At 38.4% G+C, this 72,089-nt stretch overlaps 1 long non-coding RNA gene and 1 pseudogene across 1 annotated transcript; both read left to right on the top strand.

The window, feature by feature from the left end:
• Positions 1-42,280: 42,280 nt before the first annotated feature.
• LOC145158637 (cationic amino acid transporter 1 pseudogene) lies at positions 42,281-44,440 on the top strand (annotated as a pseudogene).
• An 8,227-nt stretch (positions 44,441-52,667) lies between these two features.
• Positions 52,668-59,994, top strand: LOC145157095 (uncharacterized). Its single transcript, XR_013737086.1, has 3 exons — positions 52,668-52,811; positions 53,198-53,231; positions 59,869-59,994. It is a non-coding gene; the product is annotated as an uncharacterized LOC145157095 (long non-coding RNA).
• Positions 59,995-72,089: the final 12,095 nt, after the last annotated feature.

Raw genomic sequence — 72,089 nt, 5'->3', positions numbered from 1 at the left:
CAAACACAAATTGTACTTGTATCTTCTACATGTGATCGATCACCACAAAACCCAACAACGGGTCTACATGGTCAAACTCCCACCTACCACAGTCACCCGGGCAGAGGTGCAAGCAGCTAAGGCCGTGGTTTAAATGGTCGAGGTCGTGGCAGAAGCTTCAGAGGATGCGAAGGTCGAGGTCAACAATACTACAATCAAGGAAATCAATGGAATCAACAAAACTAGAACACACCTCGCCATCATGGAATCCACCACAATCATCATACCCTTCTCACGGTCCAAACAAGTCTACAAATCACTGGGTAATCATACCTTCGGGTCCAGCCATGTTTTTGAACCGACGACACAACAGGGCCAATGGACCACCTACAGTGCAACCCTCTGACCTGATTGGTACCTCCAATCCTCAATTTGCGGGCTATTTAGACTACAGTCCATCAGATTTGGCCCAAACAATGCAACAAGTTCATCTCAACACCAATGGCCCGTCTTGGTATATGGACTCAGGTGCCTCGACACATCTTACATCTGCTCGGGTAAGATTTATTGTCCCATGACTACTTCTCCTGTAGCCTTTATATTTGTTGGAAATGGTTCTAGTCTTCCAATTCATGGGTCTGGTCATGCCCCATACATAACCCCATCTTATCCCTATGCATTAAAAAAATATCTTATTCACTCCTTCCATTATTAAAACCCTTTTATTTGTTCGTAAGTTTACTATAGATAATCAAGCTTCTGTTGAATTTGACCCATATTGTTTTTCTATAAAGGAACTCAAGACTGGAGCTCTTTTTCTTTATTGTCATGATAGCACAAGAGATCTTTACCCTTTTACAACACCAGCTAGTTCATCTGCTCTCCTTATCACTTCTCACGATCGTTGGCATGCTCACTTGGGTCATTCGGGCGCTTCTTTTTTAGATTTACTTCGTTCTAGATTTTCAATTACTTGTAATAAACCTACAACTTCTTCTTTATGCAATGTTTGCCAATTATCTAAACATACTCGGTTGCCTTTTTATGATTCAAAATCTGTAACTTACGCACCATTTGATATTATTCATTATGATCTTTGGACATCTCCAGTCTTAAGCAAAACATGTTACAAATACTATATGGTCCTCATTGATAACTTCACTCATTATGTATCGGTCTACCTTCTCAATTATAAATCTGACACTTTCCTTAATTTTACAAAATTCCATAAATTCATCCATACTCAATTTAACCGAACTATTAAGTCCTTTCAATGCGATCTTGGTGGTGAATTTGAAAATAATGAGTTTAAATCGTTCACCCAAACCCACAATCTCGTCTTCCGTTTCTCTTGCTCTCAAACATCTCAACAAGAGCCAAACGAATGATCTGTTGCCTTAATGACATCATTCCCACTCTTCTCACTCACGCCTCACTTCCCCACTCATTTTGGGTCGAAGCTCTTCATACCGTCGCGTACCTCCATAATATCCTTCCAACCAAACACCTCAATTTCTCCACACCTGCCTTTTCTCTTTACGGTCGCCAACCTTTGTATGACTATCTTCGCACCTTCGGGTGCACCTGTTATCCCAACATATCTGTTACTCAATCTCATAAACTTCAACCTAGATCTATCAAATGTGTTTTCGTTAGCCATCCAGAAAACTTTCGGGGGTATCGTTGCTTAGATCCTTCCACTGCCAAAGTTTATTTGTCCCGTCATGTTACATTTGACGATACCTCTTTTCTATTTGCCTCAAACCCTCCCCCCTCCACCTCGTTTGACTTTCTCGATGACCTACCCATTCACACCTTTTCCCACTCCACACCTACTCCTTCTACCACCATTCCTTAATCTTCAGCCCCACCATCCTCTACCCTTTTATCTCCTCAACCAGCTCTCTTGACTTATTCACATCATTCAAGGGTTACGCCCACCACAACCGACCCTCTTGACTTATTCACCTCATTCAACGGTTACGCCCACCACAACCGACCCTCATGCGCAATCCACCCCATCTAAACCCCCTTCCTGCTCCTCTAAAAATCACTGAAATCACTAAATTAGAAATTAACTGAGACGAGACCACATCGTTGTGGATATGAACACGACGTGGTTGCTTCTCAGAGAAAATACTAAAATTAAATAATGTAACCAAAGTAACTTTTTGCGGTTTTTACCCCACAAAAAGAATCGAATAACTAAAAGCAATTAAACTATAAATTAAATAAGTCGTTCCCCGGCAACGACGCCAAAAACTTTGATGTGCACAATAGTACCTACTAGTCTTAAATTTATAACCTAACTTAATTTGATAACTATGCACTTATAGGCAGTGTACCTAATCAAATTATAGTAAAGCTCAGGTAAGTCGGGTGTCGATCACAGGGAACAGAATTCAATTAAATAAATTAACTACTTCTAATTAAACTAAGAAACAAACTTTGATTTGGGGGGTTTTTACTGCTTTTTCAAGATCAGAAGAACTTAATATCAACTAGCAAATAAACAAGCAATAAAACACTTTAACTTCAAGAATTAAAAGAATACTTCTGCCTAGATCTGATTTCACCTTCTCCTATGGTTGATTTCTAATGGATGGATTATATTGATCACCAACTTTCTAGCTATTATGATCAAATATCTAGGCCTTACCAATTTATGAATTAACAAGCAATGGTCATGCATAATATAAACACCAAATCGATATTAAGCAGAATTGGACTATGAATGATAATAGTTACTCTCCTATGATCAAGTTAAGTAACCAAGCACCAATTAATATTAATTATGTTCTCTAACACAATTAAAGTTACTAGCTTTAATTACTTAAACTAATATGTGATTAATCCTAGTTCTAATTATTTAATGATCATAAACAATTAAGAGACAAATTCATGCAATTAATATGATCAATTAACACACAAAATCTGATTTATAGGTAATATAAACTAGAACTAAACATGCTAGGGTTTATATATCAAACACAAGTAAAATCAAATATAATCATCCAAATATCAAAATCAACACATATGGATCAATTTCATCTTCACCAAATAGAAGTAAAGGTTTTTAGCCTTTCATTGTAGCAGAAAAACACAATAGATCCATGTAAAATAAGCTAGGCATAAGTATGATAATCAAACCAACTAGATCAATGTGGAATTCTTCTAAATCTTCTTCCATCCTTGAGCTCCACTTGATTTTCGGTCTTCTTTTGGGTTTCTAGGGGTTGTTAGTCGAAATTCACCTCAGAAAACTGATTGCCTCTCTCTGATTTTGACCTAATGTCTGGGATTTTATAATTGTCAAAATATGATCACCACATTGTGGTTGACCGCCACCACAAAGTGGTCCTCGAGTTTATCTTGTATTACCCAAGTCATCTGATTGATCGCGAATCTTACATACACCACGTCGTGTTGGAGAACACCACGACGCGGTCTTCAATCTTCTTTTCTCCTTCTTTTGTTTTAGCTCTCGTTTCCTGCTTCCAGCTCCTCGTATGCTTCCTTTTTGTCTCGAACAAGTCTTCACTGCTACAAAACATATTTTAAACATAATAAGCATCTTTTGTCCCAAAATAATCATAATTGTAACTAAAAGTATTAGAAATATGCATGGATTATAAAGTTAAATATGCACATATCACCCCCCCCCCTCCCACCTGATTTTTTTTATTAGAAGTGTAAATGGCCCATATCTTTTTATGCATATTAGGCATAGACATTTAAAAAATGGGTTGTGCCCCCCTGTGCTTTCTAATAGTCCGAACCAATCCAAAAATATATCGTCATCTATCATATGCTTATCGGCATGCCTCTATCCTCGTCGATACTTATTCCTTTGTTATTGTCACGCAGATCAGTGAAGTCTCCACGCTACTGTCACTACTCCTACCTGCTGCCTCCTCTCCAAGTCTGAAGTCTCCATACTGGAAGCCTGGAATCAACTAATCAGTGAAGCCTGGATTCGACAATCTTAATCAAGTCAGTTTTTTTTTTCCAGAATTCAGAAATCAGAATCTCAGTTCTCTCAAAAATAAGAATTCAGAATCTCAGTGAATGTGAATCAGTGTTTGATTGTTTTCAGTTCTGTTTTATCATACAATTGTTAGTTAAATGATTTCAGATTTTTGAATTTTAGGAGCATTGTTAGTTAACTGATTTCAGAATTTTGCAGAATTTTACAGAAATAAGAATATTTGTAGAATTTGGGCTGTTGGTTTATGAGCTTATGATGTCAATTTTGATTTTTATAGATACAATCATACAAATCTTACAATTTCATGGGAAAGATGAAAACCATTGATTCTTTTTTCAAAAGAAAGAACGATGATGAAGAAACTCATATGTAATATCCATAAAATTTAAGCCAATTTTAAACTTTTAAAGCATTCAAAAACCAATAGTTATTATAAATTGTTTTCAAAATAGTTTCATATCAGAGTATCCAAGATATCAAAATCATAAAATTTGAGGAGGTGTACGATCACGCATTCGCCTTCTTGTTATCATCTAAAGTACCTAAAACAAAATCAACAACCGTAAGCCCGAAGCTTAGTGAGTTCCCCCAAAATACCAACACCATACAAACCATAACAATATCATACAAACATCATGCACATATATATATATATATATATATATATATATATATATATATATATATATATATATAGTCTACAGTACGACTGCCCTCATCAGGCCTTCAGTCTACCTGGTCCACTCTCAGAGTCTTCAGTATGACTGGACCGCCCTCATCGGGCCTTCAGTATATCTGGCCCACTCTCAGAACCTTCAACATGTATGGTCCGCCCTTCCGGGCCTTCAGCCTGTCTGGACTGTTCTCCGGGCCTTCGACCTGACTAGTACACCCTACCGGGTCTGTAGTCTATCCGGGCCGCCCTGAGTATGTTGGCCTAGAGCACAAAGCAGGACCGCCTCAACCCTCCCCCAATCACACAATCAATACATAAATATCGTACGCTAGCTAGCATGTATAGACAGTCATACATATCTAACAGATCACTAATTATAACATTAGCCTATATACCAGGATACCGATCTAACCGATCACCAAACATAGCATCATCCTATCTACCAGGATACCGATCTAACAAATCATAATAGCATAACAACATCCTATCTACCAGGATAACGATCTAACAGATCATAACTGCATACAAGCATACTATAACTAGGATAACAATCCAAAAAGGGTCGGCCTTGGTGCCTTAGACCCTGTTGATATAGTGAGAAGAACTCACTTCACAATGTCGAACTGAACTGAAGAGATCAAGCTCTCGAATCACAGCTCCAAACTCAAACACCTATAACCACCATAGAACCAATTCCATTAAGGTCCAAATTACCAGAATACCCTTAAGTCAAACTGTTGGGTTTTGAGCATTCTAACACTTCCTAAGTGTACATGCAACCCTATTAAACCTTGGATCTATGTTTGTCTAAGATACATTCAAAATATTATTTTCCAAGGTTTATAACCTATCTAGCATGGCATGGGGTACTTTTAACCATAAAAGAACTAGATGAATTACATACCTTTTGTTGATTGTTGATTCCTTGGAGTTTGAGAGCCAAGCACCAATAATGTGAATGCCTCAAATGGAAATCACAAATCACCACAAACTTGGAAAATATATGAGAGAGTATACTAACTCTTGATTTTGGCCACCACACTTACACACACATTAATGTCTTTTTCATGCAACATAAGCTTGTTTATATAGTGTTCATGGTTAGGGTGAAACCCTAATAACCCATGTCTTTTCCTCTACCAAGGATCCATGGGTAAAAGCTCCATGGATCATCCATGGACTTCCCTATAAGCTTAGCCCATTCCCAAATGAGTGTTAGCCCATACCATATAAATATAATAGCCCATGATTTAATTAGTCTTCCTTTTAATCACTAAATTAATTCATAATTAATTCAAGATTAAAACTAATTAGGTAACATGCCTTTATATTAATATATTATAACTTATAATATATTAATAAATCGTAAGTATACAACTCTCATAAAATTATCCATAACTAGTTTGGGTGAAGTGCAACCCAAATGGACCATGCCGGGTCGGGTCAAGTATATACCAAATAAGTTATGGACTTAGACATCTTTTCCAACAGACTCCCACTTGGATAAGTCTAATAACTGTATTTGCCTATATTACTTCAGGAACCAACCGGCAATCGTAGCTCTCGAAAACTCTTGTGAACTATGAAGCGCCATTTTAGATAAGTGATCATATAATCCTCTGCTCTCATGATATCAGCCGGACAAATACATGGAACAATGTCTTACTTATTATCTAGCAGTTGTTTCTCGATTTCCGATTTGTTTGACAAAGAACTTAACTGAACACATCAATTTAGTTCTGACCGGGCCCGGTACATGGGTCAACACAAAATCATCGAGGGGCCCAGATATCGCTTCTATTTCTAGAAGGAACAGATAAACTTCGACTCATATGCTTGTTCTACTACTTATTGAATTGCACACAAAGGCACGTTTTATAACATCAAGTTACTGATGCGTTTACGTGCAATCAATGCACAACCAACTCATAGGTAACAACTCATATCTCTAGGTTTGAAGACTTATATGATATTATCGTCTCACGATCACTCGAGATAAATTCCATGAAGTGATACAAGTGAGCGTGGATTTATTCCAATACTCATAACTTATGAGTACTCATGAATGTTGTAGCAACCATTGCTATGGCTAAACACCTTTAGTCATCTACAATCCCAATTCATGACAATCTTGATTCATACCTACTTCCGACGTATGACTGATTGTGGAAGTTTGAATAAATTAATTATTCTGGAAGTCAAAACATGCAAAACTGAAACAATAGTAAATAATTGACAATGATAGTAACACTTTACTCATAAATAAATCACACATTTTATTCATCATCAAACGTCGATTACATTTTACAAGTTTCAGAAAAATTATCTAATCTGTAAAACTAATATCGTCCCTCAGCCCGATGCGCCTCGCATGCTGCAAATGCTTAACCCTCGTCAGTCCCTTCGTAAGGGGATCCGTAGGGTTCTCATCTGACGATACCCTCTTTGCGACGAGGAGTCCCTCTTCTATCTTGTGTCTTATGAAGTGATATTTTCTGTCAATGTGTCGGGATCTGCCATGATCTCTTGGTTCCTTGGCTAAGGCAACCGCACTATTGCTGTCACAGAAAATCTCCATAGGCTCCTTAATAGCTAGTACAACTCCAAGGTCTCCGATGAAGTTCCTCAGCCATATCGCCTCGTTTGCCGCTTCACTCGCTGCTATGTACTCTGATTCACAAGTCGAATCAGCTACAGTCTCCTGTTTGGAACTCTTCCAAGTGATTGCCCCTCCATTTAAGGTAAAGACCCAGCCCGACTGAGAGCGGAAGTTATCCCTATCAGTCTGAAAGCTAGCATCACTATACCCTACTACTCTCAAGTCATCACTCCCACCAAGGGTAAGGATCCAATCCTTAGTCCTCCGCAGGTACTTGAGAATATTCTTTACCGCAGTCCAATGAGCCTTGCCAGGGTTCCCATGATATCTGCTGACCATGCTCAAAGCGAAGGCCACATCAGGACGAGTACAAGTCATAACATACATGATCGAACCAACAGCGGAAGCATAAGGTAATCGACTCATCTCAGCTATCTCATCTTCTGTACTCGGGCTCTGAGCCTTGCTCAGTTTGGCATTGCTTTGGATCGGTAATTCTCCTTTCTTGGAATTCTGCATGTTGAACCTTTTCAACACCTTATCCAAGTAGATACTCTGACTAAGTCCAATTAGTCTTTACTCCTTTCTCTTAATATCCTTATCCCTAGGATATAGGTAGCTTCTCCAAGGTCCTTCATAGCAAAGCACTTCCCAAGCCAGGACTTAACCTCCTGCAAGGTTGGGATGTCATTTCCTATGAGTAGTATGTCATCCACATACAGTACCAAAAAGCTAACTATACTCCCACTAGCTCTGACATACACGCAGGACTCATCTTCACTTCTTGAGAAACCAAACTCTTTGACCTTCTCATCGAAACAAAGATTCCAACTTCGAGATGCTTGTTTCAATCCATAAATGGATTTCTCAAGCTTGCACACTCTATTGGGGTACTCTGCACTGACAAAACCTTCTGGCTGATTCATGTAAACATCCTCAGCCAACTTTCCGTTAAGGAAAGCGGTTTTGACATCCATTTGCCATATTTCATAATCATGAAATGCAGCAATGGCTAGCATAACCCTAATAGACTTAATCTTTGCTACTGGTGAAAAGGTTTCATCATAATCAATTCCCTAAGTCTGAGTAAACCCCTTCGCAACCAGTCGAGCCTTATAAGTGTGCACCTTCCCATCCATGTCGGTCTTCTTCTTGAAGATCCATTTGCACCCGACTGTCTTACGGCCTGGTACATTGTCAACCAAGTTCCAAACTTGATTGTTATACATGGACTGTATCTCGCTGTCCATAGCCTCCTTCCATTTAGCAGACTCTGGGCCTGCCATGGCATCCTTAACACTGTTAGGTTCATCCAGATTTACCAGTGTACTGTCACTGATAAATGTATCACCTTCCGTAGTAATATGAAATCCATAATAAAACTCAGGTGTGTTCCTAACCCTTGTGGAACGCCTCGGAAGTATAGACTCGTCAGCTTGATCAACAGGAATTTCCTCCTCAAGTTGATTGCTAGTGTCTGAGGTTCCTTCACCAATCGACTCTTGAATTTCTTCAAGGTCAATTTGCCTCCCACTGTCTCCTTGGCTTATAAATTCTCTCTCTCTCGAAAGACCCCTCTCCTAGCCACAAAGACCACATTCTCACTGGGTCTGTAGAAGAGGTAACCAAAGGATTTTTGTGGGTAGCCGATGAAAATACACCTTTCACTTCGAGGTTCGAGCTTGTCATGAGTTTCGCGCCTCACGAAAGCCTCGCAACCCCAAATCTTGATATGGTCCAAATTGGGAACTTTCCCAGTCCACATTTCATGAGGTGTTTTGGCAACCTTCTTTGTAGGGACTAGATTAAGGATGTGGGCGGCAGTCTCTAAGGCATACCCCCAAAAAGAGATTGGTAGCGAAGCTCGACTCATCATAGAGCGAACCATGTCCAACAAAGTTCGATTACGCCTCTCAGCCACACCATTCAGCTGTGGTGTCCTGGGAGGTGTCAATTGTGAGACAATCCCACACTCCTTAAGATAGTCGAGGAACTCAGTACTAAGATACTCACCACCTCGATCGGATCGAAGCATCTTAATGTTCCTGCCCAATTGATTTTCTACTTCCTGTTTAAACTCTTTAAACCTTTCAAAAGTTTCTGACTTATGTTTGATTAAGTAGACATAACCATATCTACTAAAATCATCAATAAAAGTCACATAATAGCGATTAGCATCCCTTGTGGCGGTTTTGAATGGTCCACATACATCAGTATGTATAAGGTCCAACAAACCCTCACCCCTTGCACAAGTACCAGTGAAGGGTGATTTTGTCATTTTTCCAAGTAGACAAGACTCGCAACTATCATCCGACTTGAGGTCGAACGACTCCAAGACTCCATCCTTTTGGAGCTGGCCTATGCGTTTCTTGCTTACATGTCCAAGACGACAATGCCACAATGATGCTTTATCCAAGCTAGTAGAAGAATCAATACATAATACATTATTTCCTAAATTATCTACAACCGATACAGCTTCATACACACCATCACAAGGTAATGCTTTAAAATAAAGAATATTATTAAAGAAAGCATTAATACTACCAACTTCATTATCAAAAGAAAAGGTAAAACCTTGTTTGTACAAAGCATGAAAGGAAATAATATTCCTCGCCATTTCAGACGAGTACACACATTTATTCAAATCTAACTTTAACCCACTATCTAGCAACAAAGTATAAACTCCAATCTTGGTAACAGGTGCAACCTTCTTGTTCCCCATGATTAAGTTTATCTTTCCGTGCTCCACATCCTCACTTCTTCTTAGGCCCTGCAAGTCACAACAGATGTGAATACCACAACCTGTATCAAGAACCCAAGAATTAGAATATGGTGAGTTATTAGACAATATAGTGTAAATACCTGCATGGGATGGTTTCACTTTCCCATCCTTGACATCCTGCAAGTACTTTGGGCAGTTTCGCTTCCAGTGCCCCTTATTTTGACAGTAGAAGCATTCAGCATCCTTAGGGATGGCAGAAGGAGTGATAGAACCACCTTTGGTTCCAGATGAGGAGCCTTCAAGGGACTTTCCCTTGGTACCCTTCGAAGGGTGCTTCCTCTTCTTCCCTTTGCCTTGCCCGATAGCCAAAACAGGGGTAGTAGTAGGAGTAGGAGTAGCAACCGACTTACTTTTAAGACCACTTTCGGCAGTCTTCAGAAGTCCTTGAAGCTTACTGAGTGTGACTTCCTCCTTGTTCATGTGGTATGTCATACGAAATTGATCATAACACGATGGCAAGGAGTGCAAAATGATATCAATTGCCAACTCCTCAGGGAAGTTCACATTCAGTTTCATTAGACGGTCCACATACCTTTGCATTTTCTGCATGTGGCTCGTGATTGGTTCGCTATCCTTCATACGGGTAGTGATCATGGAGGAGATTATTTCATACCGCTCTTGACGAGCACTCTGATGGTACCTTTCCATCAGATCCTGATGCATCTCAAAAGGGTAATAGTCCTCATAGGACTTTTGGAGTTCAGCTGTCATGGTGGCCATCATGATGCATGCCACCTTGGTGGCATCTCTTTCATGTGCATGATACTCAGCGACCTCCTCAGGAGTAGCAGTGGACTCATCAAGCTCCTTTAGCTCCTTATCGAGGACATAATCCTTGTCCTTGTAACGAGTAACCATCCTGATGTTTCGGATCCAATCCATGAAGTTGGAACCATCAAAGATGACCCTCCCACAAAGGTTCATGAGGGAAAAGGAGCCAGTAGGGTTAGAGCCCGAAGCTTTGTTGTTGGAAGACATCTGAAAAGAAGAAAACAAGTTTAGATTAGATATATCGAATCCTTAATAATACACCCAAATGTAATATTAAGGCTAGGATCCAACACAATATATTATAACTTAGAAGAGGGATGCCGTAATCTAAGCTATAATATATTTGAAGGTAGGTGAATGACGATTCACCAATTTCCACCATGAAAACGAAATGAATTATTTTAATTGGTTTTTGAAATTCCTAGATTCTTTTGAGATTCATTGAACTTTTTCAATGGCATGTTTCAATCTCTATTGTGCCCTTCAAGTTTTGTGACTGGGATGCCGAGGATCACAAAACAAGGTGTGAATAACCATGCAAATTCACTTGGTACCCTTAATATTATCACCTAATCAATGTGCCGGTTAACCACACACGCTCCACCGATCTATGATAAACATTAAGTCACCCTTCGTGATCCTTACTAGTCCAAGTTAGTGTGCCGGTTAACCACACACGCTCCACCAATGACTTGGTAAGGTACAAAGTGTGAATTTCATGGGTTAGCACCATATTCACATTTTCCTAAAGTAACTAAGATTGGGAATTTATAAAGGGTTTAGTTACTTTATAATATTCATCATACTTTTAATGAGAATTTATAAGTCCTTGTCCTACCCGTTCGGCTAACGACCCTCCACCAGTCAAGCAAGCGGTGGGTGAGAGTGGACACCCATTAAGTTGCCATTTTATAGGCAACAACCTTATACCCACCTTATAGACTGGTTTCGTGAATGAGGCGTACTAGCGGTAAGACGACTTTGATCTTATACATATATATAATAATTAACCATTAATGTTATAAATAGTATAAGGGTTGAATTTTAACTTTTAAAACTCTAAGGGTTTGGAATTAAAGTATATTAAAGTGTGTGTAACTTTACAAATTCCAAAACTTGAGGACAAGTTTTGAAACTATTCAAAACTTTTCATTTCATAACTTATGAATTAAAGGTTCATAAAAATGAAGACTCTTCATTTCCATGTAACTTATGTGTTTTAAGTGTGTGTTTAAAAGAAGTGACCTTTGGATATCCATAACTTGAGGACAAATTATGGACTCCATTAAAACACATAAATAATCAAGAATTAATCATAAACAATTCAGCAAATAGTTCCTATCATCTTCTAAATTCATAAGAACATGAACATGATCATCAAAGTTTCAAGAATTATATGAACACATACAAAGCATGAAATTTTGATGTAAGCTATTGTAAATGGATTAGAGCAACCATTACACCAACTAAAACAAGTTTTAAAACACCAAAACAGTTTAGGGTAATGTTTCTAGTCCATTTCCAGCAGCAAAAGTCGAAAATCTGCATTCTGAGGCTCCTACTCGCCGAGTGCACGAACCTACTCGCCGAGTAGGATGAGTTTACTCATGAACTCGGCGAGTCCCCCCATGGACTCGGCGAGTTCATCAGGCAGACAGCAAAAATTCGACTTTTTTCACTATTTTGCATCAAGTATCAAACAAACAAGCCTAGTCTCTGATACCACTGTTGGGTTTTGAGCATTCTAACACTTCCTAAGTGTACATGCAACCCTATTAAACCTTGGATCTATGTTTGTCTAAGATACATGCAAAATATTATTTTCCAAGGTTTATAACCTATCTAGCATGGCATGGGGTACTTTTAACCATAAAAGAACTAGATGAATTACATACCTTTTGTTGATTGTTGATTCCTTGGAGTTTGAGAGCCAAGCACCAATAATGTGAATGCCTCAAATGGAAATCACAAATCACCACAAACTTGGAAAATATATGAGAGAGTATACTAACTCTTGATTTTGGCCACCACACTTACACACACATTAGTGTCTTTTTCATGCAACATAAGCTTGTTTATATAGTGTTCATGGTTAGGGTGAAACCCTAATAACCCATGTCTTTTCCTCTTCCAAGGATCCATGGGTAAAAGCTCCATGGATCATCCATGGACTTCCATATAAGCTTAGCCCATTCCCAAATGAGTGTTAGCCCACACCATATAAATATAATAGCCCATGATTTAATTAGTCTTCCTTTTAATCACTAAATTAATTCATAATTAATTCAAGATTAAAACTAATTAGGTAACATGACTTTATATTAATATATTATAACTTATAATATATTAATAAATCGTAAGTATACAACTCTCATAAAATTATCCATAACTAGTTTGGGTGAAGTGCAACCCAAATGGACCATGCCGGGTCGGGTCAAGTATATACCAAATAAGTTATGGACTTAGACATCTTATCCAACACAAACTTGGTCAACCATGGTCCAAGTCAATAGTCAACAGTCAAAGTCAACAATCTATGTTGACCCAACTCGTCGAGTGCATCTAGCAACTCGTCGAGTTCCCTAAGAACTCAGAGACCGAAAACTCGAGTCAACTCGCCGAGTTTTCAAACAACTCGTCGAGACCATGCAATGTCCAGAAGGTTCGGGAAAACCCTAATCAACTCGTCGAGTTGTCTATGCAACTCGTCGAGTTCCTTCAACCCCTTTTCTCATTCAAATGCTTTTAAGCGAAACCAAAGCTCCAAACTGTAGCTCTAACTTCCTAGGGTGTAGTTACCACGTAAAGTTGCTAACTTTACATGCATGCAAGGCCTCAAGAGGCTAAAACACCCAAAACTAGTCTTAGGAAGAGGTTTAGGGCATGGAGAAAGGCCACGACTACATAAAGCTGATAACTTTATGACTAATGGGGCCTAGAGGAGTCCAGATCTGAAGTTACAACTTCAAATCATGCTCAACTTGCAAAAATGGATCCAAAGTGGGCTAAAAAGACCCTAAACTCTTGAATGGAGAGATCTAACAAGAAAATGATCAAGGTAATGACTTTTTACCTTCAAATGAAAGTCAAAACGAAGTAGATACTGGATCTACAAGCTTATTCTCATTCCAAGCTCCTCAATCTTCAAGCCTCTTCAAGAAATGCACCAAACACACACTCTTTAGCCTCACACACACTCAAACTAGAAGGTTAGCTCGATTAGGGTTTGCTTCTGGACGTGAAGGTAGTAAGGGATGCTGGAGGAAGGACATAAGGTCCTTTAAATAGGGTGTAAACCCTAAAAATTAGGGTTTCCAAGCACAGCCTCTACTCGTCGAGTTGGGTCCTCCAACTCATCGCAGAGGTCCTAAAGTTCACGCGGCCTGATCAGTTTCTACACGACGAGTTGGGGCATCAAACTCGTCGACTAGGTCTAAAAATATGGATATAAAGCTTTAAATTTTATACTTGGGAGTCGGGATGTTACATCATAATAAAAATCAAGAGAGTAAACCTCAAAAGCTTCAACAAGTGAACCGCAACCACAAGAAAATGAAAATAAATAAGAGAATAATATCTCTGAAGCCACATTATCAAATCCTAATGAAGTGGATCTTAAGCATCTAGAAGGAGATCCTTCTAAGCAAAAACAAATGTGGGAATATCCAGTTAGTTTAAGGGAACAAGTAAGACAATATTATATGACTTTAGGACCTTTCCAAATACTTCTTCAAGAATATTATGCTAAAGGTTCAAAGAAACATCCTCGTAGATTCCAATCGTCTTGGTTCAACATTTTCCCTAATTAGTTAGAGTATTCTCCAACAAATCATGCTTCTCATTGTTTTATTTATTATATATTTAATGATAAACCAAGTGTTTTTCATGGTTACGATGCATTTACTGTTAAAGGATTTGACATTTGGAAAAAAGTTAATGAAGGGAAAAAATGAGCATTCTTGAAGCACATTAGTTGTTCATAACATAGAAATGCTGTTGAATTTGATGAAAATTTGATGAACAAGCAACACATAATGAAAATATCATAGTGAATCAAAATGAAGCACAAATATTGAAGAACTGTTTACGATTAAAAGCTTCAGTTGGCACAGTTTGTTGGTTGACATTCCAAGCTTGTGCTTTACGAGGACATGATGAAACTCCTAATTCCAAAAATCGAGGTAATTTTCTTCAACTACTAAAACTTCTAACATCTTATAATGATGAAGTTGCAAATGTTATATTAGAGAAAGCTCCTTTTAATTCAAAGTATACTTCTGGAGATATTCAAAAATAAATTCTTAGTATTATTGCAAATAAAGTTCGGAGGCATACTTGTAGTGAATTTGGGGATTCATACTTTTGTGTCATGGTTGATGACTCACAAGATGAGTCTAAAAAAAGCAAATGGCCATAGTTTTGAGATTTGTCGATGCAGAAGGGATTATACAAGAAAGGTTCTTGGATTTGGTTCATGTTAAGGATACCTTATCATTAACGTTGAAAACAAATATGTGTAGACAACTTTTGCACTATCAGTTTGGTGTTAGTAAAATCCATGGCCAAGGTTATGATGGTAATAGTAATATGAGAGGGGAATGGAATGGATTATAGGTACTTGTTCTTAAGGTTTGTCCTTATGCGTAGTATGTTCACTGCTTTGCTCACAGATTACAACTAGCATTGGTGGTTGTTTAAAGGGAAATTATGTCTATACACCAATTTTTTTACAAACATAAGTATTATTATTAATATAGTTTATGCTTCCAATAAGTGTCATGATGAGTTACAAAAGGTAAAGGCAACTGAGATTGAAGATTTATTGGAACATGGTGAAATCGAATCAGATAAAGGATTAAATCAAGTTGGGACATCAAGAAGAGTTGTTGATACACGTTGGGGTTTGTAACATCCCGAAATAAGGTATGTGTCGATGACCCTTACTTTTGTTGAATTGTCAAAACTAGCCCTTAATTGAGAAAAGGTGGTTAATAATTATGAGGGGCGTACGCGTGTGTACGCTCAGCGTACTCACGTGCGTATTATGGACGCAGAGGCCACCTAGTACGCGGGGCGTACTAGGCTCAGAGTGTAAACCCTAATTGTGTTGTGTGTCCCTATTTAAGGAACATGATGGCCTCATTTCCAGCCACCAACTCCCCTCAAACCCTAAATCTCGTTTTCATAGTTTGTGTGAGCATTTGAGGCTATTTGAGGGCCATTTTTACACACACACAACATATCAGAGCATATTTTGAGAAGGGAATTTGAAGGTTATTGCAAGAGATTGATCAATAATCATTGGAAACATTAATTCTACCATTTTGTAAGTTGTAATCACACATTTTTCCATCTTTTGTTCTTGTGATTTGTTCTTAGTCATGTGTGGCTAAGAAACCCTAGTTTCTAGTTCTTGTTCAAAACATGGTGATTGCTTGACTTGAAGCATATGATTTAATGTTTGATTTGTGATTCTATTCTAGTGATTATGTTTTTGTTTAAACTAGAACCCTTAAATTTGATTTGTGTTTGATTGGCCACTTTCATGAATTGAATTTTTGTGCAGTTAATTAACTTTCAGGGCACCTAATCATTCTATTAAGTTAATAATTGGTAACCAGCAATAAGTTTTCTTATTGTAAAACATATATCACATGTTTTCACACTTCCGAGCGTATGAGAAGAAATGAACATTGTTGGGAAGCTTGTATAAAACTTAATGCAGTTTTTCAATACAATCTAAGAGCGTGTTTAGGTTGAATTAGTAAAGCCAGATCTAGTCAAAGAGCGTGTTTTGGTTAGATAATTTGGCAAGCGAGAGGTATTAGAGCGTGTTAATATCTTTCAGTACCAACTTAGAATAGTAATCACAAATTGCATCAAGTCATAATCAGGTTAAATGACAACATTGAGAACTAGAACTGGAAGCACTTTTACAACTTGTTTACAAATCTATTTCATTTTCTGCATGTTTCAAAGTTGATTGTTATTTTCATTATTTGACTTTTGCAAACAAATCCCCCTTTGTGACCAAAGTACCTTGCACAAAGAGGTATAGACTTTTATCTCGTGTCTCTGTGGTTCGACCCTGCTTGCCTTGTACTACCTTTTTAGTGCATTAAAGCAGTGTATTTGGAGTCTGTTGTACCCCTATTATTTGATGGGTTTGACACGCCAAACAAATTGGCGCTGTTGCCGGGGACACGGTGTTACTAATTGTTTATGCCTAGATCTTTTCGTACAGGGACACCATTGCCAATTGACTCGGAGATAGAGAAGACTGCAAAGAAGCTAAGGAAGCAAGCAAAGCTTCGTAAGAGGCAACCGGTTTCCGGAACTTCTTCATCATCTACCCCTCCGGTCATCAACATTTGGGAGGATATACCCCTCTCAAGTGTGTCCGCATCCGAAACAGAAAACCCCTCATCATCATCTCAACCATCCTCACCCATAAATACCACCTCACTCTCTTCACCTACTCATAACATCCCAAACACTACACCCACAGAAACCTCAATTCCTACTCATACCATGGGAGATAACCATGGAGGGAATCCACCTCCAAACCCACCACCCGAACAAACTCTCCGTCAATGGTCGAGGCAAGAGGTTACTCAACAACCTCTTTGCATCACATATCCAGCAGCCACAAATCTTGAACTTAAATCTGGACTCATCCACCTACTCCCTACCTTTATAGGTTTGGAAAATGAAGATCCTCACAAGTTCCTCACTGAGTTCCATGTTGTATGTGTGGGCATGAAACCACACAATGTCACGGAGGATCAAATCAAGCTTAGGGCATTCCCCTTCGCAGTGCAAGATGCAACCAAAGACTGGCTTTATGACCTCCTACCGGGGACGGTAACTACTTGGGTAGATCTTGCAAGGTTGTTTTTGGATAAGTACTTTCCCGAGATGAAAGCTTCAGCCCTACGGAGGGAAATCATTGGAATCAAGCAACACAAGAGAGAAGCTTTTCACACATATTGGGAAAGGTTCAAGAAACTTTGTGTCCGATGCCCAAAGCATGGAATCACCGAATACCAGCTCCTCCAATATTTCATTGAAGGCATGACTCCACTGGAAAGAAGGCTTCTTAATGCCTCCAGTGGCAGATCTTTACCCGACAAGACTCCCACTGAAATCCACAACTTGATCAAAAACATGGCTGAAGATTCTAAACATTCAAGTCATGATGAAGAACGGTACACGAATGCACCCGAGGTATAAAGGAAGTCCAAACTCCTCAAAGGGGTTTTCTATAAGTACCCCCTCCCTTTTCCAATTACACCCCCTTGATTTGATTTTTTGTCTTTTGTTGTTTTTTTTTGTTGTTTTTAATTATTATTATTATTATAAATTTCGAAAAAAAAAATTATAATTCGGACGACGTTATAAAATTCAAACGGCTATATAAAATCGGTTTTTAATTATTTATTATTATATATTATTATTATTATTATTATTATTATTATATTATTATTATTATAAAATTCGAACAACATTTTATATATCGGATGACATTATAAATTCGAACGACTATATAAAATCGGTTTTTAATTCTTTTTTAATTTATATTTTATAGATCGGTTTTTAAAATCCGATGACATTATAAATTCAGATGAAATTTTAAAATTCGTACGACATTATAAATTTGGACGACATAATAAAATTCAAACGACAATATAAAACAGAACAAAAACAAAGTTTGTCTTTATTTATAACGGATATATTAATTGGTTCGTTATTACATTTGCGTGGTGCGTTATGCGGATTGGAAACAAACTTTACTTTTGTTCCATTTTATATAGTCGTTGAAATTTTATAATGTCGTCCTAATTTATAATGTTGTCCGAATTTTAAAATGTTGTCCGAATTTTATATGGTTATTGAAATTTATAATAATAATAATAATAATAATAATAATATTATTATTATTATTATTATTAATAAAAGAAAAAACAACAAAAAAAGAAAAAGGAAAAAAAACAAAAAAAAAAAGAAAAAGAAAAAAAATGATGTCAAATCAAATGTAAAAGGTTGATTAGATTGATGTTAGGGGGGGTAAAATGAGTTAAGGGGGGTACTTATAGCACAATCCATTTTACCCCGTTCTCTTTTGTCTCTGGCTAGCATCATAACCACTTTAGTAAGCTCGGACAATTGACAAGTACAAAGAGAGAACAGGAAGATGAAGAAATCATGGCAATGTTCCGAAAGGTTGAAATCAATATCCCCCTTTTAGATGCTATTACACAGATTCCTAGATATGCTAAGTTTCTTAAGGAGCTTTGCACATCTAAGAAAAAGCTTAAAGGAAATCAAACTGTAAAAGTAGGGGAAAACGTTTCAGCCGTGTTACAAAAACGGCTACCAAAAAAATGCAAGGACCCGGGTGTTTTCACGGTTCCTTGTAAAATGGGTAACCTTTTTGTACCACGCGCCATGCTAGACCTTGGAGCATCAATTAATGTCTTACCCTATTCAAGCTATAAGACAATGGGAATTGGACCTTTATCAAAAACCAAAGTTATTATTCAACTTGCTGACCGGTCTCTGGTACACCCAAAAGGTGTATTGGAAGACGTGTTAGTGCAAGTCAATGAACTTGTATTTCCTGCTGACTTTTATGTTTTGGATATGGGTGATGACAACACCCCACAATCGAGCTCCATCCTTTTGGGGAGACCCTTCATGAGTACCGCAAAAACAAAAATAGACGTAGCAAATGGTACTTTGTCTATGGAGTTCGATGGTGAGGTGATCAACTTTAATATCTTTGAAGTTATGCGTTATCCTAGTGATATTCATTCTTTAAACTTCATAGATGTTATTGATTCATATACTAATGATTGTTTCGAGTTGTCAAGCCAAGATGTGCTAACCACCATCTTGAGCAAGCATTTTGATGAAACAGGGATCAAGAATCTGGCTGATAAGTATATGTTGGAGGATGAGTTGATTGAAGCAATCAACTCCTTGGAAAAAGCACAACCTTTGAGAGTTGAACCAACCCGCATGAAGCTCAAAAATCCCGATCCGAAACTCCTTCCATCCATGGTACACCCACCAAGTCTTGATTTGAAGACTCTCCCTGACCATCTCAAGTATGTCTATCTTGGAGAGGAAGAGACATTACCGGTGATAATTTCAACCAAGCTAGCAAAGGAAGAAGAAAAAGAGTTGGTTGGAATTTTGAAAAAGTACAAGGAGGCTATTGGTTGGACCATTGCGGACATAAAGGGGTTGAGTCCATCATTATGCATGCATAAAATATTGATGGAAGAAGACTTTAAGCCAACCCGTGAAGCCCAAAGGAGATTGAATCCACCTATGATGGAGGTGGTTAAAAAAGAGATCATGAAGCTCTTGGATGCAGGTGTAATCTACCCCATTTATGATAGTAAGTGGGTAAGTCCCGTTCAAGCTGTCCCGAAAAAAGCCGGAGTCACCGTTGTCAAAAACTCCAAGGGGGAATTGGTACCCACCCGTGTGCAAAACGGGTGGAGAGTTTGTATCGATTATAGGAAGTTGAATGCTTCCACCCGCAAAGACCACTTCCCTTTGTCATTCATCGATCAGATGTTAGAACGATTGGCCGGGAAATCCCACTATTGCTGCCTTGATGGTTTTTCTGGTTTTCACCAAATTCCGGTTGCCCCGGAAGACCAAGAGAAAACCACATTCACATGTCCCTTCGACACCTTTGCGTATAGACGCATGCCCTTTGGCTTGTGCAATGCACCCGCGACCTTCCAAAGATATATGGTGAGCATATTTTCAGAATATGTCGAAAATATCATAGAGGTTTTCATGGACGATTTTACTGTTTATGGAAATTCTTTTAATGAATGTTTGCAAAATCTCACCAAAATCTTACAAAGGTGCATTGACACGAACTTAGTCCTTAATTATGAAAAATGTCATTTTATGGTTGACAAGGGCTTGATACTTGGACATGTGGTGTCACAAAAAGGCTTAGAAGTTGACAAGGCCAAAACAGATGTTATTAAGAGCTTACCATACTCGACAAATGTTCGGGAAGTGCGTTCTTTTCTTGGCCATGCAGGTTTTTATCGGCGGTTTTTATAAAGGATTTTTCCAAGATCACGGTGCCGATGTGTCAACTTCTACAAAAGGAGGCCGATTTTGAGTTTGGTGATGCATGTAAAAGTGCATTTGATCACTTGAAGGTATTGTTGACATCCGCCCCCATCATCCAACCACCAAACTGGGATCTTCCATTCGAGATCATGTGCGACGCTAGCAACATCGCGGTTGGGGTAGTTTTGGGACAAAAGGTGGACCGAGCCCACCATTTCATCTACTATGCATCCAAGACTTTGGATAGTGCACAAAGCAACTACACCACAACAGAAAAAGAGTTGCTTGCTATTGTGTTTGCACTAGAGAAATTCCGGCAATACCTCCTTGGAACTAAAGTGATCATATATTCGGACCATGCAGCCATAAAGCACTTACTTACAAAGAAAGATTCGAAGCCGAGGTTAATACGGTGGATGCTGCTTTTGCAAGAGTTCGATATTGAGATCAAAGATAAAAGCGGGAAAGAGAACCTAGTCGCCGATCATTTGAGCCGAATAGTCCAACCCGAAGATGCGACTCCCATTCATGACGCATTCCCAGACGAGTACTTGTTTGCTATCCAAACACCACCTTGGTATGCGGATATATGCAACTTCATGGTCACGGGAAAATTCCCACCCGATCTCACGAGGTCACAGAGAGATAAGATCAAGAAAGATGCAAGAAAGTACATTTGGGATGAGACGTACCTTTGGAAACATTGTGTAGATCAAGTAATAAGAAGATGTGTTGAAGAACATGAGGTACAATCTATCCTCAACTTTTGTCATAGTTATGCTTGCGGAGGGCATTTTGGTCCTCAAAGAACTGCCAGGAAAATTTTAGACTGTGGATTTTATTGGTCTCGACTCTTTCATGACTCTTACACTTTTTGTAAAAGTTGTGAGAGATGTCAAATGACAGGTTTTTTGAGTTCCCGAAACCAAATGCCCTTGACCCGTATCTTGGTTTGTGAAATATTTGATATATGAGGTATTGATTTTATGGGCCCTTTTCCTTCATCTTTTGGGAATTTATACATCCTTTTGGCTGTTGACTATGTTTCCAAATGGGTAGAGGCAAAGGCAACAAGAACTGATGATGCTAAAGTTGTTGTAGATTTTGTCAAGGCTAACATTTTATGTAGGTTTGGAACTCCAAAAGCCTTGATCAGTGACAGAGGCACACACTTCTGCAACAAAACTCTTGGATCGGTTCTCAAGAAGTATGGAGTCCAACATCGGGTGTCCACGGCTTATCACCCGCAAACAAATGGACAAGCTGAAGTGTCAAACAGAGAAATCAAGTCCATACTTGAGAAAACAGTGAACACAAACCGCAAAGATTGGAGTTTGAGATTAGATGATGCTCTTTGGGCATACCGCACTGCATATAAAACTCCAATTGGGATGTCACCTTACAGACTCGTGTTTGGCAAAGCTTGTCACCTCCCTGTTGAACTGGAACACAAAGCTTTCTGGGCTATCAAAAAGCTAAACATGAAGATTGATGAAGCGGGTGTTCACCGAAAGCTAGAGATTCAAGAGTCGTAGGAGATAAGAAATGAAGCATTCGAGAGTTCACGCATCTACAAAGATAAGACCAAAGCATTCCATGATAAGTACCTCTCCCGTAAGACCTTTGAGATTGGTCAAAAGGTATTACTCTATGACTCTCGACTTAAATGGTTTTCCGGTAAGTTACGGTCCCGGTGGGTGGGTCCGTTCATTGTTACTAATGTATTTGATCATGGTGCAGTTGAGATTAAGAGTAACAAAACTGGGAAAGTGTTCAAAGTTAATGGTCACAGGTTAAAGGTTTTCTATGAAGGTTTCCAAGAGAAAGACATGGAGGTTGATAGCTTGGACCGCCCAGACTACATTGAGTGAATCTAAAGGGCAAAGTCGAGCCAACGACTTAAAACAAGGGCAGCTTACCGGGAGGCAACCCGGGGGTATTTCTGTCTTTTCTTTAAAAAACGATTTCCATTTCTTTGAGTTTTTGGTTTTCAATGTTCCAAATGCATTTAAACATGATTTAAAATCACCAAACGGACCTTGGGATGCAAAAACATTTCATTTGAATGAGAGGGAAAATTTTTGGTTCAAAAAGTGGAAGTGGCAATCAGAGGCTAACATGGCCCGTGTTACTTTTGCCTTATAATGAACACGGGTCGTGTTCATCAAAGGGCAAACAACTCCGGAGTCAGAGGCTAACACGGCCCGTGTTCCCTTTGCCTTATAATGAACACGGGTCGTGTTCATCAAAGAGCAAACAATTCTGGAGTCAGAGGAGTACACGACCCATGTTCCTCTTGGCTTATAATGAACACGGGTCGTGTTCATGCATATCTCAGGCATCCTGACCCCAACACGGGCCGTGTTAATTTGGCCTGTGGGAACACGGGCCGTGTTCACGCAGCAGAGCATGTGGGTTTTAATGCTAAAAATCGGGATTTTTGCCTCATTCTTCCACACTTTCATTCTAAAACAGCCTCTCTCTCCCAAGAAAACCCCAAGGTCCGATTTTCATCAAAAATCCCTTGATTCTTCACGATTTGGGGATTAAATCTTCCAAGAGGTTTGATTTTCATCTTCCCCACTTCATCTCCTACATCTAATACACCATCTTCTTACACTTTCATGGTGGATTTGGGGGTTTTTGACAAACCCTAGGTCCGAAATTTTCTAAGAATTTTGGTGTTTTTGTGCGTAAATCTTCATGTAGGCAAGCTTGGGGAGGTTGAAGAAGGTCTTTCTCATCAACAAGAACGCATTTCCACTAACGATTCAGTAAAATCTTTCCAACTCTTCACTTGTGGATTTTGTGTTTGTAAGGTCAAATTGCACTCATTTTGGTCGTATTGGACTTGACAATCACTTAGAAATCACCAAGAACCGAATTTCCCTCGAAATTTTGGTGGTCAAATTCGTGTTGACTGGACTCGTCAACAGTTGACTTTTTGACCCGTTGACCAGTTGACTTTTTGACTTTACCCCCAAATTTTGCATATGGAAGGTGAGAGTTCTAAACGACCTCGGCACACCAAATCATCGGCCCGCCGTCGTAGGTCCCCATCACCGCCGCCCAGGTCCCTGTCACCCCAGCTTCATCTCCACCCAATCCGGCACATCGTGGTATGGTTTGTCGTGGCCCAATTCAAGCCGCCAAACTTGAGGCCTTTCTCCAACGCGCGCACACTACCCAACAATTCGCGCATGTGCCATCTCTCCGTGAGTTGCACATCTACAACCAAGTCCACACACTGTTCCGGAACATTGGATGACAGGGGTTGTTAAAGGTCCACGAACTCAGCTATAAAGTTCCAACTGCCGAGTTCTTATCTTCATTTGATTTGGACCACGGTGTCCTAAGCTTCCGGCTTATGAACCAAGATCATGCCCTGTCCTTAGACCAAATCATTGTCATAGTTGGGGCCCCCCACAGAACACACCTTTGGCCCCAATGACCCAATCCCAGGATACAGTGATCTTACGTGGTGGACCGACCTTACGCGTCAACTCCTCTATGTCTCAAGTTCTGCTAAGGCCTCATCTCTCATCCACCCTGTGATGAAAGTGGCCCACGGGATCGTTGCTTCACTTGTCGTCCCTAGAGAAGAAGGAAACACCATTAGCGCCCTTGAGCTTAAAATACTCTATGCGATGGCCCACCTGGACGATAATCTCATTCCTCACTATGGCTTATTCCTTTGTAACAAACTCACCCGCCTCAGCACATCACGGTCCGGCAAAATATCTTGTGGTGTCATTGTCACTTTATTGGCCAAAAGTGCTCCAGTCCAGGCCCCATACCCCGGAACTCACCAACCCCTGCCCGGTGAGACCTACCTGACCAGGGGAGTTCTAGAGTCTATGAGAATGTTTCGGGCGGAGGACGGGAACCATAATTGGACCATGGGTCAAAACCACGATCCAAGGCTCCTCATCACCCCGAAGAACAAGGACATCCTTGCCCTCAGGCGTCCTAACAATTTCACTGACTGGCAAATCAAGCCATATCTCTTCCCTGAAACCTTCACCGAAGAGGAAGAGGAGGAAGATGAGGAGAGTGGCGGGGCGGCACCACAAAACGCCCCTCCCATGGGTGGTGCTACCTCATCTCATCATGATGGATACCCATCATATCACCAGCAATATTTGGATCAATTCCAATCGATCCATACCCGCCTCGACACTTACCATCAAGATGTCACGAACCTAACCCAAAGTTTTTCCGCCTTCACCACTCGATACGCTCGAGATCAAGAGCGTCAGCGCAAACATGAGGAGGACTTTTGGGCTTGGACCCGAAATCCCAGCTACTATCCTCCTCCTCCTCCGCAATAGGTTGTTCCGCCCTCTCTAAGCATCGGGGACGATGCTTATATTTAAGCTTGGGGAGGGGTAGAGTTGTACATTAGGTGCATTTTCATGTTGCATTTTCATGTTCACATCCATATTCATGCATGCATTGTTTTTAAAAAAAAAAACAAAAAAAAAACTTTATACGAGATGATGACACTCTTTACATACAATAGCTCCATGAAGTGGGAAATCGAGAGCTCAAATGAGAAAAAATACTGAAGTGACCGGATAGTTTTCGGAAGTGTAGAATCAACTATCATAACTAGGGGATCCAAACACCGTAATTCGAGACCCCAGCCTTAGATAATAAAAAAAATGGAATACTGAAACGTTTTTGTGGGCGGTAATAATAGCTTTAGGATGATTTGCTTCTGAATGTTTAAAAAGAATCTTTATCGGCAACTCTGGACCCACAGAACACGGACCTATTTGTTGACACGCGTTACCCTCGCGGTGACAGAGAGTTTAAGTATCAGATCCACACAGTCAAGAAAGAAGAAAGGGTACAACTGTCACATCCAGTACCCCAATCAGAATTTCAAGTGCCAAAACGAAGAAACTTCCAGAAAGTCAAAAGTTGATTTAAGAATTCAAAGCTCAAAATGAAGATACAAATCCAAGTTCAATAAAAATCAAAAGCCGCCTCAAAGTCAAATATGGCGAATGAAGAACTGTGTGATATGATACTTGTGGCTCTCGAAAAAGTGAAAGCATAGGAGCTGGGCCCCTTCGGGTGGGCTCACTGTTTCAGCGAAAGTTGATTCGTCGTGACGGGTTCTTAAGGATGCGTCGATTCTGATTCTTGACCATCTAGTCTTAAGGACATGAGATCCGGACTGTGTTATTTTCGCCCATAAAGCTAATTAAGGTATGAAGTTTAAATAAAACTATGGTTGGATTATTGGGTTACACCATTTAGGGTCTTCCTCACTTTGGGAGTCTGTGATATGTGGAAGGTAGCAGGATGGTCGCTTAGGTATTAATGATTAGAGCCCCACTGATGTAAGGCCTGATCGTATATGTCTATATTTAGAAAAATAAATAAATAAAAAAAGATTACTTGTGTTCTTAAATTTTTCTTTGGTTCATTTTTGTCCTTAAGTATCCTTTGTACATACGTTTCTTTTTCATGGTTTTCATTGCATGCATTCATTCCTAGCCTTTAGGATCTTTCTGTCCCTTTTTGTTCTATGTTCCTTTTTGTCATCTAGAAATCGTCCTGTTTCGTCTGATTCTTGTTCTTCCTTGAGGACAAGAAAGGTCTAAGCTTGGGGAGATTTGTTAGGTGCATTTTGTGCACCTTTTTGCACACCTTTTAGTCCCATTTCATGCATCTATTTAGCATAATTGTTCTTCCTTTTTCTTGTATTTCATCATATTCATGTTAGTCTCTAGAACAACCTTATTTGCACACTTTCATGTCTTTTTCAGGTAAACCGGAGCTTGGAATGCACTTTGGGAGGTGCCGGGAAGCATTGGTAAAGATTTCGGGATGATCGGGCGAAGAACGAAAAAGTTGGAAAAATCAAGTTTGGATTCGGAGTCAGAGGGGTACACGGGCAGTGTTGGATTTACACTACAAAATCAACACGGGCCGTGTTGAGCAAAATGGGAGCTGTTGACCATGCTGAACACGGGCCGTGTCAGTTTAGTGCAAATCAACACGGGCCGTGTTGGCTGCTGAACACGGGCCGTGTCAGTTTAGCCTATTTTAACACGGGCCGTGTTCGACCCAAAAACCAACTTTTGGCAGTTTTTCCTATCTTTCATATTACGGGTTGAGGGCCATTTTTACACACACACAACATATCAGAGCATATTTTGAGAAGGGAATTCGAAGGTTATTGCAAGGGATTGATCAATAATCATTTGGAAACATTAATTCTACCATTTTGTAAGTTGTAATCACACATTTTTCCATCTTTTGTTCTTGTGATTTGTTCTTAGTCATGTGTGGCTAAGAAACCCTAGTTTCTAGTTCTTGTTCAAAACATGTTGATTGCTTGACTTGAAGCATATGATTTGATGTTTGATTTGTGATTCTATTCTAGTGATTATGTTTTTGTTTAAACTAGAACCCTTAAATTTGATTTGTGTTTGATTGGCCACTTTCATGAATTGAATTTTTGTGCAGTTAATTAACTTTTAGGGCACCTAATCATTCTATTAAGTTAATAATTGGTAACAAGCAATAAGTTTTCTTATTGTAAAACATATATCACATGTTTTCACACTTCCGAGCGTATGAGAAGAAATGAACATTGTTGGGAAGCTTGTATAAAACTTAATGCAGTTTTTCAATACAATCTAAGAGCGTGTTTAGGTTGAATTAGTAAAGCCAGATCTAGTCAAAGAGCGTGTTTTGGTTAGATAATTTGGCAAGCGAGAGGTATTAGAGCGTGTTAATATCTTTCAGTACCAACTTAGAATAGTAATCACAAATTGCATCAAGTCATAATCAGGTTAAATGACAACATTGAGAACTAGAACTGGAAGCACTTTTACAACTTGTTTACAAATCTATTTCATTTTCTGCATGTTTCAAAGTTGATTGTTATTTTCATTATTTGACTTTTGCAAACAAATCCCCCTTTGTGACCAAAGTACCTTGCACAAAGAGGTATAGAATTTTATCCCGTGTCTCTGTGGTTTGACCCTACTTGCCTTGTACTACCTTTTTAGTGCATTAAAGCAGTGTATTTGGAGTATGTTGTACCCCTATTATTTGTTGGGTTTGACACACCTAATATGGACTTTGGAGGCCATGAAGGGGTAAAATGGTCTTTTACCCTTATGAGACTTATTAGAGAAACTTAGCCTAACATCTTTTTGGGGTTGTTAATATCAATTATTAATTAGAGGTACATGTGATATATGTTAGGCGGAGTCTAGACCGGTAGTTCGAGTGCAGGGTATACTTGTTTTACTTTACGAGGTGAGTCTTCTCACTTTACTTACCTGAGTGGTAATTTATGTATGACCAGAGGGTCTTGATCGTGTTACTGACCGGAGGGTCTTATTTGTGATTATTGACCGGAGGGTCTTACTTGCTTATACTGAGTTATGTGTTGTTATGCATCTTGTGTTTGTGACTTATGCTGTTATATTATTCTGTGTATATGTTGAGCTATGACCGGAGGGTCCTTACCGAGATGTGAGACCGGAGGGTCTTCACTGAGACACATGACCGGAGGGTCCTTATCGAGACATAGCCATGAAAGGCTAATTATTGTGTATGTGGTGTTTTGGGGAACTCACTAAGCTTCGTGCTTACAGTGTTTGTGTAAAATGTGTTTCAGGTACATCAGATCCGTACGCGACTCAAGTAAGAATCTTGGGATACTAATAAGCATGTAGGGATGTGTGAATGTGTGTGCGCTTTAGCCTGTCCCTGATGATTTCTGTGTTTATGTTTCAGAGAGAGACTATGGTGGCTACCCGAGGTTCAGGCTCCAGGAACCCCGATAGGGCGAGTACCAGTGATGAGGAGATCTGCAGGATTATTGTGAGTGAGGTGGCCGCAACTATCAGGGAGGCTATTCCGGAGATGCTCGAGTCTATTAAGACCACGTTGATTGAGACTTTTGACGAGCGATATGATGCCATCACCGAGGCTGCCGCTGCCACAACCACCGCAACCCTTGCAGCAGCAAGGCCACAGGGGGTGGCTCGTTGATGTTCCGAGAGTTCAGCAACACAAAGCCATTAGAGTTTGACGGGACCCATGACCTGATTGCTGCGATGCTATTGATCTCCGATATCAAGGGATGATTTTATACTTGTTCATGCCCTGAGGACCCGAAGGTTCGATTTGCCCTGAACCATCTTCGCTTGGGAGCGAAAGACTGGTGGAAGTTTGTGACGACGGACTATTCTCCTGCAGACCATGCTGTAGTTACTTGGGAGAGATTTACCCAGCTATTCCGAGATGAGTTTGTTCCCTAGGTGGAGAGGGAACGATTGGCCCAGGAGTTGCTATCTCTCAAACAAAAGATAGAGACAGTGACAGAGATCACGAGGATGTTTCATGAAAGGGAGTTATTTTGCCCTGAGCATGTGTCTACTGAGCAGACACATGTGATCCGGTACTTGAGCATTTTGAGGAGGGACATTCGGGAGTTCGTGGCGAACTCATCATATCGGACATTGGTTGAGTTACAGACCAATGCCAGGAGGAGGGAGATCGACCTGGAGACTCAGAATAGGGAGGAGGGAGAGCCTCAGGGGAGAGATAGGAGACCAGTGGAGTCGCAGCCGGCGACCAAGCGGGATAAGACTGCAGATACCATAGCAGGAAGCCAAAAGGGTCACACTTGTGGCAAGTGCGGTAAGAGTCACGAGGGATCTTGCCGATCGGGGATTTGTTTCAAGTGCGACAAGGAGGGGCATATGGCAAAGGACTACCCCAAGGGATTTTTGGTTTGCTTTCATTGCAACCAGACAGGCCACCGGAAGGCTGGGTGCCCGCAGCTCACACAGGGATCAGCCCAGGCCCCTGCTCCTGCTACCTTGCGTGTCACTGATGGTCGGCCCGGGAGGCCGGGAAGGCCGAGGCTCTCAGGGTTCTTGGGATAGCTTTCCAGTTGACTGCGGAGGAGGTCTGTGCAGTACCTGACGTTGTTGCTGGTATGTATCTATTTATTCATGTTGTTATTATGATTCGTTATGCTTATATTGTGCTTAATATAGGTACTTTTCTTGTGAATTATGTGTCGGCCTTGGTACTATTTGACTCGGGTGCGAGTCGATCCTTCATGTCCTTATCCTTTAGTCGTTGCATTAGTGTTAGACGCGAGGCTTTGAGTCGCCCACTGAGGGTTTTTATAGCCGATGAGCATGCGGTTTTTGCCACTGATGTATTCAAGGGTTGTTTTTTTTAGAGATTTTCGGTGTTGAGTTTCCGATAGATCAGGTGACGATAGCGATGGGAGATGTCTGCATCATAATAGGCATAGATTGGTTGAGTCGATTTGGAGCTGTAATTGATTGCGAGCGTCAGATGGTGACGATTCGAGACCCTAGTGGGGGAGTACTTACTCTTTATGGTGAGGGAACTAGATCGAGAACAGCTTTTTGCTCTGCCGCCAGGGCGAGATAGAGTCTGCAGAAGGGATGTATGTGCTTCTTAGCTTATGTAGTGGATACTCAGGTTGACAAGGAGAGATTGATTTATGTTTCCGATGTTCCCATGGTATGTGATTTCCCGGATGTTTTTCCCAAGGATCTGCTGGGTGTGCCTCCTGAGAGGCAGGTGGAGTTCCGGATTGATCTGGTTTCAGGGGCGGCGCCTATTGTCAAGGCACCATATCGTCTCGTGCCGCCCGAGATGCAGGAGTTATCCTCGCAGCTTCAGGAGCTGCTGGGGAAGGGTTTCATTCGGACGAGTAGTTCGCCGTGGGGAGCGCCGATCCTTTTTGTCAAGAAGAAGGATGGTTCACACCGGATGTGCATCGATTACCGGTAGTTGAACAAGTTGACAGTTAAGAACCGTTATCCATTGCCGAGGATCGACGACTTATTTGATCAGTTGCAGGGAGCGTCTTGGTTTTCCATGATTGATGTGAGATATGGATATCATCAGATGAGGGTCCGCGAGGAGGATATCTAGAAGACGGCCTTTCGGACTCGTTATGGGCATTATGGGTTCATGGTGATGCCTTTCGGGCTCACCAACGCGTTGGATCGGTCGGTGATCGTGTTCATCGACGATATTTTGGTATACTCGAGGTCTAGGGAGCAGCATGAGGAGCATCTTCGAAAGATTCTTGGAGTGTTGAGGATGGAGAGGCTTTATGCCAAATTCTCCAAGTGTGATTTCTGGTTGCAAGAGGTTCAGTTCTTGGGACACCTCGTTAATCAGAATGGGATTTTGGTCGACCCGGCCAAGAATGAGGCAGTTATTCAGTGGGAGGTATCGAGATCCCCATCCGAGATCAGAAGTTTTCTTGGCCTGACAAGTTATTATCAGAGATTTATCAGGGATTTCTCCAAGATTGTTGTCCCTCTCACCAAATTTACCAGGAAGGGAGTTGCTTTTGCTTGGGGGCCTGAGCAGCAGGCATCATTCGAGATCCTTCACCAGAGGTTGTGCAGGGCTCCAGTACTAGCCCTCCCGAAAGGATTGGAGGACTTCGTAGTCTACTGCGATGCATCCATAGCGGGATTGGGTATTGTGTTGATGCAAAGGGGGCACGTGATAGCATATGCGTCGAGGCAACTGAAGCCTCACGAGACGAGATATCCCACCCACGATTTGGAGCTGGGGGCAATGGTATTCGCCCTCAAGATTTGGCGTCATTACCTCTATGGTGTCCGATGTACCATATACACGGACCATAAGATCCTGAGGTACCTTATGGATCAACCCAATCTGAATATGCGACAGAGGAGGTGGTTGGATGTAGTAAAGGACTACGACTGTGAGATTTTGTATCATCCTGGAAAGGCTAATGTGGTAGCTGATGCCCTAAGTCGTAGAGCAGCGAGTGCTCCGATCCGAGACGTGTGTATGAGGATGACGATGATGACTCCAGTCTTAGATGTCATCCGAGAGGCCCAAGCGGTGGCCATGAGACCGGAGAACTGCAAGAGAGAACGGGTGATCGGGCAGATTTCTGAGTTTGAGACGGATAGTCGGGGGCTTATGACCTACCATGGGCGGATATGGGTGCCATATACAGGTGGAGCTCGACAGACTTTGATGGAGGAGGCCCGTAAGTTGAGGTTTTCTATTCATCCTGGGGCCATGAAGATGTACTTGGATTTGAAACACATTTACTGGTGGCCCTGTATGAAGAGAGATGTGGCATGGATAGTTGAGAGGTGTTTGACCTGCCGCAAGGTCAAGACAGAGCACCAACGCCTTCAAGGAAAGTTGCAGCCTCTGGAGGTTCCTCTATGGAAGTGCGAACAAATCTCCATGGATTTTATTACCAAATTGCCGAGGACTGCGAGGGGTGTGGATACGATCTGGGTGATTGTGGACCGATTGACAAAGAGTGGTCACTTTCTGGCTATAAGTGAGAAATCTTCTGCGGAGAAGCTGGCCGAGGTCTACGTTCGAGAGGTGGTGGCTCGGCACGAAGTGCCGACATCGATAGTGTCTGACCGTGATGTACGTTTTACTTCCAGATTCTGGAAGAAATTTAATGAGGAGTTGGGTACCCGACTACATTTCAGCACCGCATACCATCCACAGATAAACGGGCAGAGTGAGCGAACGATTTAGACGCCCAAGGATATGTTACGCGCTTGTGTTATAGATTTTGGTGGGAGTTGGGATTCCTATCTACCCTTGGCCGAATTTTCAGACAACAACAACCATCACTCTAGCATTAGGATGCCTCCCTTTGAGCTTTTATATGGGACGAGATGCCGGACTCCTATCTGTTGGGGGGAGGTCGGACAGAGAGTGATGGGGAGCACCGAGATAGTGCTCAAGACGACAGAGCAAATCCAGCAGGTTAGACAGAGGTTGCTGACGGCCCAGAGTCGTCAGAAGAGTTACACAGACCGAAGGCGTTCCGAACTAGAGTTCCAGGTTGGCGACTTTGTTCTCCTAAAGGTATCCCCATGGAAAGGGGTGATCCGATTCAGGAAGCAGGGCAAGCTAGGCCCTCGATTCATTGGTCCTTTCAGGGTGATTGCTCGGGTGGGCAAGGTAGTTTATCGGCTAGAGGTGCCTGAGGAGTTGAGCCAGATTCATAACACCTTCCATGTATCCCAGCTGAGGAAGTGTGTAGCCGACGAGACGGCAGTGGTGCCTTTAGAGGATATTCGGGTTGATGATCGCCTGAACTATGTAGATAGACTGGTAGCGATATTGGATAGGAAAGTCAGGACCTCGAGGAACAAGGAGCTGCATCTAGTTAAAGTTTAGTGGCAGCATCATAGAGGTTTAGAGTGGACTTGGGAGCCGGAGTCCGAGATGCGCGAGCAGTAGCCAGAGCTGTTTCCAGAGGATGACTTCGAGGGCGAAAGTCTGATCCTAGTGGGGGAGAATTGTAACATCCCGAAATTAGGTATGTATCGATGACCCTTACTTTTATTGAATTGTCAAAACTAGCCCTTAACTGAGAAAAAAGGTGGCAAATGAGTACGCGGGACGTACGCATGTGTACGCTCAGCGTACTCATGTGATGGGTTTTGCGCATTCTAACACTCCTAAGTGTACATGCAACCCTAAATACCTTGGATCTATGTTTTCTCTATTATACATGCAATTATGAACTTTCCAAGGTATTACCCTATCTAGCATACAATACTTGATACTTGGGTAATCAAATGGATAGAATACATACCTTTGTTTGATGTAGCTTGTCTCCATGAAGCTTGAGTGCCTAGTGCCCCAAGTGTGACACCTCAAATGGTTCACACAACACCAAATGCACATGGAATGACTTGAGAGAAATGGAACACTCCTTGAAATCGTCTAGCCCTCATATTCACACATTAGTGCACGATTTCTTGAGCCATGGGATTCTTTTATATGGTGGCTATTAGGGTTACACCATGTAACTCATAACTTTACCCATTCCTTATGCTCCATGGATTTTAACCTCCATGGAGTATCCATGGGTCACCCCATGGACTTAGTCCAACATAAGGAATCTTGGATCACACGCCCACATATATAAGAATGAATGATTTACACAATAAACCCATATATTTAATTAGTCTCCTTTTGATCACTTAATTAATTCCAAATTAATTCTTGATCAATACTAATTAAATAACCTTATTAATATATTAGAACTTATAATATATTAACCAACCTTAAGTGTTATTTCTCTCATTATAGTCTATCCAAATGCATGATGCCATGCAACCCAAATGGACCATGCCGGGTCGGGTCAAGTCTTACCAATTATAGTTATGGACTTAGACATTAATCCAACATCATGTGTGTATTATGGACGCGGAGGCCACCTAGTACGCGGGGCGTACCAGATGGTACGCTGGGCGTACCAGGCTCAGAGTGTAAACCCTAATTGTGTTGTGTGTCCCTATTTAAGGAACATGATGGCCTCATTTCCAGCCACCATTTCCAGCCTTCAACTCCCCTCAAACCCTACATCTCGTTTTCATAGTTTGTGTGAGCATTTGAGGCTATTTGAGTGATCTTGTGGGATTCCTTTGTGAAGAAGGAGCTCTGAAGGAAGAAGAGTTGGTGTCCAAGCTTTTGGATATGAGTTTCCCTGTGGTTGGTGCATCATTCAGAGGTATGAAGCTCAAAGCTTTCTCATTGTTTTGATTAATTCATATATTGGTTCATTTTTAGGTTTTATGTCCCAAGCTTGATCTTTATGTGTTTGGTGAACTCCAGAGCATAATACCTGTCCTTTTAGGTGCGTACTCCCAGCTACGTGCAACGTAGCGCTGAGCCACCCCGATGCATGCATGGCTGGCTGTACGCCCAACGTAGAGGGATATACGCCCGACGTACGTGATGGGTGTTGACTTCCGTTGACTTTTAGGGTTTCGTCAAGTTGTGGACTTTGGAGGCCATGGAGGGGTAAAATGGTCTTTTACCCTTCCGAGACTTATTAGAGAAACTTAGCCTAACATCTTTTGGGGGTTGTTAATATAAATTATTAATTAGAGGTACATGTGATATATGTTAGGCGGAGTCTAGACCGGCAGTTCGGGTGCAGGGTATACTTGCTTTACTTTACGAGGTGAGCCTTCTCACTTTACTAACCTGAGTGGTAATTTATGTATGACCAGAGGGTCTTGATCATGTTACTGACTGGAGGGTCTTATTTGTGATTATTGACCGGAGGGTCTTACTTGCTTATATTGAGTTATGTGTTGTTATGCATCTTGTCTTTGTGACTTATGCTGTTATATTATTCTGTGTATATGTTGAGCTATGACCGGAGGGTCCATACCGAGATGTGAGACCGGAGGGTCTTCACTGAGACACATGACCAGAGGGTCCTTATCGAGACATAGCCATGAGAGGCTAATTATTGTGTATGTGGTATTTTGGGGAACTCACTAAGCTTCGTGCTTACAGTGTTTGTGTAAAATGTATCTCAGGTACATCTCAGGATCGCGGGAAGGCGCCGACATGATTGTACACACCAACTTCATGATTTGAGTTTATGTGGATTTTAGGATATTTGATAAACAATTTATGATGTTTTGTGTTTGAGAAAAATACATTTTTACATGGGAAATGTTTAAGTATGTTTTGTGTGAACTTTTAAAAGTGAAAAATTTGTTTTGAAATTTAGAGTGTTACAGGGTTCTCATCTTTGTTCTGTGTGCAATTTGCTTAACATGTTTGATTGTACTCATGTCTTTCTCCACGAAATAATTTGTAACGTCCCAAAAATTCATAGTAAATTTTTCGTTTTTAAACAATAAACCATACAAATGAGTTATTCCAAAACCGATTAAAGTGAGTATTTTATTTAAACATAAGAGTAAAGATCATAAATGGATAATGCATAAAACTCTGGGGGATGCTGTGCAATCACGTCAGTCCCTTCCCTTTCAAACCGAAAGTACCTGAAACCATGAACATAAAACCGTAAGCACAAAGCTTAGTGAGTTCCCCAAAATACCACATACCATACATACAATAGAGATTGCCATGTGTCGACCATAGTCTTTCCATTATGCCATGATCCATATCATGGTCTTTCCTTTCCAGGTCGGGGGCCAAAACCCTGGGTCTTACAGACAAGTGCCAAGAGCCACCTCCTGGTCTTCCATGCAAGTATCACATTGGCAACTAGCATACTACTTATACCTGCCAGGGTCTAGTCTCTGGTCTTGCATATAATTTTCCAGGAGCCACCTCCAAGTCTTTCATACAAATGCCAAGGGCCACCCTCTGGTATTCCTATCTAACATAAGCCAATGGGCCGACATTAGTGCCTTCGGTCCCCGAGTACAGTGAGGAGACTCACCTGGTTCACAAAGCCGACTAACACTCAGCTCAATATTGTGCCGACCACAGCTAACTGCTCTCCTGCCAAATGATGGGTGCTTAACACCTCCTATTAATCCAAACAAGGTAAACCCTAAGTCTACATTCTAAAAATAAAATTGACCAAAAGTCAACCCATGCCAAAAGCCAATGGTCAAAGTCAAAGTCAACAACCCATAATGGCAATCATTCAGCCTCACGTTGTGATCAGACCTGGGTCACGCCATGAGAGATCACTCGGTCCGATTCCAACTCATCTCGACTCAACTCAACCAACTTAGACAAGAAAAGTCATTGGAGCTGACCTCACGATGTGAGCAGCCTTCTCTCACGTCGTGAGCCCCAAGAAGCTCAATAGAAATGGGATTATCCAATCCTCGTGTCGTGAGACCCTATGTCTCATGTCGTGAGCATAGTCTGAAGCCAAAAATCCAACATTTAAGTCCTTAATCCATTAAGCCTTTTACTCTAACTTTCCACAAGGTCTTATAACTCCATAATATACTTGAAAGCCGATGCTTTTAAGATATATATGCCCAATACAAGTCTAGATATCATTTGGGTCAATAAATGAAGAAAAGGTCATCCAACTTTCATTCAAGGTTCCAAAAACTAACCATTCACTAGATTTGAACTTCATGACACTCTTAGGACCCTTATAACCCATAAAGTTTCCAACTTTATGGTTTCTATTCATTCAAACTTGTTCAAACAATGAGAAAAGTGGGACAAAACTGAGATATAACCACAAAAAACAATAAAGGTGGAAGCTTCGATACTTACAAGGGCCTAAAAACAAAGTAAGGTGATGGTGATGATGATTCCTTGAAAGCCTCTCTAACAACCCATGGAGTTAGTTTCAGCAACAAAGGAGAGTCTAAATGATTTCAGGAACAACAGATGGGATTCTTTACTTGCACAGGTAAAGTTTTTTTTTTTTGTGAGAAATATCAAGTAGATATGCCAGATATGAAAGCTCCATATACTTTTACTCAATACTAAAACATCCTAAAAACACGCTCCAAAAATTTCGTTTCCAATCATTATTAAAACCATAAATCATGCATACCCATAAATAAAATCGTGTATCATGTATCATAAAGTATCATAATATCTGTCACATGTCAAAATCTCATATGAAAATATCAGAGTAAAACTCCCAGGCTGAAGACTATGGTGTGTGCCATGCGATCATCCCGAGCCCTTCCCCTTGCTAGTGGAAGTACCTGAAACACAAACTGAAAATTGTAAGCACGAAGCTTAGTGAGTTCCCTAAACTACCACATACCCTACAAATAACATGCAACTAGGAGATACGGGCCCCGACCACTCTCATGGAGATTCGGGCCCCGCCCACACTCCGCTGTCTGGGAGATCCGGGCCCCGCCCATACCCCGCTATCTAGGAGATTCGGACCCCAACCACCCTCATGGAGATTCGGGCCCCGCCCACTCTCATGGAGATTCGGGCCCCGCCCACACTCCGCTATCTAGGAGATTCGGGCCCCCGCCCACACTCCATTACTAACATGCATACGAGTATCACACAGACAACAAGTACATCTATCCATCAATCACATATCTATACTCAAGTAATAATATAAGCATCGAGCCCCGCCCATTCTAAACTACTATATATCACTTATATGGGCCGAACTTGGTGTCGTAGACCCATTCCTACTGAAGGAAACTCACCTTGCAAGACTGGCTGCTGAAACCCTAGTGAGAGATCCCTGTCTGCTACTCCGGCGACTCCCCCACTATCAATTCCAATATAACACTTAATCAGAATCTGCTAATCCTTTCTTAGGGTAAAATGACCTTTTACCCCTGGTCAAGGTCAAAGTCAAAGTCAAATCCCAGTCAACCCTACTCGTCGAGTCCTCTCCCAACTCGGCGAGTTCGTGACCAAATCAGACCCGTGGTCAACTAAGTCCACTCGTCGAGTCCCTTATCAGACTCGTCGAGTTCTTCCTGACATAACATCAGGACATATCGACTCCTACTCGTCGAGTCCCTCCTTGGACTCGTCGAGTTCTTCAACTTCCAAGTCCTAATCTTGTCCAACTCACTGAGTCATCTCCTAGACTCAGTGGTTTCACTCATACCCATAAAAGGAGTTAGGATTCACGACCCGACTCGCCGAGTTCCAAGAACAACTCGTCGAGTCCTCCTTGTGACATTTCCATTCAGTCGATTTAATCTATTCCAGTGCTTCCAACTCATAGATCTGGACACCTTAGGCTAGCCTTTCACCTAAAGTTGCTAACTTTACGGACATGCATGATGTTATAAAGCTAGAACACCAAAGCCAAGCTAAACATAAGAACCTAATGCATGGAATGGGGACATGGCTGAATAAAGGTGGCAACTTTGAGCTTCTGGAGCTCAAGAGTGCCTAGATCTAAAGTCCATATGTCCCCAAAAGTTCTCAACTCGGAAATGACCTTAGAAATGGCCCCAAAAAGACCATAAACAACTTAAATGAGGATCTAAGTGGAAAGAAACCAAGGTACAAGCTTTATACCTTCAAGAGTTCCGAAATGTAACACAAACACCAAATCTTCTGCCTTCTCCTTGGATCTTCTAGCCTTTCCTTCCTCCTTCTATCCTCAAATCACACAAAAGGCAAGAAAAGCTTAAAAAAACACTCAATAGCTGCTTAGGGTTTCGAGAGTGGGATGTGGAGGTGATGGAGGCTGGGGTGGAGGCCTGTTATGTTGCTTAAATAGGGTGCAAGCCCCACAGGTTAGGATTTCCTCCTGATGGACCTACTCGCCGAGTCCAGGCATGGACTCGTAGAGTAGACCATTTAAATCCCGCGACCAAGCTGGCACCTACTCGACGAGTTAAGGCTACCAACTCGCCGAGTAGCTCTTATAAATTGAACATTTTAAGAATTTAAATACGTACCAGGAACCAGGCGTTACAGATACCGGCCTCGAAAAAACGATAATCACGTTACTTTTAAACATTTTTATCGAGTATATTTGTTTACATCCACATTGGACAAACAATTACATGAGTTGAATAGTAGATTCAATGCTCATGCAATGGAGTTGTTAAGTCTTAGTTTTACTTTAGTTTCAAAAGAACACCCTAAAGTGATTAACGTTGATCACATTTGTCTTCTTGTTGAGAAATATTATCCTGAAGATTTTACGAAGCAAGAGAGAATTTAATTACGATATCAAAAATTGGAGATTTTTATAACGATATGACAAAGAATCCCAAGCTACGTTGTGTATAAACTATTGTTGACCTATGCAAGGGTCTTGTGGAAACTCAGAAACGTGAGATGTATTATTTGCTTGATAGAGTGGTTCGGTTAATCTTGACGCTTCCAGTTTCTACCGCAACAACAAAGAATGGATTTTCAACAATAAAAATATTCAAGAACCGCCTTTGCAATAAGAATTCTGATGACTTTCTCGCAAACAACTTGGTGGTTTATATAGAAAGAGAAATTGTTGAAAATATTGATATGAAGTCAGTAATTGATGAATTTAAAGACCTTAAATGTCGTCGGGCTGAGTTGTAACTCTTCTTCTAGGTACTTTGGTGTTTAATTGTTGAAAAGGATTTGGTTCTTTTATGTGTAAGAACGTTAATTTTAGTTTCTAATACTTCACCCTCCCCCAACCAAATTAATCGTTCAAGTTCCGCCCCTGCTTAACATTGTAAACACCATTTAGCATGTAATTTCCTAAAATACAATTATACTATCTAAGCATACAAAACATCATTATCATCATAATTACTATAAAATCATCATAGAATATCAAAATGTAAAGTCTTTCGTAAAAAAACTATTGGATCTTTTCCGAAAACTAACAAAAGTTGACGTGGCATGACATGTAGGTGATTGAAATCGAATGTTAACTTGAAAACGAACGAAATTTACCAAACCAAAAATATACCGCACTCCTAAGAGTTTTTGCTTAGAGGGTGTTTGGCAAATGAGCTTATTAGCTTATTACCGGTTTCACACTGCTATAAGCTAAAAAAATATTTGGATAAAAATAACTTATAGCGGTGACAAACTACTAATAAGTCATTTAATAAGTTAACTCCCTCTAATTTATTAGCTTATAATTAGCTTATAAGCTAATAAGCTAATAAGCCATAAACTTTTTTTTTCGAACACCCTTTAATAAAACCATGAACTCCTCAACACAACACAAGGTGCCTTCACTACAACATTAACCCCTATGGAGACGACAATCAGACCCTGTCCAGACGACAAGTCGTCGTCATAGGGTATACAGACGACATGTCGTCGGCACAGAGTCGTCGGCATAGGTCTGTCAGCATAGGGTGAATATGGTCATCGGTATAGAAGTCGTTGGCATAACCTCCCTTATTCCAATTGTCAAATTTGATGGGATCCTCCGGTGGTGGCTGGTGGTCACCGGAAATACACCAAATCAGAAAAAAACCCGAAAAACCAACCAAGTTCTTACATTCTGTGGCAGTGAAGGAAAGAAGCTGGAAGGAAGGCTGAAGGTGGTGGAAGACGGACGGTGGTGAACCAAAACCGATGAATAGCTATAAACACTAAAAAAAACCCCAAATTAGAGGTAAAAACCTTGAACACACAAAAATAAAGAAAGAAATCTGAGTAGAAAAGATGTTACCTGGTGTTAATCGCCGGTTTGGAAGTTTGATTGTGATTTTCGCCGGAGAGGTATAAACTTTTGCGTCGCTGTGTGCAAATGAAAGACTGACTGCGGTAAACCCTTATGCCGACAACATGTTATCGGTATAGGGTCTCGATAAACGATGTCGTTTCGTTTTTTGCTGAAACAAAAAAAAATTAAAAATGAAAAATCTGTGCCTACGACATGTCGTCGGGATAGGCATTTCACGCGGATCGCCACGTGGCCTGCCGACGACAAGTCATCGGTATAGATTCCATAAAACCACGTCGTTCTGGTATACTGGACCATGGAATATAAATAAATGGAAAATAGATTTCTCGATACCTATCCCGACGACTTGTCGTTGCTATAGCTCCGTATTCTTGTAGTGATATCGAATTGCTACTTACTAGTAGACTAAGATAATAGTATATCTGCTTTGTTTAATAATTAACTATAAAGATAACCATACAATTTCGTTTCCTTACTTTTCCATATAAACCCTAATTTCAAGGAATTTATTACTCAATTAGTATAAGAATCATCATCTTGATTCAAGCACTTGGTCGTTCTTACATGCTATTCTTAGAAACTCCTTAACTAATTACCCTACTTGTATGCCGTCGCAACCACACTCTCTATGTATAAATCCTACTGACCGATGTACATGATGCTCCTCATTCCTCCCATTCTCAATCTTCCTCAATACAACAATCAACAGGTACGCATCTCCCATCTTAATTAACCGTAGTTCTGAAATGCTGAAGTCCAGTGCATTGGAGGCAATCCAGTTCAAATTAGGAAAATTATTGATATATTGCGTAATCAAAATTACTTTCAGTTAGAATGCACTTAGAGGTAATATGCATTTGTAATTTTAATATCATACGCCTTTAATATATACAGAATTTCGTGGAATTTTAGATCGTTTCAAAATTGCAATGTAAAATTCTATTTCTATATTATATTTCGTTGTTGGATTGGTTTTTGGCCTTCTTTGGTCTAGTATTTGTATTAGAAATTTGAAAATTTACGAAGAAATTCATGCCAATTCTAATACTGGAAAATAATTTGCCTGAAATATACGAAGGAGTTATTAAACTAATCATTTAAGATGACAAGGATTCTTGTAGAAATATGGTGTCACTCGACTATGAGAAAGTGCTCCAGTGGACATGGCTTCAGCTCCCATATTCCAATATTAAGATTTTTTCACAGATCTTTTGAGTAGGCTATATAAGGCATAGCTAGCCAACAACAACCTTCGTATCTGTATCAACAACATTTTAATTTGTCTAATGGATGGAGAGGGGGGATTTACTTTCAATAAAGAATTCTGCTTTTTTTTTTTGAAAAAAAAAAAAAAAGTGGAAGGGTTACAAGACACCTCTAGGTCTCATTTTTTTCTGCTTTCCGTTTGATATTTTAAAATCTATTTCAGGACATCAAAGATGGCGGATACCAATGCCACTGGCAATGACGTCGAAAATCTTAATGACAACAGCAACAACAATGACACTAATAGTAGCAATGACAATAACAATAGTAATGGCAATGGTGATGGTGATGACAACAGTAATGACAATGGTAGTGGCAGAAATGAGGATAGTGGTGGCAACAGTAATCATAGTGTCAATAGCAACGACAATAACAATGTCAATGACAATGACAACGACAATGGCAACCGGAATGGGAATGACAATGAAGCGGACAATGTCACTAACAATGGAAATAGCGATGGCGGTGGGAGTGGGAATGGGAATGTCAATGACCATGACAACCTTACTCACGAACAAAGTACCGATGTGGACGATGATCCTAAGAAAAAATCTTGTGTATGTTTGAGATCAGATTTCTTCCCAGAAGAATCATTCAAGAGCTGGTCAAACTATGGCAAAGCCTTACTAGAAACACGAGCCCGTTTGAAAGAACGTCTGTTAGCCCGTTCCTCAGATGACAATGAGATCCATGGAATGTGTGCTCGAAGTCAAAACCAGATGAAACGGACCCTCAATTGGTTTGACCTCATCTGGTTTGGTGTTGGAGCTGTGATGGGTGCTGGAGTTTTTGTCCTTACAGGAGAAGCTGCTCATGATTTGGCTGGTCCAGCTGTTCTCCTATCCTACCTAATCTCCGGTTGTGCTGCTTTGCTCTCTGTCATCTGCTACACCGAGTTTGCAGTTGAGCTTCCTGTAGCAGGAGGCTCGTTTGCATATCTAAGAGTTGAGCTTGGTGACTTTGTTGCTTATATTGCAGCTGGAAACATCTTATTTGAGTATGTTGTAGCTGGAGCTAGTGTATCGCGTTCTTGGACTTCTTATTTTGCAACTTTATGCAACTATAAGCCTAATGATTTTCGTATACATGTCCCTTCAATGGGAAAGGGTTTCGACTATTTAGACCCAATGGCTGCAGCGGTATCTACCATCATTTGTATCATTGCATCTTTCAGTGTCAAAGGATCATCAAGGTTTAATTCTGTAGCAACCATAATCCACATTGGTGTCCTTCTTTTCATACTTATAGCAGGAGCAACAAAGGCTGATCCAGCCAATTTTGATCCTTTTGCGCCTTTCGGTATTCGGGGTATTTTTAAAGCATCATCTGTTCTTTTCTTTGCATATGTTGGGTTTGATGGAGTGGCAACATTGGGAGAAGAAACCAAGAAACCGGGGAGAGATATACCAATCGGCTTAGTTGGATCTATGTTGATTGTTATCACCACTTACTCACTTCTTGCCACTGTAATTTGCCTAATGCAACCCTACAATCAAATCGATGTCGATGCTCCGTTCACTATTGCATTTGAAGTTGTGGGAATGAATTGGGCAAAGATTTTAGTCGGGTTAGGCGCGTTAAAAGGAATGACTACTGTTCTTCTGGCAACTATCATAGCAGAATCCCGGTATTTCACTCATATAGCTAGGACCCACATGGCCCCACCCATTCTTGCTGTGATTCACAAAAAGCTAGGGACACCAGTGAATGCTGCAATTATCATGACTGCTGCAAACTGCCTTGTCGCGTTTTTCACAAGCCTTGATGTGTTGGCAAGTCTTCTTTCAATTTCTACCTTATTCATTTTCTCGTTGGTGGCAATCGGGCTGTTAGTGAGACGATATTACTCAACAGGGGTGACATCTGATGAAGATAGAAACAAGCTGATTGTGTTGTTGATGCTGATTGTGAGTTCTGCTACTGGGATTGCATTGCTTTGGGCGTGGGGAGTGAATAGTTTGGGGGTGTATCTTATTGTTGTGGGAGTTTGGTTTTGTTCAACATTGGGTATCCGATTGATGGTGAAGCAAGCGAGGAGCCCAAAGCTATGGGGGGCTCCAATGGTACCATGGCTGCCATCAGGTAGCATTGCATTGAACTTGTTCATGATGGGGTCAATAGATGGAGCTTCTTTCTTGAGGTTCATGGTGTGGACAATGGTCTTGCTTGCATATTATTTTCTAGTGGGATTGCATGCCACCTACGACGCATCAAAAGAGAGTATCAAGATGCAGGATGATGACAGTGAAGTTGAAAGAGGAAATGCTGGAAGTAGAGCATCAACAAATTCTGAAGTTGTAGAACTCAACACAATAACAACCAGCCACACCTGAGATCTGATTTTTTTTTATTTTTTTATTTTTATTTTTTTGTACAAAAAAGTTCTGGAATCAGGTCAGATTGCATCCATATTTTAGGACTTGCGCTTGTTTTAACTATATGTTCGGAAAACACAAAAATGTTTTACTTAGGAACAGCTGTACATTCTCCTTATTGTAGTCATCTTTTTGTATTAAAGAAATGATTGTGGAACGAGGCTTTGATCAAACAAATTCTTTGGTTTCTTTCTTTTATTTATTTATTTATATGTAATGACATGAATCTATTCCAAAAATTTGGCTAGAAGGAAATAGAAAGAACAAAAGATGGACATGAATCAAACACATACTTAGCAATATTGATAAATCTAAGGTTATTTTCCAATATGTATGTATCTTACTTTTGCATCCTATGGATCCTGAGCTCTTGTTCATCAACAATGGGATAAAACCACTTTGATCAAAGTGAAGATCAAACTCTATAACTCAACACCTAGACATTGGGGATTCGACCTATGAGGCTGTTTTGGGACAAGTTTAGCACTATACGGGACACTACAAGAAATATGCCGTTTAGCATAGGAGCTTTTAGTAAGGACTTCATGCCATCATTAGATGTCCTTATACTCGCTAATTATGATAATGTACTTATTGATTTTTATCGACTTTTAGCGAGGACGTGTAAAACAAAACGAAGTTTATTATATTTCTAGTTGTCAGATATTGCCAAATTTCAAAAATTAAAATCGACAATATTTTTCCATAATTAAACTCTTAACTAAAGAAGGGAAAAACATAAATTATGCAAACTGATATTCTATCATACAAACAAAACATAAATGATGGAAAATTGATATACTATAATAAAAACATAATGAAACAAAATAAGGAAAATGGTTGAAATTGGGGAAAGTTGAAACTTAGGGTCTAAATGGGTGTTTTTCGTGACTGATGGACAATCCACCTTCTGACAATATAAAACGGACCTCCAAACTCCTAATGGATCAAAAGTTACGTCCATTTTAAGTTATAATGAAACAAAATAAGGAAAATGGTTGAATTTGGGGAAGGTTGAAACTTAGGGTCTAAAACGGGTGTTTTTTTGCGACCGTTGGACAATCCGCCTTCTGACAATATAAACGGATCTCCAAACTCCTAATGGATCAAATGTTACGTTCATTTTAAGTTATGCCACCTTTGTCCCCTTTTTTATTTCCTCCATTTTCCCATATAGGCTTATCGCCAAATCTTTTATGTGCTCCACATCATCTCCTTGCGAGTAAGCGGGAAATTACCCCTCCCCTCCCCCCTCCTACCCCACCCCCATGCGCGCGCGTATGAAATTATATATATTAGCAACAATTAGGAATTAATCTTAGCTTTTGATTTTTTAATTTTTTTTATCAACAACTAAAAACAAACGGTGGCATAGATGGCAAATAATGGAAAAAAAGAACCCACTTTCATAGCCACCTAAGATTTGATTCTTTTTTTCTCAACAAGTTTCAAGACTGCCGCCACCATTGACGACCGCATCACCGTTGTGTCCTCCCTCTCATGTGTCATGTGTCTCTTTCTTTTTAGTGAAAGACTACCAGATCTGCATCATATTGATTCCATAACTGTGTCCTCCCTCTCCCACCGCCACATCTATGTAAAATTTGTTCCACCACTATCGTGTCCTCCCTTCTCTTGGATCTGCTTCGCCATACTCTTTCTTTTTGATTAGTGGCATAGTTTAGAGAGGGAAGTTCTAGAAACAAGATTCCACAAGGTGTTTGATGTAATCTCTCAATGAATATGCAATGTTTAAACTATGAATAATGTAAATTAAACTGTGAATAAGTGTATAAATTGATGTATTAAACTATGAATAGTGTTAATTACAATGTATTTTTATTTTATTTTATATATTATGAGTTGTGCATATATTATGAATGGTATCTTAAATTTCATGAATGTTGTGTATTAAACTGTGAATGAGTGTATGAATACATGTATTAAACTGTGAAAAATATGGATTTTCCCCTTCTTACTAAAAAGGCAAAAAAGGATTTTAATACTTTTAATAGCAACATACTTATATTTTTAGCAATAATAGCAATATGTATATAACACATTATATCAACATACTAACATTTTCTTTAAATATAATAGCAATGCACTTATAGTTATTAGCCCATAATAGCAACATGTACATGTATGTATATGTCTTCACAAATAATAGTGATACATAACAACTAAACTACAATGCATGTGTTTAGGGGTGTAAGTAAGCTGAAATGAAACTAATTGCTACCGACACAATGCGGTGGGCGGAGATTAGTTTCCTTTTGGTGATTAGATTAGGACCCAAATTCCATGTTAGCTCCTTCTCAATTAAATTCTTCAGTAGTCTTTACTAAGATCTCTGATTTGATGCCTAGACTTCACTTAAATTCTTTGGTTTATTCCTTTTTTATTATTTTTGTCCTAATTCATGTGTATTTGTGTAAATGTTATAAATTGACATTTTGAATTGGCTCATATGAGTTGGGTTTTGACAAAATTATATAAACACATACATCCATATAATTAGGGGTGAGCATGGTGCGGTTCGGTGCAGTTTTTGCCTAAAACCGAACCGAAAACCGCAACTGCGGTTTTTTGAAGTTTAGAAACCGCACCGTTCGGTTTTTATGCGGTTCGGTTTTTGCAGTTTTTTTCGGTTTTTTGCGGTTTGTTTTTTTTTTTTTTGCGGTTTTTTGTTAGTTTTTTTGTTTTATTTTATTTTTTTAATTTATTATTTTTTTTTTGCCTTTTCGTTTTTTGCGGTTCAATTTTTATGGTACCACCACCTCTTGGTTTGAAATCAAATGACATAACCATTTATCCAACATGCTTCTAATTCTTGAATATAATACGAATTAAATATAATATTTGTTTTACATTTACATGAGATAATATCAATTAATGTATTCATAAAAATGATACTATCATCGATAGTACTCTTCATATTTAAATGTTAAAAAATGTCATAAACATTATGCTTCAAAATATACAATCATCCTGTGATAAGATAAATATTTATATTTATAGAAATTTTAATTGTCACGAATTCTTCGTTCTTACAAATATCAACACTTAATATATATATATATATATATATATATATATATATATATATATATATATATATATATATATATATATATATATATATATATATATATATATATATATATATATATATATGCGGTGCGGTTCGGTTTTTTGCGGTTTTTGCAATACTAGAAACCGCACGGCACCAAACATTTTCGGTTTTTGCAAAACTAAAAACCGCACCGTCGGTTTTTATTTCGGTTTCGGTTTATGCAGTTTTTTCGGTTTTTTGGTATGCGGTTCGGTTTTTGCTCACCCCTACTTTCTATATCGTCCAAATAAAATTAAAGGTACTAAAAAATTATATTAATATTAAATGTATTGAACTATACATAAATATAGGGTAAATTACACGTTTTAGCCTTGTCGTTTGTTGAATTTAGTGGACATGGTCCCCTGAAATTTATTTATTTATTATTTTTTTTTTTTTACATTTATTCATTTTCCAAGTAATTCGCCTATTCAAGGGGTCTCGACTATTCTACAACTAGGTTATACCCGTGGAAACTACGGTTAATAAATTTAAAAAGTAATTTTGTAGGACAATACCGTCATACTTACACGTGGCTAGCTTTAAATATGTACCGAGGTATATAAAATTATATAGCATCCAAGAGAATCTCCATGCACCTAGAATAAATAAAAAGTAATTTTGTAGGACAATACACTCATTGTTCATTCTATTGTGTATAATATGATTTTTCTAAAAGTATAACATAATAAGACTTTGAGCATCAGAATAAAAAATAAAGTTGTTACAACTAAATGGTATTTTAAAATGGTTATGAAACAACTTAATCTTGAATGTTTAACGTAATAGGATTTTTTTACAAAAGAAAGATGAATAGAGCTGTAACAGAAATTTCAAGTACATTGCTATTAATTGACATAAAAAATATAACCTTTTTTTTTTCTTTTTAAGAAAACGCACTAACACGCAACTTCAATGCTATTAAAATCTTAAAACATAATTTATTGCTATTTAACATAAATGTTCTATGTTCTATTAATAAGACCGATGAGTTAAATGTTTTACTAATAATATTCAAAAATCTCTTAAATAGTCCCTATATAATTCAAAAATTAACACATATAGTCCTTATTTATAACAGTTAACAGAAGTGAAACTGTGAAAGTAAGATGGTATAAAGAAACATAAGAAATGATATTATTGACCAAAATGTAAACTGGCATTATAAACTAATTTTCATTAAAAAAACAACGGGTCCTGTTACACATTGACAAAATTATGTACTCCCATTTATAACATTGTACTTTGATAAATGACCAAATTGGTCCCTGTTTTTTAAAATCTACTGAAAGTGCCCCTATTTCAAGGAACATTGCTATAAATTTTAACATGGACCATTATTTTTATTTTTATTTTTTCCTTTTTTTTAAAACATATAACAAAGTAGAAGCTATTTAAAAAAAGTCAAGCATATATCAGTTTTTATAAAAAAATTTTGCTCAACCACATGAGTTTTTTAATTTTTTTTGGTAACTGTAATCATTTTTTGTTCGAGTGATAAATTATTCATTAAAAAGGTAATATGTTATTATGCCAATGGTAGAATGGTCATTTTTTGTATAGGGGCACAATGGTCCAAGTTGGAATTGTTTCAATAAAGCTTCTTAAAAGTTAAAAAAAAAAATACATCAGACCTCCATCTTCATGTTATTTAATATTTAAAACAGCATGTTCATTGTTATCAATAGACATCAACTTTTTTTTTTAAAATGCATAAGATTAGTCTCACTACTCCAATCTTCTGCGATGCATATTCATGAGAAAGCATAAGCATACTTGAATTTTGAATGAGAAAGCATATAGCATATTAAAACTTTACAATCATTTAATATCTCATAAAGTTAGAATGGGTTGTTCCTTCATTAATTTGTCAATCACTTCATCTCTACAAACCACAAATCAAACCGAATGACATAATTAGAATCGTGCTAAGCATAACTTTTTCACATAGACAATTAACCATACCCGATTCAGAAGTTCATGAACACAAATTAAGATTTTTTTTTTCACAAAGAAATAATCTAATATGTAGATAAGAACAACAAAAAGTAGATGTTGAATTTTCAACAACCTTTTGCTAATTTTCTTGGCACCTGATTAATTCCAACTCTTATATTAGATCCAAGTGGAAACCAAAAGAAGATGTTAATTATTTTCCTTTCTAACTTGAGTTATTATCTTTATAATCTACAATCCTTTTGCAAACTTACCCAGAACATTATGCTTGTATATGCAAGGCATATTATATTCTTTATGAACATTCCCTTACAGAGCAATTAATCCAACTTCAGCCTCATCATCATCTGATCTTTCGAATAATAAACTAACTTGTGAAAAATGTTACATGTGAAGTATTTTAAAAATATTTGACACATCAACCCATATTTTCATAATATGTAAAGCTTAACCCAAATTCAGAACTGTCTTTAAAAGATTAAGATTAAAGAAAAGAGAATATTTAAGTGATATTCTGACCTGGACACGGACACTCCAGCTAAAAAACATGTCAATAATTATCAATCTTTTATTCTCCAGTTGCAACACAACTAAGATGCAACCCTGTTAAATTTTTACCAATCTTTAGATTAAGTTGTTAACATAAGAAAGAATAGAATAAAGAACTTTTCAAATGGCTGCACAAACACATACACAAATTGAAATTAACAAAATTGAAGAATCAGCTTGGCTGCAGAAGCAACATAGTATGAAGCTCTCCTTGAACTTGCAATATTAGCAAAAGGTTGTAAATGAAGGTGATGCACAAGATTGAACCTGCAATATTAGCAAATCTTTTTAACATTCTTACATCCTCACTTTGAAGTTAAATTATCAAGTTTTGAAACAAAATAAAAGCTAACATTTTGAAATCCAACACTTAGTTGACCATATTTCAATCATGATAGATGAGGAATTTAATTCCACTGGGTTCCTTCGAATCGCATCATTCATGGAATTGAAAATTTCTACAAAGACAAAAGGGAATTCAATTCCATCCATTCCCTTATCTGTTAAAATACAGAAATAGCACCATTATAAAGAAATGTAAGTTGTATCAAAGAAAAAGAAAAAAGCCATACTTTTCCCCTTATACGACATCTTCCATTTAACATAAAATTTGGGCCCGCTCCTTTCTTAACAAAAAGGCCGTTCTTTTTTCTCTCCCTCTCTTTCTCTCTAAACAAATTCTCAAAAGGAAGCAAGCTAAAGAACTTAGGGATTTTTTTTTCGTTTTATTGATTAATTGTAAGCAATTTTCAGCATGTTTTGACCTAAATTTGTAGGTGACAGCAAAACCATAGAACTAAAAAAATTAGGATTATTTATCGTTTTCTTGAAATAGCCATAGAACAATTTCAAGAGAAGCATCAGGTGTCTATAAAAAGTACCAAACCAAGATGGAGAAAAATAGCGGGGGGGGGGGGGGGGGGGGGAATTGAAGGAAAAAAACAGAATACTTACAGAAGAAGAGAACCAACTCAATTATTGTCTTTTTATGAAAACCGTGCGCCATTGTTATGCTCCAAGTAGGAGAAGCATACAATCAAAGGGTTTGCGAAGCTATGGTTTTAGAGAGAAAATTAGAGATGAGGAGATAAATCTTATTTCAACGCAGCTATTGATAGATAGGAAAAAGAGTATTATGGTTTAATAATAGCGAAGAAAGACATGGGATTGGCGAGACTTACGGATCGTCAAGCAACAAACCAGCGATATTTATGGATGTGAGAATGAACAATAACCTAAATAAGACTGATTTTAAGGGATTTAAGATCAGTTTCTTCGTGATTAATTTGGTTTGATAGGCATGGGCGGGAAAAACAATTAGCAGGGAACTAAAATAGTGACACGTAGCGGAATGGGTTCTAGAAAATTGCCAAGTGGCAAAATTAAGAGTCTTTTATTAGGTAGGTAGATTTAATAAAAACCTTCAAAACCCAATCATCCCTTCACTATTGAGTAAGAATGCAAACGAGTTAAGCTATTCATGAGCTACTCGCGATCGACTCGTTAAAAGCTCGACCTAAAATCGATTTTAAACGAGCTTGAGTTGAGCTCAAGCTTAAGATTAGGCTTGTTTATTACACAAGCTCGAGCTCAAGCCTGTTTTACTAAACTCGATTAGGCTCGCGAGCCTAAACGAGCCTACATATACATAATATAAAATTTTTAATTTTATTTTTATATATTAAAATAAATAAATATGTAATAAACACTATTTTAGGGAATTAGGGTATACCCTACACGAGCCGAGCCCGAGTTTATATTATTCTAAACGATCCGATCTCAAGCTTCGTCCCATAAAGCTCAAAACGAGCTAAGCTTGAGCTCGAGCCAAAAAATATTTAAACGAGCCGAATCTAAACCACTCGGTTCGTTTGCACCACTACACTACTCAACTTAGAAGCACCAACTTAAGTGGGGAGTATTGAGTGCCAATTAACATTGCAAAGCAATGTTTTAAAAACCGGTTTGAACCGGCCGGTTGGACCGGAAATCAGGGAAGGGGACGGTTCAACTATCACCTGTTTTATGTCTATTTCTGAACGGGATTAAACCGACCGATTTTTACAAAAATCCGGTTGAACCGATTCAATTAAACCGGTTGAACCGGTTAAATTTAATAAAAACACATGAAATTGAAACCTTTTGCATAATAAACTTTGGTAGTTTTTTTACATTTATTAAAATTTTTCTTAATAAAAGCACATGATAAATGTTATGAAATTTTTTGATGCGTTTATATTCATCTAGGGCTTTATTTTTTTAATACACGTGGATTGATTTAAACTTATGGTTATAAGTTATTTTAATGTATTTAGATTGATCTAAAACTTGTTTTCATGTGTATTTTAATGTTTGAACTTGTGGACATCAAATTATGATTTGTGTATGTATGTATGTGTAGAAAAATACAAAAAAAGATGAAAATTATAGAAACCAGTTTACTCAACGGCCGAACCGGTTAAACCGGTTGAACTGGAAACCGGTCACCATACCGGTTCAAATAAAAATACGGTTTTTATACAGTTTCAACTAAAAAACCGTTTTTTAAAAAGTACAAACAAGATTGATTTTACATGTTCTCCACGCAGAGAGCACATGGCGGAGCAAGATCAAGATCACGACTTTTACGGCAGAGAAGTACTGGTGAAGGACAGATGGATGCCGATTTGTAAATGTCGAGGATCGAAGCCAACGACGATGAACATAATTGTAAGCTCTAATTTCCGTTTCTCTGTATGAGAGGATGCGATTTTTCTTGTTTAGCGATGCAATATAACTGGTGTGATTATACCCTTATTTAGCTTTAGGGTTTTTTCTCGTTTTCCTAGTTTGGTTGATTTAGGATTTAGATGCTATGAAGAAAATTGAAGAAGAGGCAGGAGCGATTTTTGATTAAGTTGTTTACTTACTTCTTGATTATAAATAGGAATCGTAGGTTTAGTGTATCCTGGTCTGAGTGGCTTAAAAGCCCACACGAAACTATTAAGTACTAAAGTCCATGTACGTATTGTAATCCTTGGAATTATTCTGCTACTTTAGCTCTTTGCTAGTGTAGTTTTTTTAATGAAATTTTTGCTGTGCTTCATGAAATCCAGGCGAATTTAAAGAAGGAGATAGTCTCAACACAAGGTATCGTTCTATTTTTGGATGTTTCTGCTTATTATGCAAAATATTGGTATCCACAACTATGTTTCATCTAGATTTCAAGAATTTTATTTGTTGTTGAATTCTTGAGAACTGGCTAAAATTTACTTGGTAGATATTTCAGACTAAATCATCATTGTGTGGGCTTCTATATGATGTAGTTAGAGATTGCTTGTATGTCCTGATTATTGCCATTATGAGTTTATAGAACTTACAGTCATGACTCATGTCTAAGGGTTTCATATTCATATGGTATGGGAACCAACAAAGGAATCATATTAGATAAAAAAAGTGTCTGCGAGCATATAAATAAAATTGTTGACTTTGAATAATGTATCAAGCATAGCAACAAATTGTCAATGGACATTTTAGACTGGATCTTTTGCTTGAGTCTTCCTGCTAGGAATGCTTGAAGCCTAGGATGATTATCGATTGTAACCGGAAGATCATGCTACGATTAAGAAGCATAAATTGTATGATGAAACTAAGCATCAATGCATCTTCGGTTTTAATTTAGTGCTTATTATAGAATAATGGGAAAGCAGAAGGAGTATGTGGAAAATAGATTACATTTACATTACTGGTGGGAAGAGAAGGTTTACAAGAACAAATCAATCACAAATAGAAAAAGCAGAGAAATCGAGTCATTTGAGAAGAACGAAGTAGAAGCAGGATCTATACCATTAAACATTAGTCATAGCTATATTTTTTTAATATCAAGTGTATTACTTCAGCGAAACATTGCAGAAAAACAGAAACCAAATGCAGAATATAGAACTTTAACAGCAGCTAACATTTCTGTTTGTATTCCCGTTTTGCCCTTAGACCCAAGAACAAGCAATGACAATAACCGAGATAAAGAAAGTAAATAGAGAATGAAGAACAACAGATTTAATGTGGTTCAACAATAACCTGCTTACATCCACCAGAGGAGAGAAAACTTTGTATTAGGTTAAGAAGTAATTTACATCACTTTTATCCCCTGTTACAAGACTTATGTTGTATCTCTCTTTACAGCTGAAAATAGCATATAAACAAACATACATGGGCCTACAAACATTTGGGCTATTAACTGGGTCATTTAACCCAAAACAGTTGGGCTGACCCAAGTCAACTCAAGCTGAGTTCTGATGGGTTTTGAGCATTCTAACACTTCCTAAGTGTACATGCAACCCTAATAACCTTGAATCTATGTTTGTCTAATAATCATGCAAAGTTGAATTCCAAGGTTATATTCCTATCTAGCATACATGGGGAACATTTTTAACTTGAATGAAAGATAGAATAACTTACCTTGTTGTTGATTATGATCCTTGAAACCTTGTGAGCCTAGCACCCCAAGTGTGATGCCTCAAATGCTTCACACAACACCAAATGCAAAGGAGTAAACTTTGAGAGAATCTTACACTTGCAAAATCGGCTCTAGCCCTCTTGTTTCTAATGTGTTGCCGATTTTGGTGGAGAATGAGTTTCTTATATAGTGTTGACACATCTAGGGTTACACCATGTAAACCCTAATGTGTCATGACTCTTCATTTCCATGACCCATGGGTTTGTAACTCCCATGGAGCATCCTATGGGTGGAACCCAACTTGATAATCCATGGAGCCTCTTAGCCCACTATATAAGATATAGAAGATTTACATAATCTACCCATATATTTAATTAGTTATCTTTTGATCACTTAATTAGTTCTAAATTAATTCTTGATCAAACTAATTAAATAATATTATTAATATATTAGAACTTATAATATATTAATAAACCATAAGTGTTATTTCTCTCATTTTAGTTTATCCAATTGCATGGTGCCATGCAACCCAAATGGACCATGCCGGGTCGGGTCAAGTACATACCAGAAATAGTTATGGACTTATACACCTTATCCAACAGTCTCCCACTTGGATAAGTCTAATAACTATAACTGCAATACTTCAGGAACCGATCGGCAATCGTAGCTCTTTCAAGGTCTCTCGGAACTGAGAAGATGATGATACGCCATTTAAGATAAGTGATCATATAATCCTCTGTTCTAGATATCAGCCGGACAAATACATGGAACAATGTCTTACTTATTGTCCAGCAGTTTGTTTCCCGATTTCCGATTTGTTTGACAAAGAACTTAATTGAACACATCAACTTAGTTCTGACCGGGCCCGGTACATAGGTCAAAACAAAATCATCGAGGGGCCCAGATATCAGCTTCTAATCCAAGAAGGAACAGATAAACTTCGACTCATATGTTTGTTCTACCACTCATTGAATTATACACAAATGCACGTTTTATAACATCGAGCTACCAATGCGTTAACGTACAATCAATGCATAACCAACTCATAAGTAACAAATCATATCTCTAGGTTTGAAGACTTATATGATATTACCGTCTCACGATCACTCGAGATAAATTCCATGAAGTGATTCCAGTGAGCATGGGTTGAGTCCAATTCTCAGAACTTATGAGCACTCATGAGTGTTGTAGCCATGTCCAACAACTTAGACCTCTGCAACCAATCATGACAGTCTTGATTCATACCTACTTCCGACATATGACCGACTGTGGAGGTTCGAATAATATGATATACCAAACATAATTATTCTGGAAGTCAAAACATGCAAAAGAAATATAGTAAACGATCGACAAGAGATAGCAACACTTTACTCATAAATAAAACACCTTTTATTCATCATCTAATGTCAATTACACTTTACAAATTTCAAGGTTATCTAACTACTAAATCTAATATCATCCTTCAGCCCTATGCTCCGAGCATGCTGTAGATGCTTAACCCGAGTCAGTCCTTTCGTGAGGGGAGCTGTTGGATTCTCATCCGATGATACCCTCTTTGCCACGAGGAGTCCTTCTTCTATTCGATGTCTGATGAAATGGTATTTTCTGTCGATGTGTCTGGATCTCCCGTGATCCCTTGGTTCCTTGGCTAAGGCAACTGCACTTTCACTATCACAGAAAATTTCCATTGGCTCTTTAATAGCTGGTACAACTCCAAGGTCTCCAATGAAGTTCTTCAGCCATATCGCCTCCTTTGCTGCCTCGCTAGCTGCTATATACTCTGATTCGCAAGTTGAATCAGCCACTGTCTCTTGCTTGGAACTCTTCCAAGAAATTGCTCCTCCATTTAAGGTAAAGACCCAGCCTGACTGAGAGCGGAAATTATCCCTATCAGTCTGAAAGCTAGCATCACTATACCCTACAACTCTCAAGTCTTCACTCCCACCGAGGGTAAGGACCCAGTCCTTAGTCCTCCGTAGGTACTTAAGGATATTCTTTACCGCAGTCCAGTGTGCCTTGCCAGGGTTCCCCTTATACCTGCTAACCATGCTCAAAGAAAAGGCTACATCAGGTCGAGTACACGTCATAGCATACATGATCGATCCTACAGCCAAAGCATAAGGTATTCGACTCATTTCTGCTATCTCAGCCTCAGTACTAGGGCTTTGTGTCTTACTCAATCTGGCATTACTCTCGATGGGTAACTCTCCTTTCTTGGAGTCCTGCATGCCGAATCTCTTTAGCACCTTATCCAAGTAGGTACTATGACTAAGTCTAATTAGTCTTTTACTCTGGTCTCTCAAGATCCTTATCCCTAGAATATAGGCAGCTTCTCCTAGGTCCTTCATAGAGAAACACTTCCCAAGCCAGGACTTAACTTCCTGCAGAGTTGGGATGTCATTTCCTATGAGTAGTATGTCATCCACATACAATACCAAAAAGCTAACTATACTCCCACTAGCCTTGACATATACACAAGATTCATCTTCACTCCTAGAAAAGCCAAATTCTTTGACTTTCTCATCAAAGCAAAGATTCCATCTGCGAGGTGCTTGCTTTAACCCATAAATGGATTTCTCAAGCTTACACACTTTATTAGGGTACTCTGTATTGATAAAACCCTCTGGCTGACTCATGTAAACATCCTCAGCCAACTTTCCATTAAGGAAAGCGGTTTTGACATCCATTTGCCATATTTCATAGTCATGAAATGCATCTATGGCTAACAGAACCCTAATAGACTTAATCTTGGCCACTGGAGAAAAGGTCTCATCATAATCAACTCCCGGAGTTTGTGAGAAACCCTTTGCAACCAGTCGTGCCTTATAAGTGTGTACATTACCATCCATGTCGGTCTTCTTCTTGAAGATCCATTTGCACCCTATAGTCTTACGACCTGGTACATTCTCAACCAAGTTCCAAACTTGATTGTCATACATGGACTGTATCTCGCTGTCCATTGCCTCTTTCCACTTGGCTGACTCAGGGCCTGCCATGGCTTCCGCGTAACTGTTAGGTTCATCCAGACCTATCAGTGTCTCATCACTGATAACTGTATCACCTTCCGCAGTAATATGGAATCCATAGTAATGCTCAGGTGCATTCCTAACCCTTGTGGAACGCCTCAGAGGTACAGACTTGTCAATTGGCTCAACAGGAGTTTCCTCCTCAAGTTGAGTGCTAGGGTTTGAAGTTCCTTCACCACTTGACCCTTGAATTTCTTCAAGGTCAACTTGCCTCCCACTGTCTCCTTGGCTTATGAACTCTCTCTCTCGAAAGAAAGCCCTCCTAGCTACAAAGACCACATTCTCACTAGGTCTGTAGAAGAGGTAACCAAAGGATTTCTGTGGGTAGCCGATGAAAATACACCTCTCACTTCGAGGTTCGAGCTTATCATGAGTCTCGCATCTCACGAAAGCCTCGCAACCCCAAATCTTAATGTGGTCTAGTTTGGGTACTTTACCAGTCCACATCTCATGAGGAGTTTTGGCAACTTTCTTTGTCGGAACTAGATTAAGGATATGGGCGGCAGTCTCTAAGGCATACCCCCAAAATGAGATTGGTAGCGAAGCTCGACTCATCATGGAACGAACCATATCCAACAAGGTTCGATTACGCCTCTCAGCTACACCATTCAACTGCGGTGTCCTAGGAGGTGTCAATTGTGAGACAATCCCACATTCCCTAAGATAGTCGAGGAACTCTGAACTAAGATACTCACCACCTCGATCGGATCGAAGCATCTTAATGTTCCTGCCCAATTGATTCTCGACTTCCTGTTTAAACTCTTTAAACCTCTCAAAAGTCTCTGACTTATGCTTGATTAAGTAGACATATCCATATCTACTGTAATCATCAGTAAAAGTCAAATAATAACGATTAGCATCCCTTGTGGCATGTTTGAAGGGCCCACACACATCCGTGTGTATAAGATCCAACAAACCTTCACCCCTCTCACAAGAACCTGTGAAGGGTGATTTTGTCATTTTTCCAAGTAAGCATGATTCGCAACTATCATCTGACTTTAGGTCAAATGACTCCAATACTCCATCCTTTTGGAGTTGGCCTATGCGTTTCTTGCTTATATGTCCAAGACGACAATGCCATAATGATGCTTTATCCAAGTTATTATCATTAACAGAATCAATACACAATACATTATTTCCTAAGTTATCAACCACAGATACAGTTTCATACACACCATCACAAGGTAATGCTTTAAAATAAAGAACATAATTAAAGAAAGCATTAATCGAACCAACTTCATTATCAAATGAAAAGGTGAAACCTTGTTTATACAATGCATGAAAGGAAATAATATTTCTTGCCATTTCTGGAGAATAACAACATTTATTCAAATCTAAACTAAACCCACTACTTAGCGATAAAGTATAAACTCCAATCTTGGTGACAGGTAAAGCTTTCCTATTCCCCATGATTAAGTTTATTCTTCCATGCTCCACATTCTCACTTCTTCTTAGTCCCTGCAAATCAGAACAAATATGAATACCACAACCGGTATCAAGGACCCAAGAGTTAGAATGGGGTGAGTTATTAGATAAGATAGTGTAAATACCTGCATGGTTGGGTTTAACTTTCCCATCCTTCACATCTTGCTGGTACTTTGGGCATTTCCGCTTCCAATGTGACTTTTCATGGCAATAGAAGCATTCAGCCTCTTTAGGGTTAGAAGAAGGAGTGACAAAACCTTTCTTGGTTCCACTTGAAGAAGAGCCATCAAGGGTCCTAGCCTTGGTACCCTTCGAAGAGCTCTTCCTCTTCTTCCCTCTACCTTTCCCGATTGCCAAAACCGGGGCGGAGTTTGGAGTAGGAGTGTTAACAACCGACTTACCCTTAAGACCTGTTTCTGCGGTCTTGAGGAGTCCCTGAAGTTTGCTGAGTGTGACCTCTTCCTTACTCATGTGATATGTCATGCGGAATTGATCATAGCACGATGGTAAGGAGTGCAAAATGATATCTATTGCAAGCTCCTCAGGGAAGTTCACATTAAGCTTCAGCAACCGATCCACATACCTTTGCATTTTCTGCATGTGGCTCGTGACGGATTCCCCGTCCTTCATCATGGTTGTTATGATAGAGCATATGATTTCATACCTCTCTTGTCGTGCACTTTGATGGTATATTTCCATCAGATCTTGGTGCATTTCAAAAGGGTAGAAGTCCTCATAGGACTTTTGGAGTTCCGCTGTCATGGTGGTGATATCGCAATAATTATACATATATTTCGAGCGATATTTATGTATTTTTAGCTATATTTTGGTATGATTTAAGATAAAAGGTACTTATAAAGTTTGAAATTCCATTTTACAGCTAAAAATCATTTCTGAAGAAAAAGGAGAAGAAAATGTGCAAAAATCCGCAAAAAGAAGTGAAAGAAATTACACGAAGAAAAATGAGATCAAAAAGTCAAAGAATTCAAAAAATAGCCGCGTTGGAAAGACGAGAAAACAAAATAAAAATATAAAAAAAAAGAATTTAAATTAATTAATGAGGTTTAATTAAAATAAATTATTGGGAATTAATTATTTAATTTCTAAATAATTTATATTAATTAAATTAATTTAATTTAATTTAAATTGGAAAAAGAAAAAAAAATAGAAAAGAAACAAAAACCCGGAGCCCAAAATCGGAGCCCAAAACCCGAAGCCCTGATCCATTCTCGCGACCCAGATCCGGAAGATCCGAGCCCGATCCGATGTCCGCCCCGCGATCCACTTCCCCTCACAGAAGATCCGCGCATCGACCCGATCCGACCCGGGTTTAGGATACGCGCTTTTTTTCCGATTATGACGTCATCGACGACGTCACTCGGTTCTGATCCGCATCCGACTTCGATCCAGATCCGACCCGAGAATCCGATCCGTTTCCTCTCACATAAGGTCCGCGTGTCGACCTGATTCCGACCCAGAATTCGATTCGGTACTATTCATGCCTAAACGACGTCGTTTTGAGTACCAGATTTGCCAATTCCGATTCCATTACGTTTTTAACCATTTTTTCCCCACTTTTTCCTATTCTAAACCCATTCCTTTCCAACCAATACTCAATAATTCACCACCTTTAAACTTTCCAACCATTTATTCCCATCTTTTTATTTCTTTTGAATTCTTTTTCATTAGATCCAATCTCAATTCATTTCTTTTTGGTATTTAATTCTTCCAATTTTTACTATAAATACCACCATTTTTCACCACAAAAAAAAAGAAGACATTAGAATCATACACTTTGATACACAAATTTCTCCATACAATTTCTTACCATATCACCACTATACCAAATTCCACCCAACCTTTGAACCACAATTGGGGATTCAAGAGTCAAAAAGCTAAGGAATTGAAGATTGCAGTGGCATTAGGGACTACATCGGGTTTGTTTTATCGACATGTTTAACATTCTCAATATGTTTTCTATGTATGTTGTAACCTTAATTATGAGCTAAATTCTCTTTGCTTTCACTTGGATAATGAAACCTTGAAAATATGATTTGATTTATATTATTCGGATATTAATTGTTATTTATTTTATCATGCATATTTGATCATTTATTTGTATATGTTAAGTTTTTGTAATTAATTTTCCCATAACTAAGTTAACATTTTTAAAAGATCACTTTAATTATATTATCTTGAATCATAAATTTTTCATAACCATTGATATTTATGACTAGTAAAGGACAATATTCTAGGAATTGGGCAAAATAAAATACTAAAAATTTAACATGTATATTTTATATCGTACGACCAACTTATGATTCCTATTTGTTTTACTACCACAAAAATGAATAGTTTGATCAAATGTTTGCATGATACGAATTAATTATTGTTAATAAAATTGTTAATTGCATGATAATTGTTTTTAATTAATTTTATTATCAAAACGGTAAAAAATTTAGATCATGATTTTTAACCAATTTTAGAAATCGGTAAATAACTAATAATATCCATTGCACTTAATATAAATCATTCATTACTAAAAGGTGGAATTAAATCTAAGTGAAAGCATCCTTATCATTCTTGATTCTTAAAAACCAATTCTTGTTCTATATTTATTCTACACTTTAATTGTTAAAATTTCATTATTGTCTTGTTACTAGAAATTCCCCCAAGTTACTTATCTTTTAAGTTAATTAGCGACAAATAGTCTAATATTAAATCATACTCGTTTCCCCAAGTGTTCGACATCCGTTCTTACCATTGCTATATTACAAATTCAATTAGGTACACTTGCCTAAGTCGATAGTAAATTCTAGTATCGGTAATTTCAACCTTATAAATTTAAGACTAGTGAAATTTACACATCAAGTTTTTGGCGCCGTTGCCGGGGAAACGGTTTTATTTGGTTTAGTCTTATTGTTTGTTAGTTAACGTAAAAAAAAAAAAAAAAATTTAAATTTAAAAAAAAAAGATATATATATTAAAAACAAATTAATAAAAAAAAAGGACGAAATTTATTTAAAATACTAAAGCTTACTTACTAAAAATAAAAAAAATAAAAAAAAAAAAAAAAAAATTTTTTTATATTTTTTTTTATCTTTTAATTTAGTATTGCATAAATTTCCTTAGTTGTAAGTTAATTATAGGTTGTTAAATTTTCTTAGTTAATTATAGATTGTTAAATTTACTTAAAAATTTTTTTTTTATAAAAAAAATAATATATATATATTTAAAAAAAAAATTATTAAAAAAAAAATTTAAAAATAAAAAAATAAAAAAATGGTATCAGAGCCATGTTTATATTGCATGAATAACCTTATTTAATTCGCGTGTAATACGAGTAATTCTACTTACCAGAACAGAGTTTGGAATTGGTACGTTGGTTTTGGTTGCTGGATTTCAGAAAAGTTATATTTATAATATACACCGAAATGATCCTGCCTCCCGGCTGCCTCTCTCTGTCTGTTCTCTATTTGATAGTCAAAGTATTACACAAAAATTAAATAAATAATTTATGCAATATAATCAATTCAATTTAAGATAGAATTTCCCTAATATATGACCCGAAGTTCAAATTTCACTTTCGTTCCACCTTTAGAAGAGCCCGAACGCACGTTTCACCAACTAATCCGAGAAAACCAAACAATGACCGATCTAGCCCTCCTTTCATTAGAGGAATATACAAGTCGTACTAGAGACGGAGATGATCATGGAGTCATTCGTCCAGCGATACCAGCCCAAACAAATTTCGAATTAAAAGGACAATTTCTTCACCTTCTACGAGAAACTCCTTTTGCCGGAAGAGAAGATGAAGATGCGAACCAACATGTCGAAGCTGTACTCGAAATAGCTGACTACTTCAACATTGTTGGAGTAAGCAAAGATGCAGTCATGCTTAGAGTGTTTCCAATAACACTACAAGGAGCTGCAAAACGTTGGATAAAATCTGAACCTACGATTACCACATGGGAAGGTTTAAGATCAAAATTTACAAAACAATTTAGCCCACCATGCAAAATTGCGAAGATGAAAATGAAAATTCAAAATTTTCAGCAGCTTGAAGATGAGACACTGTATGATGCTTGGGACCGTTATAAAGAAATGCTGCAAAATTGTCCACAACATGATCTAAATCCACATCAGGTCGTGCAGACTTTCTATAACGGGATCGATGTTTGTACCCGTCAGTTAGTTGACTCTCAAGGACCCATTCCTAAGAAAAATCCAGCTGACGGGAAAGCAATAATCGAGGAACTCGCCCAACACTCACATCAGTGGCATTCTTCACGAGATTCATCTTTCCGAAAAAGATCAACAGGAGAGAGCTCAGATGGCTTGGCAGCATTAAATGCAAAATTGGATGCATTAGGAAGAGACATGAAAAAGGTCAATCAGACAATTCATGCTATCCAAGTCGGCTGTGACAACTGTAGTGGACCACATCTTGAAAAAGATTGTCCATTAGATCAAGATGGGAATCAAAAGGTTGATGTATGCTACTCATCTGGAGATAGATACGATGAAAGGAAGCCTCGGAACAACTGGAAACCATTCGATGAATACAAGAAGGAAATGGAGATGCAAGGGAAATGGAGACAAAGCGGTCAAGGTTTCTACCAAAAAAACCCACCATTGGAGCAAATTGTGCAAGAAAAGAAGCCAACTTTCGAAGAAATGATGGCCAGATTTGCAGAAGCATCTGATAAAAGACATCGAGATACAGAAGAGTTGGTGAAAAGAATCGGATCAACAACTGAAACTGCTCTAAGAAATCAGCAAGCTTCGATGTTGAACATCGAAAACCAAATCGGGCAAATTTCGAGAGTACTACAAGAGCGATTTCCTGGAACATTACCAAGTAACACTGAGACAAATCCGACTGCTCATGTCAAAGCAATAACAACTCGAACTGGAAAAAATCTTGAGCCGTTAGTTCCAGTTCATACTAACGAACCTTCTACTATTTCACAATCCCAAGAGAAGGAAAAAGAACCAGTTCCGGTTGAGACAACTACATCCACTCCAGTTGTCAAACCATATAGGCCACCAATTCCTTTCCCTCAACGCTTGAGGAAGGAAAAAGAGGAGGAGGACTATCGCAAATTCATCGATCATATCAAATCCTTGCATATCAACATCCCATTCATTGAAGCTATGGCTCAAATGCCCAAATATGCAAAATTTCTGAAAGATTTGCTTGTTAACCGAAAGAAAATGGAGGAAGCTTCAAGTGTAGTATTAAACGAACAATGTTCAGCAGCCATGTTGAACAAACTTCCTCAGAAAATGAGAGATCCAGGAAGTCTGACTTTACCGTGCCAATTTGGTAATTTGGGTCTCAGCCATGCTCTGGCTGATTCAGGAGCAAGTATAAATCTTATGCCATATTCGTTTTACAAGAAACTTGATTTACCTGAACCAAAACCAATTCGAATGGCAATCCATCTGGCAAACAAATCAGTGACGTATCCAAAAGGGATAGTGGAGGACTTACTGGTGAAAGTTGATAAGTTCGTATTTCCTGCAGATTTTGTAGTGCTTGATATGGAAGAAGACAATGAAGTTCCTATTATTTTGGGAAGACCATTCTTAAGCACTGCAAGAGCATTAGTTGACATTCATGGATCAAAGTTGACACTAAGAGTCGGAATTGATGCTATCACCTTCGGTCTTGATAGAGCAATGAAGCACTCCAAGGTGAGTGATGATGAAGTTTTCTTTGCTGATGTTTTTGATAACTTATTGGAAAATGAGATATTGGAAGTAAAAGATAAAGACATTGAAAGCATGATGCAACTTGGAGAAGATACGTTTGATGCTGAAAAAGATCTGGAAGAACTGGAAAAGCTGCTGGAGGAGATTAATCAAAAAGAAGACTACACGGATAGTAAATCAAAAAAAGAGGAAGCACACCACAAAGAAACACCTTTTGACTCCGATGTCAAAAGTGAGTTGAAAGTTTTACCTGATCATTTGGAGTACGCATACCTAGGAAATAATGAGCAATTCCCTGTGATCATCGCTGCAAATCTCTCACCGCATGAAAAAGAGAGGTTGATTGAAGTTTTGAAAAAGAGAAAGCAAGCTATAGCATGGAATATTTCTGATATCAAAGGAATAAATCCATCCTATTGTTCTCACAAAATTTTGATGGAAGAAGGATCAAAACCAGCAGTCCAACCACAAAGGCGATTGAACCCGAAAATGCAAGAAGTTGTGAGAAAAGAGATCGTAAAACTCTTAGATTCGGGAATGATCTACCCTATTTCAGACAGTCCATGGGTAAGCCCCATTCACATTGTCCCAAAGAAGGGAGGAATGACCATCATAATCAATGAAAAGAATGAGCTGATACCAACAAGAACAGTTACAGGGTGGCGAGTGTGCATCGATTATCGAAAGTTAAATGATGCATCCCGCAAAGACCATTTCCCCCTTCCTTTTATCGATCAGATGCTAGAACGTCTTTCTGGAAATGCTTACTATTGTTTCCTAGATGGTTTCTCAGGATACTTTCAAATTCCTATCGTTCCTGAAGATCAAGAAAAGACAACATTCACTTGCCCATACAGAACTTTTGCATACAGACGAATGCCATTCGGACTTTGCAATGCTCCTGCAACCTTCCAAAGATGCATGACAGCCATTTTCCACGACATGGTGGAAAACTTCATGGAAGTGTTTATGGATGATTTTTCAGTGTTTGGAGATTCCTTTGATGCATGTTTAGCTAATATAGACAAAATGCTTGCTAGATGCGAAGAATCAAATCTGGTTTTGAACTGGGAGAAATGTCATTTCATGGTGCAAGAAGGCATTGTACTAGGGCATAAAATCTCCAAGGAGGGGATTGAGGTGGACAAAGCGAAAATAGAGACAATATCAAAATTGCCACCTCCAACCAACGTCAAAGGGGTCAGAAGTTTTCTAGGTCATGCAGGATTTTACAGAAGGTTCATAAAAGATTTTTCAAAAATCACGCGCCCTTTGACTCAACTTCTGTTAAAGGAAGCAAAGTTTAATTTTTCTTCAGATTGTTTAAATGCTTTCAACAATTTAAAAGAAAAATTAACAACAGCCCCGATAATGGTCGCTCCAAATTGGAATTTGCCATTTGAATTAATGTGTGATGCTAGTGATTTTGCAGTGGGAGCAGTTATGGGACAAAGAATTGAGAAACATTTTCAGCCAATCTACTATGCCAGCAAGACGTTAAACCCCGCTCAAGCAAATTACACCACAACTGAAAAAGAATTGCTTGCTGTGGTTTATGCTTTTGAGAAATTTCGCTCTTACTTGATCTTGTCAAAAACTATTGTCTTTACTGATCATGCTGCCTTGAAGTATTTATTCAGGAAAGAAGACTCTAAGCAACGATTAATTCGTTGGATCATGTTACTCCAAGAATTTGACATCGAGATTAAAGACAAGAAAGGCATGGAAAATGTGGCTGCTGATCATTTGTCCAGATTAGAGAATCCCAACATCGAAGAACTCAAGGAGTCTGAAATAAATGACAAATTTCCAGATGAATCCTTGATGATGATAGGTGAAGAGGTACCTTGGTATGCAGACATTGTAAACTACTTGGCTGCAGGATTTCTTTTTAAAGGAATGACACATCAACAGAAGAAGAAATTTTTTTCGGACCTCAGGCACTATTATTGGGATGACCCTTACTTATTCCGAAGTTGCGCGGATAATGTAGTAAGGAGATGCGTATTCGGAAAAGAAAGTCGTGAGATCATGAAAGGATGTCACGCTGGACCGACTGGGGGGCATCATGGTGCTAATTACACAGCAAGAAAAATCTTTGATGCTGGATTTTACTGGCCTACGATTTTCAAAGATGCTCACATCTTCGTGAAAGAATGTGATGCATGTCAAAGGGCCGGTAACATCTCTTCCCGAAATGAGATGCCCCAAAACAGCATCCAAGTATGTGAAATTTTTGACGTTTGGGGAATCGATTTTATGGGACCATTTCCTTCCTCACGAGGAAACAAATATATTTTGGTAGCTGTTGACTACGTATCAAAGTGGGCTGAAGCGAAAGCTTTACCCACTAACGATGCTCGTGTAGTAGTCAAGTTTTTAAAGAATCTGTTTTCACGTTTTGGTTTCCCTAAAGCTCTGATCAGTGACAGGGGTACACACTTCTGTAATACCCAACTGGAAAAGGTTTTGCAAAAATATGGTGTTCACCATAGAATCGCAACGGCCTATCATCCACAAACCAGTGGGCAAACTGAAGTCACAAATCGAGCTTTAAAAAGAATTCTGGAACGATCAGTGGGAAGTAACAAGAAGGAATGGGCAGATAAACTTAATGATGCGCTGTGGGCATTTCGAACTGCATACAAAACACCTATTGGTAGTACACCATATAGGATGGTCTTTGGAAAAGCATGTCATTTGCCAGTCGAAATCGAACATAAAGCATTTTGGGCATTGAAATCATGCAACTTTGATCCTGTGGAAATTAAAACTAACCGTCTTATGCAGATGAATGCTCTGGAAGAATTAAGGGATGAAGCTTATGGAAACTCTCAAATCTACAAAGAGAAATCAAAGAAATGGCATGATAAAAGATTAAGCAGAGACAAAAAGTTTACCCCTGGAGAAAAAGTATTGCTATTCAATTCCAGGTTGAAACTTTTTCCAGGTAAACTGAAGACGCGTTGGTACGGTCCATTCACAATAAAAGAAGTCTTTTCTTATGGTGCAATCGAACTAATTGGAAAAGATGGAGAAAGCTTTAAGGTAAATGGACATCGAGTGAAGCATTACCAGGAAGGAATGTTAGAAGAAGAAGAGAAAGAGGATATACCCCTCCAACTCACTGAAAACAATTAAGTGAGGGGTAGAGTCTGGCTCATGACTCAGTTAAAAAGAAGCGCTTGCGGGAGGCAACCCGATGTTTGTTTTGATTTTTAAATTTGGTGTGTTTATTTTCTGTATGTTTGGTGTGAATTTTCTTTTTAGTTTGTGTTTTCAATAAAAGTGCTTTTTAATGGTTTTATTTTTCTGTGAAAGTTACTTTTCAGCTTAGAAACAGGTGATGGTCAGAATGGTGTAAAGTAAATTTCTGAAATGCAAATTACAATAGGAGAAGTGGCATCACATAAGTGTGGGGTGATTCCCCACAAAGAACAGGATGAAGAACTGAAGCTGATACTGACCAACGGGAGAGTTTTATTCAAAGGATAAAGCAAGTGTTCGGCCGACACAAGTCAAATCAAATTCACTCAGCGAAAAGAAGTAATTGTTCTAATAACGCAATGTGTACGTGGCCAGTATACACAACGTTAAATTCAAGAAACGCGTAGAGGATCCCAATAATTGCATTACGCGACGTGTTCAAATATTATACGCGACACGTAAATGCACCTGTTCAGAGAAATTGTGCGGAAAAAGACTCAGATGCCATTTTTTCCTAAATATCCAGCTGATTAAAAAAGAAATGAGTTACATGCACTTCAACAGCACAAACAGAAAAGTGTACCAAACACTTGTCCCACGCAGATCAGAATTTCGACCTCGCCACTACAATACCCCAGGGGAGTCTGTTCCTTTTTCTCCCTTTTTACCTTTATGTTCTTTACTTTTGAATACAATGGGGACATTGTATGATTTAAGTGTGGGGTAGGGGGTCGAATAAGGAAACCAATTTACTAACGTTGTGTGGGATGATCCAATGCGAACTCAAATGTTTAATTGAACCAATAGTATGTTATAGTACATTTGTGTTTTCCCTATCCTAGTGAAATCATGGAACAAAAACACAACCTTGCAGTGCTTAAGGGCCATAATATGTTTAGCATCGTGTACCAGAAATATATCCAGGAAAGCTTATGTAGTCATTGCACTCTAGACTAATATCTCTAACCAATAATGGTTGAAGTTAAGTTCCCTTGCTTAAGCATATGTTTTTTTTTAGGATTTTTAGTTAAAAAAAAAAAAAAAAGAAAAAAAAAAGAAAAAGAAAAAGAAAAGAAAAGTCTACAAAGCTATGAAGATCAAGAAATATCATGAAGAAAAATTCCAAAAATCAATGAAGACTCTAGAATAAAGGCAATTTGCCAAGTTATTAGTTATTGTAATTTTTATTTCTAGGTTATTTTTCCATATGTATGCTTGGGGACTTAGTAAAAATACTTTGAGGTTAAGAAAGATTTCTGAGGATATATTCGGAGGGATGCATAAAATGAATGTTGTTCAAAAGAAGTGAGCAAGTGTTTATGAAGATTGTGAGTATTTAGGATTGGGGAAGTTTTAAGAATCATTAGACACAAATGTATGCATTGAGGTTTCGATGTAATGGCTGGGTTCAAGTTGGATTGTCTTAAACAATGTTGGTGATGAAGGTTTTGATATGATGACATGCTAAAGTTAGTTTTGCTTGAGGACAAGCAAAGTTCAAGTGTGAGGTATTTTGATATCGCAATAATTATACATATATTTCGAGCGATATTTATGTATTTTTAGCTATATTTTGGTATGATTTAAGATAAAAGGTACTTATAAAGTTTGAAATTCTATTTTACAGCTAAAAATCATTTCTGAAGAAAAAGGAGAAGAAAATGTGCAAAAATCCGCAAAAAGAAGTGAAAGAAATTACACGAAGAAAAACGAGATCAAAAAGTCAAAGAATTCAAAAAATAGCCGCGTTGGAAAGACGAGAAAACAAAATAAAAATATAAAAAAAAAGAATTTAAATTAATTAATGAGGTTTAATTAAAATAAATTATTGGGAATTAATTATTTAATTTCTAAATAATTTATATTAATTAAATTAATTTAATTTAATTTAAATTGGAAAAAGAAAAAAAAAATAGAAAAGAAACAAAAACCCGGAGCCCAAAATCGGAGCCCAAAACCCGAAGCCCTGATCCATTCTCGCGACCCAGATCCGGAAGATCCGAGCCCGATCCGATGTCCGCCCCGCGATCCACTTCCCCTCACAGAAGATCCGCGCATCGACCCGATCCGACCCGGGTTTAGGATCCGCGCTTTTTTTCCGATTATGACGTCATCGACGACGTCACTCGGTTCTGATCCGCATCCGACTTCGATCCAGATCCGACCCGAGAATCCGATCCGTTTCCTCTCACATAAGGTCCGCGTGTCGACCCGATTCCGACCCGATTTCCGACCCAGAATTCGATTCGGTACTATTCATGCCTAAACGACGTCGTTTTGAGTACCAGATTTGCCAATTCCGATTCCATTACGTTTTTAACCATTTTTTCCCCACTTTTTCCTATTCTAAACCCATTCCTTTCCAACCAATACTCAATAATTCACCACCTTTAAACTTTCCAACCATTTATTCCCATCTTTTTATTTCTTTTGAATTCTTTTTCATTAGATCCAATCTCAATTCATTTCTTTTTGGTATTTAATTCTTCCAATTTTTACTATAAATACCACCATTTTTCACCACAAAAAAAAAAGAAGACATTAGAATCATACACTTTGATACACAAATTTCTCCATACAATTTCTTACCATATCACCACTATACCAAATTCCACCCAACCTTTGAACCACAATTGGGGATTCAAGAGTCAAAAAGCTAAGGAATTGAAGATTGCAGTGGCATTAGGGACTACATCGGGTTTGTTTTATCGACATGTTTAACATTCTCAATATGTTTTCTATGTATGTTGTAACCTTAATTATGAGCTAAATTCTCTTTGCTTTCACTTGGATAATGAAACCTTGAAAATATGATTTGATTTATATTATTCGGATATTAATTGTTATTTATTTTATCATGCATATTTGATCATTTATTTGTATATGTTAAGTTTTTGTAATTAATTTTCCCATAACTAAGTTAATATTTTTAAAAGATCACTTTAATTATATTATCTTGAATCATAAATTTTTCATAACCATTGATATTTATGACTAGTAAAGGACAATATTCTAGGAATTGGGCAAAATAAAATACTAAAAATTTAACATGTATATTTTATATCGTACGACCAACTTATGATTCCTATTTGTTTTACTACCACAAAAATGAATAGTTTGATCAAATGTTTGCATGATACGAATTAATTATTGTTAATAAAATTGTTAATTGCATGATAATTGTTTTTAATTAATTTTATTATCAAAACGGTAAAAAATTTAGATCATGATTTTTAACCAATTTTAGAAATCGGTAAATAACTAATAATATCCATTGCACTTAATATAAATCATTCATTACTAAAAGGTGGAATTAAATCTAAGTGAAAGCATCCTTATCATTCTTGATTCTTAAAAACCAATTCTTGTTCTATATTTATTCTACACTTTAATTGTTAAAATTCTCATTATTGTCTTGTTACTAGAAATTCCCCCAAGTTACTTATCTTTTAAGTTAATTAGCGACAAATAGTCTAATATTAAATCATACTCGTTTCCCCAAGTGTTCGACATCCGTTCTTACCATTGCTATATTACAAATTCAATTAGGTACACTTGCCTAAGTCGATAGTAAATTCTAGTATCGGTAATTTCAACCTTATAAATTTAAGACTAGTGAAATTTACACATCAGTGGCCAACATGATGCATGCTACTTTTGTAGCATCCCTTTCATGTGCCCGGAAGTCAGCGATCTCCTGGGGAGTTGCAGTGGTCTCATCAATCTCCTTAAGCTCCTTGTCAAGGACATATTCTTTGTCCTCGTAGCGGGTAATCATCCTGATGTTTCTGATCCATTCATTGAAGTTGGATCCATCAAAAGTGACTTTCCCACACAAGTTCATAAGGGTAAAGGAGCCTTTAGGATTAGAGCCAGAAGCAGCATTGTTTGAAGACATCTGAAAGAAGAGAACAAGATTAGTTTAGATATTAAGAGAGTCCTTAATAAAACACCCAAATGTAATATTAAGGCTAGGATCCAATCACAATATATTATAACTTAGAAGAGGTATGCCGTAATCCAAGCTATAACATATTTGAAAGGTAGGTGAATGACGATTCACCAATTTCCACCATGAAAAACGAAATATAAATATTAGGTTTTTAATTGGTTCTTAGAAATTCCTAGATTCTTTTGAGATTCAATGAACTTTTCAAAGGCATGTTTCAATCTCGA

This window comes from Lactuca virosa, chromosome 2, assembly GCF_052849685.1.
Source record: "Lactuca virosa cultivar CGN04683 chromosome 2, Lactuca_virosa_CGN04683_v6, whole genome shotgun sequence".
NCBI classification, from domain to species: Eukaryota; Viridiplantae; Streptophyta; class Magnoliopsida; order Asterales; family Asteraceae; genus Lactuca; species Lactuca virosa.
The sequence above is the reverse complement of the archived record's forward strand: the minus strand, read 5'-3'. Positions and strand labels throughout refer to the sequence as shown.